Source organism: Lynx rufus, unplaced genomic scaffold, assembly GCF_022079265.1.
Source record: "Lynx rufus isolate CCGP_SWC_20201006 ecotype Redwood Valley unplaced genomic scaffold, mLynRuf1.p SCAF_1, whole genome shotgun sequence".
In the NCBI taxonomy this organism is placed as follows: Eukaryota; Metazoa; Chordata; class Mammalia; order Carnivora; family Felidae; genus Lynx; species Lynx rufus.
In genome coordinates this window covers 78625157-78697245 of record NW_025814823.1, presented here as the reverse complement: position 1 = coordinate 78697245, position 72089 = coordinate 78625157, and the positions used below count along the sequence as shown (strand labels likewise).

Genomic DNA, 72089 nt, shown 5'->3' with positions numbered 1-72089 from the left:
GACAGCACATTGTGCAGTAGATGTCCTCTGGAAATCCCCCAACCCTGTGAGCCTCAACCTTGGCTCCACAGGAGAGTCCCCTGGGCAGTCAAGACAAACCATGTTTTCTTCATTTCAACAGAGTGGGAAACCTGGCCATAGAGACCCTGTGTTGTGTCCTGATAGGCACAAAGCAGAGTCTGGGGGTCAAATCGTAGGACTCAAGGTCATCACAGGTGTGAGAGCCCACAACGTAGGAGGTATCATCTCCAGCCTTGATCACAGGTCAACCATCCACTACCCAGGGAGATAAACTTCATTTTGCCCTTTAAGGCCCATTTTTGTGATTTCTGTTTTTGCTTTTCTACATGGCTGTCATCACTGACACCAAGGCCATTAAAGCCAGGGGTAATGCAAGAGAAGCGAGGAGCTCTCAGAGAAAATCCTTGCCGCGTGATTCACTGTCACACCTCTGCCCTAGCCGAATACATTAGCGTTCCAGCAAAACGGCATTAGCAGAAATTAATTCAGAGCAAATATATGGGCGCTCTACAAAGAGCGCCATTATTCTTAATTTTTGGCTATTGTTGAAATGCTTAAGTATACACTTTTATAGTTATACAGACAGTTTGTCTAATAATGTGCCACACGGAATGCCATTGTCACCTCCTTTTAGAGGTAAAAACAGTAGTGCCAGTCCTTTTGTGATTCAAAAATCACAACCTGTTCGTTTCAGTGTGCCCTCTCTCTGGTATATAGGTGATATCTGTGCCCTGCTGTTGGAGGGTATGCCCTGGGAGTCTCCCCCATACCGTGCATGGATTTGGGGGCCACACCATGTGAATTCCCTTCACTTCTTTCGTCCTTAATTTGGACTGCTTACAATTCTGTTTTTAAATTGAAACTTTATTTTAGTTAAAGTGTAATTGACATGCAGCGTTATGCTAGCTTCAGGTATGCAGTATAATGGTTCAGCAGTTCTAGACATTTCTTAGTGCTCGTCATGGTAAGTGTGCTCTCAATCCCCTTTGTCTGTTTCATCCAGTTCCCTGACCCGCCTCCAGCAACCACCAGTTTGTTTTCTGTATTTAAGAGTACATATTTTGTTTGTCTCTTTTTTGTTGGTCATTTGTTTTTTTGTTTCAACTCCAATTACGAATGAAATCATATGGTGTTTGGCTTTCTATGACTTCTTTCACTCAACAATATACACCCTGTAGGTCCATCCATGCTGTTGCAAACAGCAAGATGGCATTCTTCTTGTTACAGCTGAGTGATATTCCATTGCGTGTGTGTGTGTGTGTGTGTATCACATCTTCTTTATCCATTCGTCTATCAGTGGACTCGGGCTGCTTCCATAATTTGGCTATTGTAAGTAATGCTGCGATAAACTAGGGGTGAATGTATCTTTTCCCATTAGTTTTTTCATTTTCTTTGGATAAATACCCAGCAGTGGAATTATTGGATCACATGGTATTTCAATTTTTAATTTTTTGAGGAACAGCCATACTGTTTTCCACAGTGGCTGCACCAGTTTGCATTCCCACCAACTGTGCAGGACGGTTCCCCTTTCTCCACGTCCTCACCAACACTTGTTGTTTCTTGTCTGCTTTATTTTAGCTGTTCTGACAGGTGTGAGGTGGTATCTCATTGTGGTTTTGACTTGCATTTCCCTGATGATGAGTGATTTTGAGCATTTTTTTCATGTGCCTGTTGGCTATTTGTATATCTTCTTTGGAGAAATGTCTATTTAAGTCCTCTGCCCATTTTTAATCACGTTATTTGTTTCTGTTTTGGTGTTGAGCTGTATATGTTGTTTATATATTTTGGATACTAACCCCTTATCAGATATATCATTTGCAAATATCTTCTTCCATTCCTTGGGAGAAGACCTTGCCTTGTCCTTGTGGTGATCGTTTCCTTTGTTGTGCAAAAGCTTTTTATTTTGGTGTAGGCCCAATAGTTTATTTTTGCTTTTGTTTCCCTCTCCTCAGGGGACGTATCTAGGAAAATGTTGCCATAGCCCATGTCACGAATTAGTGTCTGTGCTCTCTTTTAGGAGTTTCATGGTTTTGTCTTTCACTTTTAGGCTTTTAATCCATTTTGAGTTTATTTTCATGTGTGGTGTAAGAAAGTGGCCCAGTTTCATTCTTTTGCATGTAACTGTCCAGTTTCCCCAGCACCATTTGTGAAAATGACTGTGTTTGTCCCCGTTGTATATTCTTGCCTCCTTTGTCATAAATTAATTGACCATGTAAGTGTAGGTTTATTTCTGGGTTTTCTAGCCTGTTCCATTGAGCTATATGTCTGTTTTGGTGCCAGTACGATACTATTTTGATTGTTATAGCTTGGTAGTATATCTGGAAGTCCGGGATGGTGATACGTCTCACTTTGTTCTTTTTCAAGACTGCTTTGGCCACTTTGGGTCTTTTTTGGATTCATACGAATTTTAAGATTATTTGTTCTGGCTCTGTGAAAATGTTGTTGGTATTTTTTTTTTTTTTGAACGAGAGAGGGAGAGAGAGAGAGAGAGAGAGAGAGAGAGAGAGAGAGAGAGGATGAATGGGGGAGGGGCAGAGGGAGAGAGACTCTTACGCAGGGTCCACACCCAGAGCAGAGCCCTATGGCAGGGCTCGATCCCACAACAGTGAGATCATGACCTGAGTTGAAATCAGGAGTCGGATGCTTCACCAACTGAGCCACCCTGGCACCCCTGTTGTTGGTATTTTGATAGTGGGTGCACTGTCTATGGATTTCTTTGGGTTTTATAGATGTTTTAACAATGTTGGTTCTTCCAATCCTTGAGCACGGAATAGCTTTCCACTTGCTCGTGTCACGTTCAATGTCTTGCATCAGTGTTTTACAGTTTTCAGAGTACAAGTCTTTCACTTCCTTGGTTAAGTTTATTTCTAGGTTCTTTTTTTTGGTTCCATTTTAAATGGATGGTTTCCTTCATTTATCTTTCTGCTACTTCATTATTAGTGTATAGAAATGCAACAGATTTCTGTATATTAATTTTACATGCTTAGATTGTAACTCTCAATTTTATATTGTGCACCTGTAAAAACTGAGGTTGTGGCTTGGGCTCAGTACTTTATCCTAAGTGAGGATACGTTCCCCACACCTATAAGAAGTGGAAAGTAACCCACGTTCCAAACCTTGTCGCATAGACCACATGAAAGCACGGATGTCAAAGGCCCTGGCAAAATGCCTGGGTGGCCGTGGGTGCTCGGTGAATGTTATTTGAAGGCACTCAGTTACGGCCCAGACCAAGTCACTAAGGCTGATTTGGGATGACCAGCATTCGTGCTTGCCATCCGTATTTTACCCCTTTGTAAACGAATCTGCAAATCTACTTAAGATTTTTGGCCTGGCTTCCCGATTATGTCTCTCACTAGCAGTTTATGCAATTGTGCTCTTTATCTTTCTTTAGCTTTTCACTGTCAGTCCCTCCACTGCAACTCTGCAGACGCATCATTTATGCACCTCATTAGACCACGGCATGGGATCGTGAGGGGTTTTTAAAGGATTCCGTGAGGCACAAAAGGCCTAATTCTGTTGTTACCTGTTCGGTTTTTTTAAAGAAAAAGAAAACCTTTGTTATGGCAGTGATTAGCAACTGGTCCTCTGGTGACAAGGATCAAAAGTTTACCCCAGAACAGCTGTAATTCCTGCCATCCACCCCCAGCTGTCCCAGATGGTATTTTTAGCAGCACACTCTCTAAATGCAGGAGGCATGAGTCAAAATATAGTTTAAAAAGAATATCATTATGGAGGCTCCAGGAAGGGAATTGGGTTTTTTCTCTTTTTTTCTCTTTTTTTTTTTTTTTTTAATTTGTGGTTGCTGCAAATAAGTAAACCCCAATAGGGGTGAAAATAGTTCCACATCGGCTGGTCAATAAGTAACCACCAGAATACACTGGTGCAAACGGAGATCATGAAGACACCTTCCGGACGCTCCTCTGCGACACTAGTGCAAACCGGGACCACGCTCGCTTCCGGTGAAAGAAAAACACGTGACTATACACTTCCTATCTCTTCACAGGAAGGATTCGCCGCTTACCAGGTAGTCTAACCTTCCTGTGAATTGTGAAAAGAAATATCCTTTACCTGTCAAAAACAAACCCAAACAAACACCGCCACACCCGACTATCTAGCTGTTAACCCCGGGGTATGAATGAGAGAATGGAGAACAGAGTAAAATGCTCAGTTTTGCGGCAGAGTGTTTCCACGGGCGAATACAGTTAGTGACCTTTGTGACCGGATCTTTGCGTCGGCGGAACTGCTGGTGAGTGCACACTTCACCTCTGCTGCCTCAGTCCCCTCCTCTGCAGACAACAAGGACTTGGAGCCTGTAGGTCTGAGATATTCACACCCAAGATCCACCTTTAACCTGGCCAGGTGATCCACTGTGAGGCTGGAGTAGAAGCCGCTCCCAAGGCTGGTGCTTGGATTCCTCTGACATTCCTGTAGCCGCCCCGGGGCCGGCTCCGAACATTCCAGGGTGGCCAAGCCTCTGCTGCCATCTCTGCCTCTTTGTCTTTTCTGATGAAGATTAAAAAAAAAAAAAATCAGGGGCCCCTGGGTGGCTCAGTCGGCGAAGTGTCCAACGTCAGCTCAGGTCACGATCTCGCGGTTCGTGAGTTCTAGCTCTGCGTGGGGCTGTCCGCTGTCAGCACAGAGCCTGCTTCGGATCCTCCGTCCCCTTCTCTCTCTGCCCCTCCCCCTCCCCCCCCCTCAAAAATCAACTTAAAAACAATTTTTTTTTTTAATCTTATTCATGCTCTGGCTGGTATCACCCGGTTTCACAGTGTTAGAGGATGAGTCCTGACTGTGTATCTATAGTCTAGGCTTTTCCCCAAACTCCAGAAACCATATGTCCACTTGTCTCCTGGTCCTTCCATTGGGAATCATCGGAAACTTCCGCCCTAACGCAGACTTCTATATTCCTGCCAACAGGATATCACCCCATGACTTTTCCCAGCCTCAGGCAAAGGCAACCCGGTCCAGCAAAACCCTCACTCTTGAGCCTCCCCACCACTCTCACACCTGCATTTCCCCCCCAGCTGTAAGTCCTGTTGTCTTTCCCGCCATCCTCACGGCCAACTCTTTGGTCAAGGCCATCACTCACCCTGGGTTTAACCTTGCCCTGACTTCTAACTTCCTGCCTGCCTCTGCCACGGCTTCTCTATGGTATATTCTTCACACAACCATCAGTATAAACCTGTTAAAATATATGTTGGCCTTGCTCTGTGCATGACTCAACAACTGATTCCCATCTCAGAGAAAAAGCCAAATTCCTTTCCATCCCCATAAGGCCCTCTCCCTACGGGCTGCTCTGGCCCTCCTGACCTCACCTCCTGACCTCTCCCCACATCCCCTCCACCCCAGTGTTCCGTTCCCCAAACATGCCAGGCTGTCCACCAGCAACTGGTCCATTATTTGCCACATGACTGGCCCTACTCGTCGATCAGTTTTAACTCAGAAGTCACTCGCTCTGTGAGGCTCGCTGTCTCTGTACTACTAAACTATCAGAGACTCCGAGCTCATTCCTGCTTTGGACTCAGACATTTCATAAGCCTCCTCCCTCTTTTATATCTTCTCCCAAGCACATATTACTATTATGTATAATGTGTGCTTTATGTGTTCAACCCACTTGTTTTCTGTCGCCCTCCCTGGAATATAAGTGAAATCGCCAAGCAGAGGTTTTGTCTTGTTCCATACCACATCTCCCAAAAACTAAAACAGGATGACACATAACAGGCTGCCAATTAAAATCTGTCTCACAATCCCCCACGTGGCTTGGAGGATGAGTCTTCAAGAGTTGTGGTCCAGAAAGCAAGGCATGGGACTGTGGTTTTACACAAGCAACACCAAAACAGAAAATCAAAGGATGATGTTCAGCTAAGCAAGTGAACAAAGAAACAGAGTTGCCTCACATTGGAATCCACTCATGTGATCAGTTAACTCAAGAGCCTGTGGAGACATAGACTATATATCCCTTTTCCTGTCGGAGGCGTGAATGGCCGGGTTTCAAATGTATCAGGAGCTTCCATGAGTTTGACTGTTTAGATACTTCTCATGTGTAGAAAGCAGGGTTCGCTTGGGTGGCTCATTTGGTTGAGCACCCGACTTGATTTCTGCTTAGATCATGACCCCAGGGTCATGGGATTGAGCCCCATGTCGGGCTCCACACTGAGTGCGGAGCCTGCTTGTGATTCTCTCTCTCTCTCTCTCTCTCTCTCTCTCTCAAAATTAATTAATTAATTAATTAAAAAATAAATAAGCAGAAGGTAGAATGGATGTTTCCAGGGGTTGGGGGGTGGGGAGGGAATGAGGAGGAGTTGTTCAAGGGACAGGAGATTCCAGCTCTGCAAGACGCCAAATGAGTTCCAGAGACCTGGGGTGCCACACGGGCCTATAGTTACCAATACTGTATTGTACAGAAAGATTTGTTAGGAGGGTAGATCTCACGTTCTCTGTTCTTACCACAGTAAAGGCAAACTATCTAGGGGAGAGTATTATATGGATTTGTCTCCTGAGACCATGGAAACACCTTCACATCAATGAGAGTTTCTCAAAAATTATTTGGTTGGTCAGAGAAGTGAAAACACCCCCTTCTCTCAGGTAGAGATGGGGCATAAGAATATACAGCAACGGGGGGTGTCTGGGTGGCTCTGTCGGTTAAGGGCCCGACTTCAGCTCAGGTCGTGATCTTGAAGTTCATGGGTCCGAGCCCCGCGTCGGGCTCTGTGCTGACAGCTCAGAGCCTGGAGCCTGCTTCGGATTCTGTCTCCCTCTCTCTCTGCCCCTGCCCTGCTCATGCTCTGTCTTTCTTTCAAAAATAAACAAACATAAAATTTTTTTAATATCTTGCGACATCTTATGCCTGGCCCAACATCCTTATAAAATAAAAAAGCATAACGGAGCTCATCACTGCCAAGAGCTCTAAGCTGTAACCATTCCTCAAATGGCTAAAGTGCTTGCTGACCCTAAGTGTATCTGCTGCCTGTAACTCAGGAGGGGTGTTAAACACTAACAGCGAGCAGTTGGCCACCTGCGCTAGAGGTCATGACACCCTCCTGGATGACTAGTCCCTTGTACAGGATGCCTCCTCGGGTTTCACCTGCAGAGGAACAGAGCCCAACACGACCATGTCAGGGAGTCATCAGATAATGCTGCAGGATTCCTGCCCAGCTGCTGATGGCTCACAAGTGCAGAGCTAGGGTATCAGGTAACAAACGTCTCCCCGGGTCCATTCTGTGGGGGAGGGAATCTAGCGCCCCCCGCCCCCCCCGCCACTGAGTGTTCGTTGGGAAGAGCGCCCGTGTCTTTTCTATTTCGAACGCCGTGAGTCTAATATACACGTTGCGTGTACTAACAAATGATTGCTAATGGAACGACTCATGGGAAGCTTTCAGAATAAAGCATTGTATACCAACTCTCCATTTAATATGTTCAGTAAAAGCTGATGTGCCCCCAAGATAAGCCCGTTAGAGCAAAGCCAGTGGGCAGTGCTCACCAGCGAATCTGTTAACCTTACTCACGATTTTTCATCCAGGGGCTGTGTTGTTAGTCATCCTGTCAATAGTATATTGATGAAAAGAAAAGCTGAATTCATCTTCCTGTCTTTTTTTTCTCTTCAGGCTTCAACTCACTGAATCTTCAATTACCTAGACTCAACGACAGGACACTTTCTACTAGCCTATTTCCTGTACATCAAAGTTCAAAATATGTCAGATGCTTCCCACAATCTGTCTTCTTTGACGTTAGGTAGTTTTGAACATTTGTGTATATCACTTTGGACATAAGTGCCTTACTCAGCGGAGAGACCTCTCACAGCCACCGGGGAGAGGTTAAATGCATCCCTGGCTCTGTTTTGACTTTAAATAGAATGGCTCTCAGAGGATTACCCAAGAAAGCACTGCACTTGACAGAGACTTTGAGCTCTATTTTCAGGCTAACAAATTGGCGAGGCACAATGGCGTCCTTTCTCCTCCGGTCCTCATAGAATTCCAGGTTCTTTGAAACACAGCCAAATGAAACTTGGTCTCTTTGAATAAAGAATGGTATCCCCAAAGGACGAAAAGATAAGCTATAGTGGGGGGAGGCAGTGAATTGTTTTCTGGAGGAACCACACCGAAGTCTTTAGCGAGAGAATCGCACGATTTCCATCCACAGACCACTACAATGCACATCTGCCACTTTCTGGAAAAATCGAACCTGAATACTGAATTCTCTGGATCTCTTCTTGTTCTGGGTCATGTGGGGCTTCTGCCCCTTGGCATTTAAGGGCACCCTTTATTTCCACCCCAGCCCCTGCTTGTCGAGCTGAGACAATCCAGAATGACTAATTGATTTATATCAGTCCGAATGGATTTAAAAATTATTATTAACACTATGACCTCAAGAGATAAAAATGACAATATTAAACACTAACAAGTTCAAAGCTGCCTATCAGAATGGTTTCTTTCTCATTATGTCCTCACTGTTTTTTTGCCAAGCTTTGTACGTTTGCATTTAGAAAAGTTTTGCCTTCAGCTCTCTATGCACTTGTCTTGCTCTGTCCCTTCTTTAAAATGCCAGACTGCGTCAATGACCGCTAGCCCAAACTTCCATTTCTCCGGACTTTTAAAGAAACAGATGCCAAGTGACTGAGATCTGAAAATGTTCCGAGAGTATCTTACAACCTATCAGTTTCTCCCTCTGTTTACTCTAGTACTGAGATTCCACTATAAAATGTTCATTTGGGGGGTTAAATGGCATCCTCACTGATGAGGGAGCATGGGGCAAATTGAAGGCAGAGTACAGGCTAACCTTACCCTCCCCCCACCCCTGCCAGGTGGGATCTGTGTGACACTCCTCAGACACTCCTGGGCGCCCAAGAACAGGGGAAAGAAAAAAGGAAAGAAAGCAGATGGTTGACTGATAGCGATCACAGTCATTCAGGACAGGGGTCCCCTTCAGTTTACTGGTAACTTACTAAACTGCAAGAAAAAGGCAATTTATCCAGAGCCCAATCTCTGGAAACCTATAGACTCTGTCTCCTGAAGCCCTGATATCACCCTCATTAAGATGTAAGGGGTTTAAGTGCTTGCCATGGTGATGTGGGAAACTAAGGCAAATGAAAATGTAAATTCCCTTACTGCCTACAGCTCACTGACAAGTCCTTGAGACCGGTAGAGTGACCTCCCTCAGCTGCCTCGATGATGACACTTTTCTGGGGACAAAAGAGAATCCTGGCTTCACACGATCCCAACCTCAATGACCCTGTAAGCCTACTTCCTTTATCTCAACTGCCCCAAGATACATGCTGGCGATCATGCTATATGCTTATGACCCCCCAATATGCATCTGAAGGGTCTCATAACTGAGGTTTTATTAAACGGTAATAAGTGGCATTTCCCTGGCAACAGCTATCCCCTCAAGGTCCTGGAAACCTTGCTTCTAAAATACCTTAAACACTTACTCTATCCCTAACACCCTCCCAACCCAAGGGTAGATAATAATGAGTTAACCCATCAGGAACCAGTGCAGCTCTACCTGGCCACGGGTCTTGTCCCCGTGCTTTAATAAAATCACCTTTTTTGCACCAAAGAACTCTTCAAGAATTCTTTCTTGGCTGTCGGCTCCAGACCACCCTGCCATCACCCGAAAACTTCATCACTCACCACAAAAGCATTATTTAAAATGTTAAGAATAAACTTTTAGGTGTCTAAGAACACTCTAGATCTGAGGGGGTAAGTATGATGGAGAGGAAGGAGATTGTTGCTTTCTTAGTGGATATTATTCTCTAGATTTGTTTTACATCTATTCTTTTTTCTTAATTTTTTTAATGTTTATTTATTTTTAAGAGAGAGAGAGAGAGAGAGAGAGAGAGAGAGACAGAGTGTGAACAGGGAAGGGGCAGAGAGAGAGGGAGACACAGAATCTGAAGCAGGTTCCAGGCTCCGAGCTGTCAGCACAGAGCCTGACGCGGGGCTCGAACTCACGGACCACGAGATCATGACCTGAGCCAAAATGCAAAAATGACTGGTGGTGAAAAGGACACCACCCAGGTGTCCCTACATCTATTCCTATTCAATGTCTACAGCAACCATTGATGAGTAAACAGACGTTTCAAAAATGTAATAGCTTGTCCTAAATGATAGTGTCATGACTGCTGCATTCTAAATTTGGCCAGTAAGCATGGGTATAAGGAAAAAAGCTGGAGATGGTGTCACCCTCTTCTGATTCAGTGCTCACATCAACATGACTAGACGACTCACCCAACTGAATTAAGATTACAGGCACAAAAGCAATTTGCAATAAAGGGAAAATGCCTGACAAAATTACTCTGACTTTTCTCTATTTGAACTAGTTGCTTTGGCCTGACTGGGAGGAAATATAACGTGGTAGAGTGTGTTCCTTGGGTTACGTACACTTGTGTTAAATGGGAAAGTTTTCACTTCTTAGCCGTGTGACTATAGAAAAATGACTAATCTTGCTACTAAATAAATATCATTCTGGGAATAAAATGACTTGAAATGAAGAATATAATGAGAATAAATACTCCCATTAAAATCCCTGGCACAGGGGCGCCTGGGTGGCGCAGTCGGTTAAGCGTCCGACTTCAGCCAGGTCACGATCTCGCGGTCCGGGAGTTCGAGCCCCGCGTCAGGCTCTGGGCTGATGGCTCAGAGCCTGGAGCCTGTTTCCGATTCTGTGTCTCCCTCTCTATCTGCCTCTCCCCCGTTCATGCTCTGTCTCTCTCTGTCCCAAAAATAAATAAACGTTGAAAAAAAAAATTAAAAAAAAAATAAAATAAAATCCCTGGCACAAAGTATTTATCGAAAAATTAATGTAACAATAATAATGATAATAAAGAGAATCATAATAGGAAGCCTAAGAGGAAAGAGAAGGCATTGCTCTTTAGATCTTTCAACATAGTCATAGTATGGTTTGCAAAACATAAAACAGAAATCCTCATAATAGCCCAAAGACACGAAGACATTTATTTTCAACATTGCATTCGGTTCTATGTTCCATGTTTTTACAAAGGCCTTTGGCATTGTGAAATGTTACTGGATTTCGAGCCTAATCTGGGCTTTGTTATTGAAAGATTTACACCTCAGCCACCCCAAACAGCTGGAGGTCTGTTGTGTCCGACTGGGTTTCACCTGCTCCCTCAGACAACCAGCTGCTGACTACAAGTTGTGGATAGAAACGTAGTCCTGCCAGTCGGTGTCATCACTCATTGACGTGAAGCAGCACTGGGGCTCTCACCTTCCTTTATGCTTGGAAAGAGACCTTCGGTGGCTAAGAACACGTTCTGCATCCTTTGGGTCAATGCAGCTGTCAAACAGGAGAGAAAGAACTCGGGACCAGGAATTTTCTTGAAAGGTATATGGCAAGGGAAGAGAATGAGTCTCTTGGCAAAATGACACAGCAGGTAAATTCTGTCTCAGGGGTTTGTTCCCAGTTGGCAGAGCTCGGCACCTGAGTCTTGAGACACTACAGCCCCACGCCTTGTCTCCCCAAACCCTCTTGCGCAGTTTCTTGCCACAGGAACTCTCTCCCCTCCAACAGATTCTTCACATGTCTGCCAACTCTGTCCTAAAACACATGCGATTGTCTTCTTTCTGCCTAATAGGAAAAACAGTCCCTGTTTTCCTACAAGGTTCAATTTTACTCCCTCTGTGATGTGGGAAGACTTCCACAGTCTAAGCCACGTCGCTTGCTGGCCTGACCACCTCCGTTCCCTCTGACCTCTGCTGGGACCCATGGCTCCGTGGTCTAAGATTCTCTCTTCCATGTGGAAGGGCAGCTGGGTCAGTACCACTTGTCAGATAAGCCACCCTTGCTCCACGGAACTCAAATACCATTTTTGTCCGGTACTTTATCTCATGTATATTGGGTGTAATTCCTGGATTTCATATGGCTAAAATTATTTGGTTTGCTCTTGGGTTAAACGGATCTATTTATCTATCCCTATGCCAACACCACATTGAGCTGATTCCACTAGCTTTATAATATCTGCTGACAGCCTGACAAATAGACTTTTCAAAAAGTTTTGTTGGGTATTCTGGAACATTTGCTTTTTCATACGAATTTGAAGATCATTTCATCCAATTGCAAATTGGATAAACTCTTGTAATTGTTGTTGTAAATTTTAGCAAATTTACATATTAATATTGACAGAATTGACTTTCCTGGTATAAATAATGCTCTTTATTATGCTTGGCTTTTTGAAAATGTCAGATACATTTTAATTTCTTTATAAAAGTCCTTATTAATTTTTTTTACCAAAAAACACAGGGCAAATGAAAGTAGCAGTTTTGGACATTCAAAAGGTATTTAGGCTTTTTATAGCTTTTTTTGAGAAGATGGAAGGAAAGATATGTGTTAAAAGGAAGTGTTGGTGGTGGGGAACTTCTGGGTGACTAAGGTAATGACAGTCACTTAAATCTGCGTCATTTTGCATATCTTCCCAAACTCTATGCAGATCACCAAGAGGGACAAATAGACCCACAAAGCATCATGCCTTTAGCAAAACTACATCAAGGAAAAAGCAACAGTTTCAACAAAAATAACACGACAGATGTGAGGCCAATCATATCAGTGCCATCGATAGCAAGACTAGGTTACATGCCACACACACACGAGAGACACATGCCAAACGGTGATTCAGCACAGCTAACACGAAAGGAGGTACAAAGCACACAAGGCCCGTGGAAATAACGAAAATGTTGGAACGTCGATCCTGATAGAGACAAAGTAGAATTTGAATCAAAAGCCTTCAGTGAAACAAATTAAATACCATTTCATTACATTAAATATTTTATATTAAGACCCAGAAGGCATGAATATGTAGACACTAAATCACACATTTACTCCTTCATGAGACAGAAACTATGGGAGGTGGAGGCTAAATAGTAACACACTCTTGGTGCAGAGAGATCCAGTGGACAAAAAATATGGAAGAATGTTAAAGACCCCAAGTGTAATTCTAGGTAAGTTTCCCCTTCGCCAGACGCTGTTTCCACCTATGATGAAAAAAAAAAATCATGAGCAGGAGGTAGAGAAATATCACAGGGATGGATGGGGGCATTTCGAAGGGGTCAACTGAAAGAGCCCCAGTCGCCAAAGCTGGAACAGTTAGAGGAAGAACAAGAAAAGGGGTCTTGGATTATAACCCAAAGCATCAAACAACATCCACGAGTCCATCTGATACAAACAAATGATTGAATATATTAATAGATACGGGAGAGGAAACAAATCTGCCATGCAGAAGAATTTCAAATAATTTAAACACATACTCTACCCTCAAATGAAGGCAACTTCTCACTCGGGTGTGGGCTGAACACAGTGATCTCCTTCCAAAGTAGAAAGTGGAGGAATCTGACACACTACCTCAGCCAGGCAATCGACATCTAGTCATAAATCATGCCGACAACATGTATACTCATCAAGACAGGATGACAATGGTTCTTTGTGCCTATGGTCTTCCTCTCAAGAATCCATAACCCCTGTCTTATCATGAAAAAAAAAAAAATCAGGCAAATCCGAATAGAAAAGCATGCCGCACAATGCCTGAGGAACACTCCTGAAAACCATCAGGGTCCTCACACACAAGGGAGGTGTGAGAAGGGGTCACGGCCAAGAGAAGCAAGAAACAGGGCAGCTACGTGTGATGTGGGACCCTGGATGGGACCATCAGGTAAGAAATAGGACATAGGAATAGGAAACCAGAAAAGGACATCACGTAAAAACCAAGAAAATATAAATAAAGCGTGGGTCATAGTTCATAATCGTGTATCAGCACTGGTTCATTAATTGGGACGCATGGTACAGACCAAATGAGAATTCTGTACTAACTTCCCATTTTTGCCTGTAAAGCTAGAACCATTCTCAAAAAGTCTACCAGATTTAGGGGCCCACATAGTGTTTTCCTGTTTCCACCGAGGTATTTTTCAGGAATTCCTGCTAGCAAAGTACGTTCAGGTGTTTTGCGTTTGGGGGATTTTTTTTTTTTTTTGGTCCGTGATAGATGAAAGATGAGACATATTTTGAAGCGGGTCCCCCAGAGCACAGCATCCAAGTGTTCGCTTGCTTAAAAAGGCTGGCCTCATGTGAGGGCATGTCTTAAGTAAATGTCTTGTTACTGTTGGGGAGAACAGATTTATGATTATTGGCCACGAGGGAGCACTTCGGTGACTTGGGAAATAACAGAATGTAAGGCCATTTTTACTGACCTCTCCTACTTAATCGTGTAATCAATGGCTTCTTTTATAGCAAAACCTTAAAATAAAGTGCCATCTCTGTAACCGAATGTAAAGGACACTTCAACTGATAAACGATCTCCTAGTTGCTGAGATGTGTTGGCAATGCCTGTTCGTATCTCGATGGATGTCATTACGCGCGTGCGCCACGAGACTAGCGGGAGTGCCAGGCAGGGAGCAGAAGCAGGTCGTTTCCACTTGATCACACTACCCAACCAGTGAGCAAGCCACAGACGACACAAACTGGGCCAAGGCTTCAGGTGGACACAGAGCCCTCTCACCCCGCAGGGCTCTCGGAAGCCAGCTGGAGTTCATGGTCAACGTAGCCTGCGTGGGCCGGAGAGGCTCCCAACCACAGACTCACGCCTTTTCCCATTCGAGGCTGGGGAGGAGGCCAGGACTGCACCAAGGTCCTTCTCGCGGTGCGGGTCACACGCCTCCCTTAGTTGTCTCTTTCTGAGCCTGGGGGGGCCACGGCGCCGGCCAGCGCGCGTCATCGGAATGGCGCTACCCCACAAGTTACCCGCTCTGCCCACCTGTTCCACCGCCTCTTCCTCCGAGCGACTGCCAGGGTGCAGAACTTCCCGCTGCTCTTGTTTCCTCTCACCATGACGAGCCAACCACTGCAGCGCCACCAACATCACCCTACAATTAAGAACATCGCTTCCCCTTCAAAAACAAGCCAGTCACTTAACTCCCATCGCCCCCAATGGGCATGTTAAACTCCCTGACATGTCCCAAGGGGATGTGCTCTCCAACAACGTCCTTAGGTTTCCTGGGCAGATGGAAACCCTCCGTTATGTGATGCCTGCCTCCAACCCCCACCCCAACACTTGAGCCCTTTGAGAATGTCTCCCCAGTGTGTACTGTTAACCTCTTTGCCTATAGGGATATAAAACTCCTGGAATTTAGGTGTTCATGTGAATGTTAGAAGGTCTGTAGGCTTAACCTTAAAACGATGGATGAATTGTTGGTTGAGTTAATTAAGACCTCCTAAAAACCTAGGGGCGCCTGGGGGGCTCGGTCAGTTGAGCATCCGACTTCCACTCAGGCCATGGTCTCACAGTTCATGGGTTCGAATCCATCAGGCTCTGGGTTGCCTGGAACCTGCCTCTGATTCTGCGTCTCCCTCTCTCTCTCTCTCTCTCTCTCTGTCCCTCCCTTGCTCACTCTGTGTTTCTCTCTCTCTCTCAAAAATAAATAAACATTAAAAAAAAAAACAAAAAACCTCCTGAAAACCTTTCAAACCGAAGCTGTTTGAGGAGAATGACGATATTTCACAAGCCCTGACTAGGTGTTAGACTGTGCTGCTCACTGATGTAAGATAGAAAACATAAGACCCCCTGACCATTGGGTCTCAATAGTCCCACCTGGATGTGAATAACTAATGTCAAATTGAATTAAATGAAGTAAATAAAAAAAAAAATCTAACATTTACTGAACACTGTGATGGCCAAGCTGAAAGGCATTTTACATATTTGATTTCTGCTAAGCCTCAAGACGATTGACGGTGCATCACATGATTGGCCCTGTGACAAAGCCCAAGAGGAGGTCCCCCGTGGTACAGCTGGGCAACACGGGACCTGGGATGCAGTCCCCAATGTGGCTGCCTCCAAAGCCCTTGGAGTGTGAGAATTTGCAGCATACTTTGGAGATTGACTCTATGGTTCCACTCCACAAACACTGCCCAAGGGACTCGCGGTAAGGACAGATCACTCAATTTTTGAGTGGATATAATATGGAAGTTGAGTTGGGTCATAGTTATAATAAGGTCTGTGCTGGAGTTTCTGTGTCCAGCCCAGGGATATTCCCACCCAAGTCCATATTCTCCCTGTCCTACGGGGGGCTGGAAGTCCGCAAAGTACATTTTCCAGCTTGCCTGCAGGATTTTAACTTCGATGTCACCACTGAGAGTGCTCTCGAAGAACCAGGGGAGGAAGCTGCTGAGGGCGCTACAGGCTCCGGGGACCCTCCTGTAGGTCACTTTCTGTCCTGCCATTCCTGACCTCCTGAAGCCCAAAGCCATTGTCCTTCATACTTTATCAGGCGTAGAAGTTCAGATTTATGCAACATAGTCAGGGATTGATCATTTTGGTACTGGAACTCCTCAGGGCCACCTGTTACTTTGGGTTTTTCCCAAGGTGCAGAGTTTGTACCGGTCTGGTGTTTGCTCCTTTCTGACAGTGGGGCACGTGAAGTTCTTGCCCGTGAGCAAAGTGTCCACTTCTGCTCTCGCACAATGTAAGCGCTTTCCATTCCGAGTTTTCCTTTTCTGTCCCTGACAGCAAAGACGAGATGTTACGGCTTAATCACAGCTTTGGAGAGTTTAAGGCTCAGGTCTCCCTTCTTTGTTCTTTTAGATAAAATATTAGGATATTATTATTACGTGCTCACCTATTCTTGGGTCCCCAAATTGCCCACCCTCACATGTCGTCCCCTGCTCTGTCATCACTGGTGACCTCAGCACTGTACGCATTTGTTGCAGTTTCTCAGAAAGAACCAGAAGGCATGGAGGCACCAAGGACAGCACAGAGGGCTCTCCAAAAAACATGGCCCCAGTAAGACATGAGATCGGCTCAATGGCAATTAAACCTCTGAGTTCTCATTGTAAAAATACTATTCACAAACTGTATGGATAGTTGAGTTTACAGTTTTCGCAGTTCCTGAGAAGAGCGTTCTGTTATTAGCTACCGAAGAGCTGGAGAAGTAGGCCCTGTCATTGCGCCCCATCTAGTGGGTCAACACCAGAGACAGGAGCAGCCTTTTGTCCTCACAAGTGAGGACCCAGCTGGGACCGAAGCCAAGTTTTCTCATGCCTTCAAGTGCTCCCTGTCAGAAATCAAACCACCTGGAAAAGTAGATTAATTTTTTTTAATCCATTAGAGTATTAGCCAGTGAAACTTAAGACTGGTGCTTAATGAAGAAAAGTATGTCTTCAAATACTTGAATTAAATGTGATAATTTTCAAAGGTCATTCTAGCCCACAATTAGCTTCAAGAAATCACCGTTTTCCTTTTATTGTGCTCCTTCCCTCTTCCCAGAAGAAGGTGTCTTTTTTTTAAAGTGTATTTATTTTGAGAGACAGAAAGCATGAGCGGGGGAAAGGCAGAGAGACAGAGAGAGAGAGAGGAGAGAATCCCAAGCAGGCTCAGTCCTGTCAGCACAGAGCCCGACATGGGGCTCGAACCCCTCAACCACGAGACCATCACCTGAGCTGAAATCAAGAGTCGGATGCTTCACCAACTGAACCACCCAAGCACCCCAGAAGCAGGTATCTTCAATATAATTTTCTCATGCAGGAAGTTAGATTTCTAGTCAGTACCCTTTCGCTGTTAGTGTCCGTACTAAGTGACCCACTTTTGTGCAGGTGATTTTGTTAAAGGCTTACACTTTATTAGACAATAACGGATATTGGGAATGGCTTGTAATTTCAAAACTGTTTCTCAATCCTGAATTTTTTCCTACAAACTCCAAGCAAACGATTGATTTATCCCTAAAGACCATCTCTCTAATGAAAAAGAATCCTTTAAGATCACTTCAATTACCTGGTAGCAGCCGCACACAGCACTGTGTTAAGAAATGGCGTATGATTAGGTGGAAAGCAATTTAGCCAAAGCAGTTTGGATTATGGTGGCAGGACCAAAAGTACGATGTTTGACATAAAAGCCCAATTGAAAATGAATAGTCTTCCAGTGATGTGTTTGTCTTTTAAGTACAGGGCTTCTGAAAATATCTAGGTGCTATTAAGAAATGGGGGGGGGATTTCTACTGTATTCTTTTGTAATTTACTTTTTAAAAATCTATATTCTTTTATTCCTGCTTTGCTCTCTTTGCAGTAGCAGAAGTGTGGAAAACCCCAGATACCCACACACTGAAAATTGTGACATCTTTAAAATGACTATCTCTGGGTCGTTAATATTGCGATGCGGTCTCTGGAGGGGGGATGATTTTATTTTTCTCCCTCAATCTATTTAAAATAGAGCTAAATCAATTAGAAAAATTAGTACAAAGAAATTGAAGGTATTGACAAAGATCTGAGAATGCTGGTGACCTCAGCATTGTAATTCAGCATTTGATGAAAATATTCAAAGACAGAATGAGATGCAAAACTCCAATGATGCAGCCAAAGTATCACTATTCAAGGAGTTTGTGTGTGTTGATTATTATCTCTAACATTATTATTCTGACTAAATTATCGCAGGCTGAGTTTATGCTTGGCCAAACGATATTGATCAAATCAGCGATGGGCAGGTAGGATGGGCTGAAAGCCACAGGGCTCAGCCAGGGAGAACAATTAGATTGATTGGAGATGTCAGCAGGTACCGGAAGGGGAACTAAGTCATGATGGTCACTCAGGGGCGAGAAGGCCAATACACTTACCCCCGGAAAAGAAACCATATTTCTATAAAGAGAAAATGTTTGGAGAGCTTGTCTTGCCATCTTCCTGCTGCAGTAAAAATAACAAAGGGATCAAAGAATTCCTCTAACTTTAGCCTTTCCTTGGGAAATAGAACTTAAAATCTTCTGCCAACTCAGACATCAGTACGGAAAGAAAACTGCTGTATTGCTGAAGCAGCGTTAAATCAGAAGGTGGTGCACATAACAGGTGATCTGCAAGGTGAGAACAAAATCTCACCCTCTCGTGCAGTGGAACAGGTGCAACCTAGTACATTCGTGCTCTCAGGATAGACAGTAACTAGTCCTCAAGTGACAGGACTCGACAGCCCTTCTTGTCCCACATGGTTCATCCTACATCCACCTGCTAATCAGGTGACCATCCGCGTTAGTTAAATGGCTTTATACAGAGGGAAATAAACTACCTCTGTGCAGGGAGATGGGGCGACCATCTTTCTTGATGTCACATCTCATAGAGAAGGCTCCCGGTCCTTGGAGAAAGACTTTTCCGGGCTGGGAAACTGGCAAGTTTAGCTTTTAAAAAGATTGACATGCATTCAAAGAGACAGAGAAAGAACCTGCAAGGTTTCTAAAGAAAAAAAAATGCTCTAAGGAAAAAGAGGAGAGATGTCTCTCCTTATTTTTAACAGGCAGGATTAAACTCTGAGTGTACTTTTTATTTTCCCTACAGCTTCTGCTCCCGTTAGATCGCACAGCAGACCCACTGCCTGTGCTGCCCTGCTGTCCTTGCATGCCAGCTGGGCAGTTCTGGGTGGTCGTCTCCTCTGGGTGGTCGTCTCCGCCCTCGGGGAACCTGCCTTCCAATGTCACCCCTCCTTCTGTGGTTCCCACAGCTGCCTCGCCTCCTCTATCGCAACTGCTCTGGGACTAAGCTGCCAGCACTCTGCAAAATTGCGGACTGCTTTAAAATAACAGCTATCATGGATAACTTCACTGGCTGATGCTGTTACACGATCTGTAATTTCTTTGTATATTTCAGCACAAACGTGGCGATGCGCGCGTGTGTGTGTGTGTGTGTGTGTGTGCGCGCGCAAGTTGCCTTTAATTCGCGCTGGAGGATTGAGGGGCAATGGAGGAAGCACAGAACAAACCTCAGGGTGGGTGACTGAAGACCCCGGTCAGGACTCCAGAGGCTAGGACATGAAGCTCCACGAGTGACACCATCCAATCTGCCCTGGAGGGCTATTAATTAGCATATTTCACTGGAGAAATGAGTGATGTTCACGCTATATGGTTGCTGACAATAGTGTTAGGCACCTCGGCTCTTACGACATCATGTATAACAACCTGGTGAGTAAATAGCTTAACTTTCCAAGTGGCGCCAAAGGTCTAAACCTCTGGTTGATCCTGTGACCAACAGCTTCAAAAACTTTGGTGTATCTACCGTCAGAGCATGGTGGATTTTGTGACTGAGTAAACTTTTCATGCCAACCACTTATTGAAGTACCTAAAAAGACAGAGAACTGATTGTCTGGTTGTGTGGCTGAAGCCAATACGCTCTGTCTCTCTCTCTGTAGTATTGTCTCCTGGTAGACATTTTGCTGGGGGTGTGGCAGTGGGGGCTACCTCCAACTGTTAGAAAGCTACTGAGGCTCGAAAAGGATATGGCGAGTATGAATCGCCAAACTGACTTGTGTCACATTTTAACAGGTGTATATCTGTCTCAGGAAAAACTTAATTCATGAAGCAATGACAGAAACAATAGGATGTGCCAATAGGAGACACTGAATGCAATGAACCCAAAATCTGAGAGGATAAGTAAAGCTTCACTGTTTTCTGGAAAAGAAAAAACCCACGTTAGTAATAAATAAATGAAAACTTAATTATGTAAAGGGAAATAAAAGCGATTCCACAAATTTTGAATCCACCAACAACTTGCAATAATAATCTTAAGGGGTGCCTGGGTGGCTCAGTTGGTTGAGCGTCCAACTTGGGCTCAGGTCGTGATCTCGCAGCTCATGGGTTCAAGCCCCGCGTCGGGCTCTGTGCGGACAGCTCAGAGCCTGGAGCCTGCTTCGGATTCTGTGTCTCCCTCTCTCTCTGCCCCTCCCTTGCTCATGCTCTGTCTCTCTCTCAAAAATAAATAAACATTAAAAAAAATTTTTTTTAAATCTTAAAAGATCATTTGGTAGGGCACTTGTCTTTTGAGACACTTATTAAAAAAAGGGGGGGGGCGCCTGTGTGGCTCAGACGGTTAAGCATCTGACTTCCACTCAGGTCATGATCTTGCAGTTTGTGGGTTCCAGCCACGCTTCGGGCTCTGTGCTGACAGCTCAGAGCCTGGAGCCTGCTTTGGACTCTGTGTCTCCCTCTCTCTCTGCCCCTCCTTCATGCATGCTCTGTCTCTGTCTCTGTCTCTGTCTCTCTCTCAAAAATAAACATTAAAATTTTTTTTAAAAAGATCAAATGAGTTAAAAACAGATGGGCCTACAAAATAAGCAAAGTTCTCAGTTATTGTCAAATCAGGCTTTTCTGACCTTCATTTATCCCCATGCTTATTTATTTTCTATCAGGAAATACTTCCGTGCAAACAGCATTTATAGTTTTGGTATTTTATTGTTGATGTAATTTTATGAATTACAATCCATAACTGTGGGCTGGTGAATTTCAGGAATTGCCCAAAATGGTGTTGGCTGAGCTCGAACTGCAAACTCTATTTCTTGGTCAGAGGTCTGGTCTCATTTCAGATATTCTGTTTTCAGTTCTGTGCTTTGAGTCCGTTCTTTGCATGCCTGTGTCAAGGGTCAGACAGAGAGGTGGGTGGGTGGGACTTGAAAGACCCTGTCCTTTCAACATCCTTCAACAGCTACGTTTTACCAGCTCTTTTCTGACTTCCTAGAGAATATGACTGGATTTTTCAAAAAATTTTTAATGTCTATTTATTTTTGAGAGATGGAGACAGAGAGAATGAGCGGGGGAGGGGCAGAAGAGGGAGCCACAGAATCCGAAGCAGGCTCCAGGCTCTGAGCTGTTAGCACAGAGCCCGATGTGGGGCTCAAACCCACGAACCGCGAGATCATGACTCGAGTTGAAGTCCGACACTCAACCGACTGAGCCACCCAGGTGCCGCAAGACTGGATTTTTCTACACGTGCCCCACAACCCCTGGAGAAAGTTCCTGGTAGAACTCCCATCTCCTGTCCCCCCCGGCAAATGCACACCCCCCACCCCCATGCTTCTCCTCACCCACCACAGCCTCCAGGTAACGGCTTTGTGCACATCCAGGTTTTATAGTTGTTTTCTTCTGGGGGTTTTGTCTAGTGGAGACTTGGTCTTTTAGTGGGGACAGCATGGAGGTCCTGTAGCAGAAGTCCCCCGATTACTTCTGACCATACTTACCATCATTACCAGAACCTGCGGAAGGAGAGTGTATGCGCAGTGAAGAGGGGGGAGTAAGTCAAGGGCCTACGCCCTAAGCTTCCTAATTCAACCATGCAGATAATTACAGTACTTTACCAGTTTGCCTGTTTCTAGGACATTTAAATCCAAGAACAGAGATGACAGAGGTAGTTGCCACAATCTCTCATAGACCTTATCCATAAGGAACAAATCTTTGCCTAAGATCTTTGTTACCTGAATGGTGACTCATCTGGAGCCATTGTTATTACTAGCTTCCTGACAAGTGCTTCCTTGACCCCGTGAGAATTGTGGATACAGGAAACAACACCTCACTTAACGCACGCTTTGCCCGTATCTTAATTCCCTTTATTTACTTGAAATGTAAAAAAAAAAAAAAAAAAAAAATTTATTCCTCCCAATAAGACCTTAGATGATGCAACGTGAAAGTACCTTACCTGTTTAAAAACTGACCTCATCTATAGAAAGAAATTGATACAGGACGAGAAAGTGGCTTCCCAGGTTTGCCAAAGTTAGAGTTTACAAGGACTTCCTTCCTTTAATAATTAATGTCCTCAATCAAGAAAAACATAAACCGGCAACTTTTCTAAGCAAAACACCCACATGGGGAGAGATGCAAAATCTTCACGGCAAAGAAAGTGAGTTCCTAGCCACACAGAGATACTAGTATTCGATTCTGAATTAAACACAGCAAAATGGAAGTGATTCCATCCCAGCTGCCATTTTAGAGACATACACAGACTGTTCCATGATTATTAATTCATAGCTTGGAATTTCAAAGACAAGTGTGGGGGTGAAGATTTACAGAAGGCTTTTTTTTAGTTCAGGAGTAAAACGTGTTTGATTTGAAACATCAAATATGCCCTGTGTCGTCTCATTGTTTTGGTCTAGTGCGTTAATTTAAAAGAAAACCAATCGTTTGGAACTCCGAGACAGATATGGATAAGACAATCATTAAAGTGATAATATTTCTAGATATTGACAACATAACCATTAAAATTCTTATACGTTACAGCCTACCATTAATACAGTTCACAACATAGATGAATCTGTTGACTCCTGGTGATGCGTGGCTCATCCAGTTCAAGCTAAAGTGAAATTCAATGAGGCTGCCTCAAGGCTCGGGGTCTATTAAACTTAATTCATTATTAAACTGAAAAGCTAATTAGAAATGAAGAGAGACAGGGCCGTCGATGAGTTCCATCCCGCGCCAGCCCGGTTCCAGAGACAACGTGGGGGGCACGATCATCGCAACTCGAATGGAGTGTTGCACATCGACACTTGCAAGAATCCTATTTATAGGAACGGTTCTGTCACCATTCAAAGGGAAGGTGATGAGGCTGGGGGGTATTGGGCGGCTCGCTGATGGACAGCGGGGGTGTCGACTGGGCCAGGGGCTGGGCCCGGAGGAGGAGGGTGGAGATCTCGCAGGCAGCCAAGGGCACTGGGGGGCACAGGCCGCTTCTCCCCAGAGGGCGACACAGCCACCTGAGCCCAGACTCCCTGCAGAGGGGCCCAGGAAGGTGAGAGCCTCCGCCCCAGCCCTGCAGCCTCTGTCTCGGTGCCATCAGGATACTCAGCTCCCACCAGCCAGCAGAGCGAGCTCTCAGTCCAGCCTGGCTCCTTCTCTGTCCCTGCCTCCTGCATGCTCCGTGGTCAGATTAGTCCTTGCTGCCTCAAGTAAAGTGACCTCTGAAGCCATCTCTTTGCTGGGATGCTGGACGCCACCCTCTCCAGCATCATGCTTCACTTCCCTCTTCTCTGTCTTCACACGGACTCCCCTCCGGATTCAGGACCAGGGCCTGGTGTGAGCCTGGGATCCTCCCTCCAGCGACTGTCCTCGTTCCCTTTCATCTGCAGACGGCTTGGAAACGATTCTCTTTGGTCATCAGGACGGCTTGAGACAATACGCTTGCCCTCTGCTCTTCCCAACTCCCACCTGTAACTTGACCCACTGCCAAGTGACTTCAGACTCCACGCTCACAAATGTCCACTTTTCTCAGATGTTCCGCTCGGTCCTGGGCGCCTGGCGGAGGCCGGGCCTCCTCCTCCCCTCCCCTCTCCTCGTGGCCAGCACTGAAGCCCACAGGTTAGACGGTCAGCTCTGTGCCACAGTGAGTGTGGGCCAGGCTCACCAACCCAGACTCTGACGGGTGGTGAGGGGGCAGCTGCATTGCCAGAAAGAAAAATTTGCCTCAGATTGAGCCCCATTGTGCTCTTTGGAGTGAGGCCGAACAAAGAAGCTACTGCTGTTTCTTCAAGAAAGCACTTCAGATAGTTGAGCGTAACGCCACGCTGCCCTATCCCCCCATTTTACTTTCCAACACCCCCCCTTTTTTCAATTTTGTTTTTAGAAAAATTGGTAGAGTTGACAATGCATTCACAACACTGTTCATTCACCTTTCCTTCTGTGTTTGATTGAGTTTTCCAGCTCTCTCCCTAGAAATTTCCAGGCCAAAGTGTCTGAAAAACAATGCTGGTTGACCCCATGCTTCTACACCTGCATATCCACTACCATTTCCTCCAACAAAACAACTAAAATCCCCTTGGTTAAGTTTCATTGGAATTTTATGCGACCCTTCCAGAAACCATTCTGTTCCCTGACATTGAAAAATCCCCACTGCTGGTCTGAATGTAACTCTTTTGAGGCTGGATTTGATTTTATGGTACTTAAAGGTCTATGTTCAAGCACCCCTATTGCATTTCTAAACAGGCATTAGTATCTAGAGTAATGTGAATGGAAAACGGACGAGTATCAGGGTCTCATCATCATTACTGACCTCAGTCAAGCACAAACAGCCCGTGGTGCCCAGCTAATGAGCACGGACTATGGGAGCAAAGAAGCCGCCCGCCCAACAGACTGCCCTGTCAGGGTTCACAGTTCAGAGTGTTTGAGAGCTTGGATGAGACACATAACTTCTCCGGGATCCCATGTCCTCCGTTAGTTATAATAACCCCCGTATCACTGAATTGTTGCACGCACTAAATTAGATAAGAGAGTATGAAGAGAAATCACAGACTAGAAGAAAATCTTAGCAAAACACACCTCTGACAAAGGACTTGTAGCAAAAACACACACAGAGCTTTTAGAGCTCGGCAGTAAGAAAAAGAACTTACCAACTGGACACGTGGGCAAAAAAGCTGAACAGACACCTCGCCAAAGAAGACCACCAGGTGTCAGATAACCATGTGAAAGTTCCTCCACATCCTGTGTGGTGAGGGGATTGCAAATGGAAACAGTGAGATGACTGGTTTCACCTATGAAATGACTCAAATCCAACACCAAATACTGGGGAGGGTGTGGAGCGACAGTACTCTCATTCATGGCTGTAGGGGATGCAAAATGGCGCCTCCATTTGGAAGGCAGTGTGGCCTTGTCTTAAAGAGCTAAGCATGCTCTTACCCATAATGTTCCAGCAATCGTGCTCCTTGATACCTGCCCAAATGAGTTGAAAACGTATGTCCCCACAGAAATCTGCACACAAATGTTTATGGCAGCTTTATTCATAATGGCCCAAATTTGAAAACAACTCAGTGCTTCAGGAGGTAAATACATAACCTGGACCATTCATACGATGGAATATTATTCAGCAGTAAAAAGAAACAATCCAACAAACCACAAAAAGGCATTGGAGAACCTTAAATGCGTATTACCAGGTGAAAGAAGCCGGTCTGAAGAGAGCTACATACGGTATGATCCAAACTGTATGATATTCTGGAAAAGAAAAAAACTAGGCAGACAACAAAAAGATCAGTGACTTGTCAGGGGGTTGGAGTGGGGAGGGGTGAATAGGTGAAGCACAGAGGACTTTCCGGGCAGCCAAAGATTCCGTGTGACACCGAAGCGGTGGGCACGTGACTTTCTGCATTTGTCGAAGCCCGCGGAATGTATAACACCAAGAGTGAGCCCTGACGTAACCTGTGAACTTCAGTTAATAATCGTGCATCAGTGTCGGTTCATAATAGTAGCGAATTTACCACACCAATACTAATGGTAACACTAGGGGGGAATTGACAGTGGTGATTGGGCGTGTGGGAACTCTGTACTTCCTGCTTACTTTTCGGTAAACCTAAAACTGCTCTAAAAATGGTCTGTTGATTTTTTTTCACTCAAATTAATGAAACCAGTGCAAACTGGTTCAGTGCAGTGAATATACAAGCCGCTTAAAAATCTAACAGACGTCGTACGTCACGTGTCGGCATCAGACTACATCGCTAACCACTTCCTAGTAAGAAGTCAGAGATGAGAAGAGATTTCTACAAATCCTGGGGCAACTTAGGAGAGAGAGTTGCTCTTCAACTTCCCTCCGCCAGTGTCTCCCTGCCATTATCTCTCCCTCTGCCCCCAACTTTTGGGGATAATACCCTTGCCAAGGTTCCCAGGTTCGCAAACCATTTCGTACAACTCAACAGGAATCAATGGCCGTCACATAGGGACAGAGTAGAGATTGTGAGACTGCAAATGTTCGTTGAAAGTTGAATACGACGTGAGAAAACACTAACGGGGTCTGGTTTGCCTTTTACTGTTCCTCCAGTTCCTGGTTTTATCATTCTTAATATTTCTCCCTTTGACTGCCCTGGAGTAGAAGGCAGATGGTTCACGTTCATTGTTCTAGTGCTTCCCTCTCGTGGTTGCACGTGGGTATAACATCTCAGCAAGGCAAAGGCAGGACTCCGTTCCGTTGCCCCAAAAGAACATTTTGTGTTTTGTTTTGTTTTTTCCAAACAAATGCAGCATATACAGGGAAATAGTCTCACGACTAGAGAAACATGTGACTTTAAAATCGGTCTCTTGGGAACTCAGTAAACACTACCAGGCCAGGTGGTCCTGTATCTCTGGTTTGATAAGAGGTGAAGGGTACTTGACCCCTTCGGTCTTCTTCCCCCAGAGGCATACTAAGCCCGTTCCAACCGTGAGGAAAATATCAGGCAAACACAGACCGAGGGACATCCTGCAGCGCAGCTGCCCCACACTGCCCCAAACTTCGAGGGCTGTGAAATGAAGCGAAGTCTGAGAAACTATCACAGACCAGAGGAGACAAAGGGGACGGGACAGCTGAGGTCAGTGTGGTAGCCTGGATTGGATTCTGCAAAGAAAAAGGACAGCAGTGGGAATACCAAGGAAATCCTAACCAGGTGTGGAGTTTAGCCAATCCGTCTAGTTTCTCGGTTGTGAGGATGTAAGACATTAACAGTAGGGGAGCCTGGGTGAGGTGTATCTGGAACTTTCTGTGCTGCCTTTGTAACCTCTTATAAACCTAAATCTAGTTTAAAATTTAAAAAATATGTATATACTTCACACATTTTCTTTTCCCTTTTTCTAAATGTTTTTAAGTTTATTTATTTTGAGAGAGAGATCAAAAGCATGCGTGAACAGGGGAGGGGCAAAGAGAGAAGGAGAGAGAGAATCCCCAGCAGGGTCCACACTGTCTGTGCAGAGTCTGATGCGGGGCCCGAACTCACGCACCCTGAGATCATGACCTGAGCCAAAATCAAGAGTCAGGCACTTAACTGAGCCACCTAGGTGCCTCACACATTTTCTTTAAAATATTTTTTTTTAATCTTCCTCAAAGCCCCTCCCCTTCCTTCCTGGCAATATAATTTCAAGTTCCTAATGTTTTTAATTAAATTATGTAACTTTCTGCACAGCTCGTCAAATTCATTTTAAAAAGCCATTGAGTTTTGCACCTTAAGTGAGTAAATTTTACAGGATGGAATTTGTACCTTAATACAATTTTTTAAAAGAAAGCAATCCTGTAAGGCCTATGCATTGATTCTAATTTGATTCCCTAGCCCTTTAAATATGGAAAATGTTTCTTCCTTCTTCCCGTCACCCCCTTCTTTCTTTTCTTCCTTCCTCTTCCTCTTCTTCTCTTGTTTTGGGTTTCTTGGGGCGGGGGGAGGTCTTTCTTTTTAATCTTGTCCTCTTGTATCGAAATTTTCTTTTTCTTTTCTCTTTCTCTTTCTTTTATGCTTCATTCGTTGACAATTTGTGTGCTTTTGACGTCAGGCGTCATGCTGGGAATGCAGGGACTTCCACGGCACAGGCAAAGGCAGGATGGGCTTTCATGAGACTGGGGTGGTGCCCGCTCCCCACGACGATGCCCAGCCAGCAGCCAGAACTCCAGCTAGTCTCGCGTTTCACAGATGAGCATTACCCCCACGCGGACAGGTGGCTGGACGGATCCTGCCGGGGAGGCAGCCACCCCCTGTGCGTGTTCCCACCAGGCTTCCTCTCCTGGGATGTGGGGAGACGGGCCTCTGGGAGCACAGACCGGGTCCCGCTGGCCTGCAGGACACGCGGATGCCCACAGGAAGGCATTCTGTCTTGTCTGCAGGAGTTTGCCCCGAGGCTGGACGACAGCTCCCAGGGTGGTAGAGAGGGAACCTCAGCAGGCAAGGCTGCTTAGAAACATCTTGTACAGGGGCGCCTGGGGGACCGACCTCAGCTCTGGTCACGATCTCGCGGTTCCTGGGCTCGAGCCCCGCATCGGGCTCTGGGTTGACGGCTCGGAGCCTGGAGCCTGCTTCGGATTCTGTGTCTCCCTCTGTCTCTGCCCCTCCCCTGCTCATGCTCTGTCTCTCTCTGACTCAAAAATAAATAAATGTTATAAAAAAAAAAAAAGAAAGAAACATCTTGTTCATTTTTGCTGTGGTTTTTGAACTCTAATCTGGCAGCCCTGGCCACTCTGTGGTTTACCCTTTAAAAATGAAACCATTTGTCTCATCTTCCAAGGGAGTCAAATTGCCATGTGTTATGCAGTAGACTTATCTGAAATGCGAATAAAAATGTGGCTGTTTTTCGTTCCCAGGTGACGCTTTACCCACACCACCCTGTTCACACCGAGGGTGGCTTCTAGTCCAGTGGGTGACCGGGGACCCCAACGGGATGTCCCCTCCCTGATGAGCGAGACCCCGCACGGGGATCAGCTGTTCCTCAGGTTTGGAAGGAGGCAGTCGGGGCGATCCTGAGGGGGTGTGAGCAGAGCCCCCTGGTCTGCTCACACTGCAGGCTGGGCTTGCATGGGTGTCCCCAGACCCAGGAGAATCTTTTTTGAGGACATTTTCTTTCTCACCAAACCCCACCCCCTTTCCAAGTTTCTTGCCACTGGCACCTGATCCCCTGAATCCTGGTTCTTTCGCTCCTATCAGGTTACATTTAGGATGACCTCAGGTCCCTACGGATGCTCTTGCCCCACCTGTCCCTGACCTTGGAAATGCTTAGTGTCCAGGGCAGGGTGTAGTCACAACTGTTTTTCACTGGCACTGTTGGGTAAGGACAGGTGTTCTTCTGGGACCTGAAGAAGGGCTGGACGGAGTGGTGTTCCCAAACCGGGGGGCAGAGGGCTGTTCTCTCTTTCTTGTTTCTTTCTTTCTTCTCCCCTTCCTCCTCCTCCTCCCCCTCCTTCTCCCTCCTCCTCCCCCCTCTTTCCCCTCCTCCTTCCCCCCCTCCTCCTCCCCCCCCCCCCCCGTCTCCTCCTCCCCCTCCTTCTTCTTCTCCCTCCTCTTCCTCTTCTTCTTCTTCTTCTTGTAGTTTTGGTCTATTCAAGATAACTTAAAACCAAACAACAAAACCAGATTTCTTCAATTTCCTGCTAATTTATAAAACCAAACAGTGCGTATCTCTTTACTTCTTTTGAATTCCAATGGCAACCCCTCTTCTGTGTGTGTGTGTGTATCTTTTAAGCAACAACATTTAACACATATAACATGCCAGGCACTATTCTGTTCTTTCACATGTTCATTTCTCCCAACAACTCGGTCACCTGAGCAGTACCCCTACCCCCGAATCCCAAACAATCCAGCCAGGGAACAGCCCAGAAGGGCCTTGAACTCCAGGGGCACCGCCCTCGAGAGGAGCCCTCACTCACACCCTGTACTCCTCTCCTCGAGCTCCAGGCAGGACCCCTCTGGAATTTTCAGGGCCCAGTGCAAAATGAGAAGGCACGGCCCCTTGTTCAAAAAGTATGACAAGTTTCAAGATGGGGACAGCAGAGGACTAACCAGGAACAGCAGCCTCTGCAGCCCCAGAAGCCAGCTCTGTCGCCAAGAGCTGCTTTCGGTCGTGCGGTCCTGGGGTGCGTGTGGAAGTGTGTGTGTGCCTGTGTGTGCCTTTGTGAGAAGTTACTGCCAGTTTTATAGAGAGGGAAGAGGGAGACACAGAAAATAAGTTGTTCTGCTGCCTACCAGGCATATGGTTGTTCGGTAGTGTAGTTGTTTGCTTCTCTGCAACGACTAGCCCCTGGGCCCGTCTCAATGGACAGGACATAGTCATAACAGGATATCAACCGTGGCTTCAGCAGACAGGGCTCGCCCCTCCCTCTTACCCCCTCAGTTCCCATCTTTGTGATTAGCTTTAAAGACAGTGTGTGGGGGCGCCTGGGAGGCTCAGTTGCTCAAGCGTCTGACTCTTGATCTCAGCTCAGGTCGATTTCTCACGGTTTGTGGGTTTGAGCCCCATGTCAGGCTCTGTGCTGACGGTGCGGGGTCTGCTTGGGATTCTCCCTCACTCTGCCTCTCCACTTTCTCTCTCTCTCAAAATAAATAAAGAAACCGAAAAAACAATAAATCCAGTGTGCCCTAAAAAATTAGATAAAACAAAACAATTTGCCTAACATCTTTTCTTTTCTTTTCTTTTTTTTCTTTTCTTTCCTTTTCTTTTCTTTCTTTCCTTCTTTCCTAATTTATTCACTTATTAAGATCTAATTAGCTTTATGAAATGATTCAGCCAGCATCTCATCTAGCAAGTAGAAGGGACCTCCCGCCTAACAGCTTTTCACACATACAAAACGAAGTGTCCTATATTCTAAAACATTTTTTTAGTGTTTATTTATTTTTGAGAGAGACAGAGCATGAACAGGGGAAGGGCAGAGACAGAGGGAGACACAGAATGGGAAACAGGCTCCAGGCTCTGAGGTGTCAGCACAGAGCCCGACGCGGGGCTCGAACTCACAAACCGTGAGATCATGACTGGGGCCGAAGTCGGACGCTTATAACCGACTGAGCCCCCCAGTCGGCCCATGAAGTGTCCTATATTCTAAATATTGGTAGGGATCACACCAGGATAATGTTGCAAGATTTTTCACCACAATACCTGGGGGTTGTTGTCTCGCCGCTTGGAAGAAGGAAGAGGGGGACACAGAATGAGCATCGGGCAGAAGTTTATTAAAAGTCTAAGATCAGAAGGGAAGAGTAGTAGCAAAGCTCTCTTTCCTGAGAGGGGACATTGGAAAGTGAACGCCGAGGACTGTAGGGGAGGGTCCTTGCTTTATAAGGTTCTGGTCAGCCCTCCCCCTCCGCCATCCCTTCCCCCTTGGTCCTTTTCAGGTTCTACCCTTACTGGCTGGATCGCTCCAGGTGCTGGGTTGTCCATTCCTGATGGGCTCCTTTCCATTGTAGGAGGGGTGGTCTCTGGCCATAAGTATGTCTTTAATCAAATTCCCGAGAGAACCCCGAGGGGGAGTAGGTGGGGTCTGTTCCATTGTTAAGAGGAACCTTAAGCCTGAGGGGGTTTGCTTTGGCCACACACCCCCAGCATTGTTTCCAAATGTGTTTTTCCGTAAGAATGGCCGGGTTGGGGGACGGTGGGGGACTGACAGTGTTCCCTATTTAGATTTGGGGGTGGCTACAGGGGGATGCCCACTTTGTTTTTTTTTTTTTTTTTTTAAAGTTTTTTTTTTTTTTTTTAACGTTTATTTATTTTTGAGACAGAGACAGAGCATGAGCAGGGGAAGGGCAGAGAGAGAGGGAGACACAGAATCCGAAGCAGGCTCCAGGCCCTGAGCGGTCAGTACAGAGCCCGACGCGGGGCTCGAACTCACGGACCGCGAGATCATGACCTGAGCCGAAGTCGGCCGCTCAACCGACTGAGCCACCCAGGCGCCCCGGGGATGCCCACTTTGTAAAAACGTGTCACCAAGTTGCACCCCCGAGGTATGGCATCTTATTGCATGCATGTTTTGAAATAAAACCTCCGTATTTCAAAAAAGAAGTTTAAACGTCCTGTTTCACATAATGAGTCTAGATTTCTGTCTTAGCAACCCAGTGGAAAACTGTAAAGCAAGGAGGGAGCCGAAGCCCATCCTGCGGCGCTGCTCAGGGGTTACAACCTCTCCTCCGGGGCGGGCAAGCCGGATTCCTAACCCAAACTACAAAAGGGTTTATTCGGTTCTTCTATCAGTGAGCTGATGCCCCCAGAGCAAACCAGGCTGGCAGGTCCCCTCTCTGCAGAAGGACTGAGAAGTACAGCTGATTTCTGCAGGCGTCAGGTAGGCTGCACGTCACTTCATCGTGGACACTTGCTGGCTGCTGGATGGACTGTCTCCGACAGACGGCAAGTCCACACCCTCGAGGAGCTATTTACTAGCCCGATCCTGACTTCGCATTTAAGACCAGAGCCTCTGGTTGGGCCCACACACTTAACCTTGCAAGCGCTGTCACAGGAAGTCCCAGGGTAACCTCATTTTTCCTAAAGTCAACTGGGGCAGGATAGAAAAGAGGGAAGCGGGGCCACCGGTGCGTTGCACTGGAAACCACCCCCCCCACACCACATCACCTCACCTCCGACCCACGTCCTCACTGCTAAATACACTCCCTGAACCAGTCTCACTTTCTGCACAGTTTCACACTCGAGGAAGACAGGATTCACATTGCAATGCTGGTTTAAACTGTAAGTATAGTCTATGTGGCTGAATTCTGCACCTGCTGATAAATGATGCTAAGTCATCAAAGAAGAACAAGGCGGCCAGCTGTCGGTCACAGTAGCTTGGTGTGCAAGCCTGTGGATCCGTAGCATGGCCTTCTTTAACCATATGCTCCAAGAAATACTCAGTGTAGATCTTTATATATATAGTATTGATGTGAACAAATCCTGTTTGAAATATGTAAAATATTCATAATTTCAAATACTTTTTTTAACATATTTTTTTAATGTTTATTTATTTTTGAGAGAGACAGAGACAGAACACAAGCAGGGGAGGGGCAGAGGGAGAGGGAGACACAGAATCGGAAGCAGGCTCCAGGCTCTGAGCTGTCAGCACAGAGCCCGACGCGGGGCTCGAACTTGGGAACGGCGAGATCATGACCTGAGCTGAAGCGTGATGCTCATCCCACTGAGCCACTCAGGCACTCCATTGCCTGAATTTTTAAAATGACATTTAGTTATATGGGGGCAAACCAAAAGAGGGGTAGTGTCAGCCAAACCCAATAAAAAAGCCAGGCAGAAGGCACTGAAGATTTTTATTTGGTGACTCACGTTAGCAGCAACACTAGGAAAATGACTCACCTCCTCGATCAGGACTCTTGCTCTGCCTATACTGTTTAATTATACTTTTGTAAAACAAAATACGTTGCAAAATATATTTGACTTTAACCAAAAAGCCAAAATCGTGGAAATCAGAGTTCTAAAGAAAGTTTAATCTTGAACGCAAAATACAAATCCTTCTTTGTGTTGTCTTGAAAAGCACATTGTTAAGAACACTTCGGTGTAGACTGGAGTGAATTATTATAGCCCAGGGTCTATTCTTGCCTTTACTGTTTAAGCTAGAGAAGGACATTGTTGAATGAAGTAAATTCTTTACACCAGTGACATTTTTAAAAAGACAAGCAAAACAAGAGAGACTGACGTTATAAGATGGCTATGCCAGCATCCACACACGTGATTCCCTATTAGACAAAAATAAGGATTGCGTCCCCAGCATATCAGGATCCGTTTAACAAGCACACGGCACATAACATCCTTCAGGATGCCAAGAACCTTAGTGAAGCCTCGACTTCTGTAAAGCTAATAACATGAGTGCTCTTTTGAAAGGCTGGGATACCAGCAGCAGTTGACAAAAAAGAACAGATCAAGAGAAAATACATTGCATTATTATGAACGTACTCATTAACTTCTACCGGAGATTTTATTTTTACAGAATAATTATAGGTATTTTTTCGCTGAATGCTTATGTGCATGAGAATTGGAATGACCCTACAGGAAAAGTTTCTGAAGTAACTGAATAAGCTAGGAAAAATACGTGGTAAGTGTTATCTGGTGTTCCATCAGGTGATACGGAATATTACAGACAAAAATTGCAAACTTGAAATAAACCAAAAACCTTTAAATAGTGCTTGTATTTTATTTTAAGTCCAACCGTATAATACATTTAAATGGAAGCTTTGTTTAATTACTTTTTTAAGTGTTGAACGCAAGATTTCTGTAAGGTTTATTTTTTCTTCCTACAACGTTAACTGGAAGAGGTGGGGGGGGCATATTTAACATAGAGGGGATGAATCCTGAGATTTCCCAAAATGTCTCAATTAAGGTCTTGCGGACATGGGCACTTGTTCCCCAGCGCACAACGGAATGCCGTTTAGGAAGAAATAGGATTATCGCCCCTCGGAAACCTGTGTTTGCTACCAGCCAAGCCGCGATGCCTAAGTTGCTCAACGTGGCTTTTATAGGGAGAGGGCTACTTCTATCTTTCCTCAAACGGGTTCTATTTCTTGTAATTCACATGACACCCCTGGGCTGCGGCTGTCTGTTCAATTTCCTGTTTTGCTCTAGGTTCAGCAAATCAAAACAAATAGCTCACAGAAAAGAGTTCGGTAACTCCTGGTTTTCTTCCTCTGGCATTTCCAGTGAAGTGTTCTCTCCTTAGAGGCACAGAGAAAGGAAGGAGTTCGCCGCAAACAAGGTAGAAGTAGGTCACAGAAGTTTCAATGCTCCAAAAAACGTGCCATCTCCATCTTGCGATATTTTAGCGTCTTCCCGCGGTATTGCCAGTTGGAGTTCATCTCCTTCTTCCAGCTTTGCGATGCCTGGAAAACAGTGATTTACAGGGACTTTAAGTGGTTGTACGATGCGGGGGGGGGGGGGACGCGTATTAAATAAAACTATGTCATGTTGGGAAAATGCTAACGTCCGCATGCACACCTCAAATCACACCGGTAGACGTCTGAACCAGTTATACCATTCCACCAGCCGGAAAACAGAAACAGCTAAAGCAAATGAGCAGAAAGAATGACAACAGATATAACTGTGTTTACCACCTACTGTCGATAAAATGGAGACGCTGAACGGAAACCAATGTCTGGTGGTAAGAAAAAAAGTTAAGTAATCGTAGCACGTCGTCTTGATGGGATAGTATATGGTTAAAAGTGGTTTTGCTTCCTTGTATTGACAAAGAAAACTATAACAACGTTAAGCAAAAACACAAAATAGAGATAGAAAAAAAACGACACACACCGTGCAGTGTGGGTATGCTGCACGTACACACTTAAATGTGCACATAAAATGTACACATTGTTAAAAAAAAAACAAAACCATTCATTAGCTAAGCCTATATGCTAACATAGTTTTCTCTACAGTCCAGACCATAGGATTAGGACTCATTTGCATTATTTTTTACAGCCTTCTATATTTCATGTTTCCTTAAATGACCATATCTGACTTTATAACCAAAAGCACGAAAGTACTTAGCTTCTCAAAACTGATCGATAAATCTGTGTGTGCCTAGTTTACAGTGATGCATCCTGTGATTCAGGAATACAAAACACAACTCGGGAACTACACTCAGTAAGCATGACGATGTGGACCCCAATACGGACCCCATGTTAAAAGGAAAATAGGAGGGAAAAGGAAGGAGGAGAAAAAACAAAGAAACCAACAAACAAAATAATATCAAAACTGCTAATACTTTCAACCAATAATTTAAAAGGTAGTTGCGTTTTCATGAATATGCAGTGAAAATGTATTATAGGAACTATGTTACATACGTTAACATCCATCATCAAACCCAAAGCACCCAGATCTCCTCAGTGACAGTCAGTGTTTATTTACTGAATACTTAATGATGTGCCAGGCACCTTTCAAGACACACAAGAGCTGTGATCAGAATTACAAAAGTTTCTGTCTCCAAGGATCTTGGGTGTCTGTCTGTTTGTTTGTTTGTTTTTGTAACGGACTAAGACAGACAACAAACAAAAGAACATAGTTTCAGGTACTGTGAAGGGTAATTGTACACTTTTCAGGATTAGCAAGGCATTTGATGACTACATTAAATAGTAGAAAGAAAAAAAAACAGATTGGAATTTATTTGTTGAAGAAATCAGTTGTAAAGACTGAAGATAATCTAGTATTTCGAAAAGGCTATTGATCACAGAGCATTAAGTAATGCTAACTCTCAAAATAAAGTCAGTGTGAACTATTTTCAAGTAGGTTCTGTTTAAAATTCTAATGCTGAGTTATTGGCTATTTCGAGTCTTCCAGATGATAGCTATCAGCTGTACCTTCTACAACAGACACACTCAGTTTGTTCATGAGATAGTGAGTAAGTGTGTAAAAGAGGCACCTGGTCTTCTGCTGGGCTCCTCACATGGACCACCTACATTTTTTCCAGGGTATTCTGTATGGAAGCGCTTCACGCACTCAGATACAGATCTGTGGTTTTTAATGGTTTTAAACAGATTTGCCCAGAGCAGATTAAAATTGCAAACCTGAGGTGTCCTAGAGAACGGTTCTCATGGATGATACTACGCGACAGGCATTGAGACTCAGCTTTACGGCCCAGTTAACTACTCTTAAAAAGCGGGCAGCTAGGAAGTGTGGCCGAGACCATGAACGCGGAGGGGCAGATGACCAGAAAGCCTCCACGAGCAGCTCGCGAAGCCGTAATTACTGCTGCATGTGAACAGCACAGACGGGGGGTGGCCTCGCCATTTCCAAGGATCCTGCAACAGCAGGACACTGGTCATCGCTGGGCACAGGGGAGCTTTTCTTTATGAAAACGAGGGAGTTCCAATTTAACACACTTCCTCGTCATCCCGTAACAGCTATTTAAGGCAGTGGATCCAGAATGACAATCGTCTCCGTTTTTATGAACTATTTTCCTTCCTTCCCAATTGGCTTCTTGTGCACTTGTCGGCAGACAGCTTTGCGAGTTAGTGTTTCAAATAGCGTGGCCAGGGGCGCCCGGGTGGCTCGGTCAGCTAAGCGTCCGACTTCAGCTCGGGTCATGATCTCACGGTCCGTGAGTTCGAGCCCCGTGTTGGGCTCTGTGCTGACCGCTCAGAGCCTGGAGCCTGTTTCAGATTCTGTGTCTCCCTCTCTCTCTGCCCCTCCCTTGTTCACACTCTGTCTCTCTCTGTCTCAAAAATAAATAAACGTTAAAAAAAAAATTAAAAAAAAAAAAAAACAAATAGCGTGGCCAGTCCCCGGGCCTGTATTTCACGCTGTCTTTTCACGGGAACAGTCTGGAACTGAAGACATTCCTCAGGGTTCTCCATTGGATTTGTCAAAACCACCAGGGAGGAATCAATGTGTTTAAGGCAAATATGGGCTCCCCCCACCCGCCCAACACCAGCTTTGATGAATTCACCCCCACCATGAAATAAAGACTATGTAGGCAAATACAGCCCAAAGGCCTGACACGAACAAATTCCACCCTTCCTCTTTTCTCTCTGCGTCTTCAGGGCCCCTGGGCTGCAGCAGCCTTGCGCCTACATGTTCACATCCCAAAGCCATCCATCTGCTGTCCCTTTCCACCAGAGGTCACCTGTATGAGGCTGAGAGAAAGCCACTGTGCAACTTGACCAGACCCTCAAACCGGCCAGGGCATTCTCTAGCAGCCCTTAAAACAAAACAAAACAAAACAAAACAAAACAAGCAAAACAAAACAAACAAAAAAGAAAGAAAAAGAAAAAAGAAAAGCTTTGGGGGCTCCCACTCTGGGGTCACACCGGGTGGTTTATGCCAAGTTCTGGAACTTAGAAACTCTGCAAGCTAGGACACCGTGTGCTGCCTCCCTGTGTCTGGATTCCGCCTCCCTTGAACAGGGAGGATCCTGTGAAGGAGCACAGGTAAGGGACAGACAAGGTCGCCGGGCACGTGGTGACCGTTCTCGTTCTATTATCACTGCTGTCGTTACTATACAGTTTTACCTGCTGAAGAAAACGCAGTTTAGAATTGCTCTCAGTGTCGACAGCTCTGAGTTAGTGCCCTCTCTCAATGTATAGAAACGGGATAGAACTCTTAGTAACGATTTTTTGTTTCAATTAAAAGGAACCAGCTCATCATTCAAGAGGATAAAAAACGCACAGCATATCAAGGAGTGTCTTTTTGTCTATTTATACAGAACTGTTATTTACCAGCAGAATAACAGGAATTATTGGGTAGTGTTTCAGGCATATTTTGAATACATCGGAACAAATTCACCAGACTCAGTTCGTCCCCAAAGACGTGGACTTTTTTCCTCTGTATTAGGTGTCCCATAGCAAAGGTGTTATCCGTGTATAAAACCTGAGGAACAAACCAAAGAACTCTGTCAGAAGCGAGCACAAAAAGGAGGCACTGGGCGGTGGCACAGGTGGGGCGTTGAACCTACCTGTCCGTATATAAAGAAGTAACCGGTTTCTTTCACCAGGATTTTATTTTCCTTTTCTTCCAGGGCCCTTCCTCTTTTAAAGCTGAGCAGCCACGGAACGAACGTGTAGGCTCCTACGATGGAGAGAGTAACTTGTGAGGAAAGCAGTTTTTCACCTCCACTTAGTTGCTAAACCGAGTCTGAAACTTAGAACTGAATTTCATCTTCAAGGAAAAAAAAAAAAAAAGAGGAAAAGAAAACAAATCAGGGAGCTCTGCTGGTTTTTCAGCTGTGCTTGGCACATTAACCCGGACAACCATCGGAGACAGGAACCTGAGGGCAAACACTTCATAAGAATGTTCTGCGTTTTCTTTTGTTCTTGTGTATTGCAGCAATTTTCATCACGGAGCCCGGTCTGCATGGCAGAGTTGGAGGCGAAAGAAAAAAAAATGGACCAAATGTCTCTGAATAACACACTTACACAAGTTTTCTGGTTTTTCCTTGCTTCCCAGAGAGGAGGGGGCTAGCAGGGGGAGAATTTAGGGAAGGGCATCAGGGGAGAAGCCCCCTCCCCAGTGCACTGGGCAACAGAAGAGAGCTTCCAGAGAGCGTGGGAAGTTCCCAAGACATAGCCTTTCCTAAGACATGGTCAAGGAACTTGGCAATGTCCCTCTGTAATATTCAAGTAAAGTGGTTTGTGCTCAGCACATGAATTCTCCTCCGGGACCCCTCAGGCTTCCCTTGGGAGTGACAGGGGAGCTGCGGTGTGGAAGAACCCCAGGAAGGGTGCAGACAGCAGCCAGCAGCTACAGAAAATGGGTCGGCAGGAGGGGACCCGATCTCTGTGCCAGAACATGGTGCTTCGGGACAGACGCCCTTGAGGAGGGTATAAACGCTCCTCTCCTGTGAATCCACAGTGTAAAGTCACTGGGTTTCTCACCGTCATGTAAAGATTGGAGTAAACGGCGAACCCTGAGGCCAGATTAAGAACTGTGGGGTTGGGGGGGGAGGGTAGAAGTAAAATAGCATAAAATAATTGAAAAGAAGATGAGGGAAATGGTAACATACAGAGAGAATAATAAAATGAAACTGTGGTGGTCTAAAATAGTATAAAAAGTGTTCCCATATGATTGGTCATGTTGGACCACACGCATCCCCAAGCTTCACCTCGGTCGTAGCAAAAAGGGAAACAATAATCAAATTCAGAGTCCATGGGACAATATTCCAGAAGCTCAAGAAAAAAACAACTTGTCCTAGACTGAGTTTAAAGAAAACGTTCCCTGGGGATTTCTGAAAGGGGCTGCACGGTAGGACGCAGCAGCCGGTAACGCTTTCACATTCGTAAACACAACTGCTGAGTGCGTGCACCCACTTCAGCGAGCTCCCCGAAGGCCAACCCGTCACATCTGAACTTTTTCCAAATGGGATTCTTGAGGGAAAAATATAAAACGAAAACTACGCATTTTCTGAATGTGTGGAGGAGGAAAGGACCCGAGGTGATCACACAAAGCAAACTACCCCTTGAACCTGAGTTCAGTTCCCTAAGGCAGCTCTCCCAGTTGACATGCCCACAGGTACAGGGCGGGCGCTGGGAGGGAGAGCCAGAGAGGAGAGACAGGTGCCCTTGTCCCTCCTCTCGTGTATTCTCAGTCCCCCCAGGGGAGCCAATGCCCCCACAGTATCCGGCAGGCCCCTCACCACCTTGCTTTGCTGTTCCCAAGGTCTGTGAGGAAGCTTTCCTTGAGTAAAACCCACCAGTGCCACTCGGGATGGTGACAGTCCCTGGATAAAAGATCGCCCCAGTTACAAGTCACAGAGACAAACCCATCGTCCCGTTTTGATACTGCATCATTTCAGTGACGAGATGACAATAAGGTAGTTTCACATTTGTTTAAATGAGATCATGTACCCAAAGCACTTTCAGAGACAGCTGAAAATATGAGGAAGAATTAATCATCCTGGTTGTTCTTACTGAAAGCAGCTGCTCTCGTGGGTTCCGAGGGTACCTACTTGATGCTCTGACCAAAGAAAGGCGTCTTTTCCCTTCAAAACAGTACACATCTCGGATCCCGACTTCTCTGGGTTCAGACACTGTTTACGTTTGGTTCTCTGCTGTTTGCCCAGGGCCTGACACCATGCCTGGCCTCCAGCAGACATGCAGCAAATATTTACTGAATTAACTAATTCAACTTTAAACATAAGCTAATTCAAAATGGCAGGGCGTTCTCTGCAACTACCCGCAAGCATCCGATTGTTTTTTAAAAGCATTCTGTTATTTATGTATTTGTTTACCTACTTTAAAAGCATTTTGTGAGCTAGTTACTGAAACCGTGTGAAATGCGACATCACTCGTGAACTAAAGTAACACACAGAGTTCTAAAACTGGCTAGAGATGTTTACTTACTAAACATTTTTTTTTCAATGTCATAGGTTGATTTCCTATTTCTTTACACCATACTTATATCTATAAAATCAGTGAGGTGCTTTTTACCCAATTCCGCCACTGTATTGTCAGCAAAGAAAGAAAAACAAATAGTTACTAGGTATATATTCTTACGTCCTCTCGGCATTTTCTTTTGGCATTTCATCCTATCTTGCTGGGAATGTTCTCATTAAAGAGAGTCAGTGCATGGTTACCTGTTTTAATGTACTGTCTGCATTTCTCCCCCACTGCACACACACACAGCACACACACCCATATACACGCACACGCGCGCACACGAATTCTACTCCCTAACGCCAAATGCCAAGAATACAGCCCAGCACAGTATATGCACTCAGTGAATACGTGCTACTGAATGAGTGTCGAATCCTTTAAGCAAACAGACGAAACAGTAAATTAAAAGTAATTATAAACTTAAGCATAAATATTATAACGTGTTTCTACATATTAAAACGTGCTTAGATTTTTCACACGCAAATTAGACTACAGAGAAATGCTAATGAAAAAAATACACATGAAGTGCCTATTCTGTAGGATGCTTTTCTTTTTTTTTTTCGTTTTTTTTTTTAAACATTTATTTATTTTTGAGAGACCGAGAGAGACAAAGCACAAGTGGGGGAGGAGCAGAGAGTGAGGGAGACACAGAATCCAAGGCAGGCTCCAAGCTCTGAGCTGTCAGCACAGAGCCCGGACGCAGGGCTCGAACCCATGAACCACGAGATCATGACCTGAGCCGAAGTCAGACGCTTAACCGACTGAGCCACCCAGGCGCCCCTGTAGGATGCCTTTGTAAACCAGAATGCATTACTACTTATAGTCGGTATTTGAAAATTCGGAAGTACACTCCAAGAGTATTACTGCTTATTTTATCTTTGCTAGTCCACAGCTAAAATACAGATGTGCTGTGGTGTATAAAAAGGCTGAACTTCCCACCTCCACTCAGCTGTACATACTTGATGTACTGATCTGTTTTTGAAAACTTAAGAAAATTAATGTGTGCAACGACCTGCGAAATTCAATAAAAAGAATGCCAGTATTAGTTTGTGAAAATAATTTACGCGTGCACTTGAAAGTGTTTGCTCTCAAAAGAGTAGATCTTTCCTGTTCTCACATATAACAAATACATAAATTTTAGGTTGACGACATTTTATAGAAGAATCAGACATTTCATTAATATTTGGTTTTTATTCTATTTTATCAATTGGACGTTTCCTTGCAAACATTCGTACCCCCGGTGTTACCTCCTTCAACAGCTGGAAATAGATGCTCAGACAGCAGCTGTCGATCAGAGCTGCTACATTGGTGACTTCTCTTCATTTTTAAATGTTATTATCGTACAGCTGCTGGAAATAGTTTTAAGGGATAAAATATTGATAACACATTTTTAAAAAGAGAAAGTAAACCAATTCAAGACATCGTAATTTTTTTGTATAAAGCAAGTATAGTGTGGCCTGGAAATCCATAGTTATCGTAGGCTTGATTCCATAGCTGAGGTGGAGCAAGGGAAATCAGGAGAAAACAAATGCAGCCGGGCAGGGCCAAGGGGCAGAGCTGTATGGAGGGCAACTGGAGGGCCCTGTAGGGCTGTAAGCAGTGGAGAGAAATGATTATTCCATCTTTTAGAAATATCACGATGCGGCTTCCAGGCAAGAAAAGGTACAAAAATGGGGGCAAAGAACCAGCCAAGGTGGGAGATGATGGCCGTCTGTACCAGGATGGTGAGATGGGAATGAGCGAAATGGATTAATGCAGGTTGGATTCATGGGGAATAACTCGTAGGGTTTTGATATTAACGTAAGGTGTTAGCAGGAACAGGCAAGAATGACACCCAGCATTCTGGGTTAGAGAAGCGAGGACACAGCCATCACACTAAATGACAGAGGAACACTGCAGGAAGGGATCTGGGGACAAGTTATACAGTGCGGCTGAGGTGCCACCAAGTTGTAAAGGAAGAGATGTGTACAGGCTTGGAGCTTGGTGGCTCGAGCTAAAGATCTACATCCAAACCATCAGCATGTGGCTGTTATATGACAACACAACACAGTATTTAAGAACACCACAGAAACAAGGTGAAAACAAAAGAGAACAGGACTACATCAGAGGTCTTGAAAGACATCAATATGGAGGAGATACATTTAGGAGTAATTTGCAAAGAGATTTAAAAGGAGACGCTGAAAAGAGAATGGTTAGAGAAACAAACTTCAGGAAGCCTGTGTTTCTAGAAGAAACAGTCATCAAGTGTTAAATTCTACTGGGAGATTAAAAGTAAATCTCATCCTTGCCTCTACGAAATAATTACGAAACAATTACGTAGCAAAGCAGAAATAAACAAGGGACTTCCACCATCAACATGATTGAGGAAAATACATCTGCCCTTTCTTTACCTCTGTTAAGTCACGTGAAAGAAATGGACAGAAAGAAATGGCACGTTTTCCAGAGTAACTTGAAAGGGTAACAAAGTCACTGAGCTCACACCGGGCTGGATGTGGAAGGGGAGAGAGGAGGCAGAGAAAACAGCGACAGGTCCCGGCAGTGGCCAACTTCATAAAGAGCCAGCAAAAGTCAACTCCCTAAAGGTGAAGAAGCCCTCACATGTACACAGAAATCTAGAATCTTACCATCCTGGGAATTTCAGTACGGGTTAAAAGAACTTGGAAGATGAGGAGGAAAAATCCTCATTTAAATGAAAATAAAAAGTTTCAGAATGGAAAGTTGGTTTTACACAAAAGAAGATGGAAATAAAGAGTTTAGAATTTGAGAAAAGAATGTAGAGCTATAGAATACGTAAGACAGGTAAAGAATTACCATCCTACACAGAACTGGAACCCTGAAAAAACCAGCAACAACAAAAGTCAAGCAAAACAACCACAGACTGAGAAACCACATCCTGAGCCCAGAAAGGTTGATTCCAAAATTCACCAGTTCCATGTGGCTGCTGTAACAAATTACCACAAACTCAGTGGCTTAAAGCAACACACATGTATTATGTCACAGTGCAAAACATGAGAAGTCTCGCTGAGCAAAACTCAAGGTGTTGGCAAGATAGTGCTTCTTCTGGAAGCTGGAAAACCCATCCATTGCCTCTCCTAGCTCCTCCAGTCCACCTACTTTCCTTGCCTTGTGGCCTCTTCTATTTTCCCAGGCAGCAACCACATCATTCCGAGCTTCGCTTTCATCACCGCATCTCCTTCTTGGACTCTGACCCTACCAGCTTCCTCTTTGAGGACCCTTGTGATTACACTGGGCTTGCCAGGGTAGTTTCCTCAAATTTCTTATCTCAGTCACATCTGCAAAGTCTCCTTTGCCACATGAAGTAAAATGCTCACAAAAGTTTCAGGGATCAGGCTGTAGACGCCTTTGAGGGCTGTTATTCATAATAGTCAACCCTGACATATATAGCCAAATAAGTTTTGCCTTTTTAAGGGAAATAAATAACTCTTTGTACAGTCAGGCAAGAAAGTCAAGCCACTTATGAGAAGAAAAATTTCTCTTACCTTAGTTTTCTTTAATGTGCATCTAATGCCCAAAGACAGTGGAGAAATTCCTACAACTCAAGAGAAGAAATGGGAATTTTGTATCTAGACAGCTGTCCCTGATGTATAAATGTTTAAATGTTTATTTTTGAGAGAAAGAGAGAGAGTGAGCAGAGGAGGGGCAGAGAGAGGGGGACAGAGAATCCCAAGCAGGCTCTGCACTGACAGCAGTGAGCCCGATGCGGGGTTCGAACTCATGAACCATGAGACCGTGACCTGAGCTGAAGTCATACGCTCACACCTACTGAGCCACCCAGGCACCCCCAAAGATACAGTTTTATCAGTGTGAAAACTTTGTGAGCATTCTTCTCATGAGCCCATTTTGGGTAAACTACTCAAGAATGGAATTCCAGAAAGTAAGAGATGAATGAGGAAAGCACAGTACAAGCAAGCACCTGCAGTGGGTATTGAATATATTTCTCTGTAAAATCCCAAACAAATGAAAGCTTGTAAAGAGAATGATGGCTTGACAGAAAAGAATGGAATCGGGGCGCCTGGGTGACTCAGTCAGTTAAGCGTCCAACTTTGGCTCAGGTCATGATCTCATGCTTTGTGGATTCAAGCCCCGCGTCGGGCTCTGTGCTGACAGCTCGGAGCCTGGAGCCTGCTTCAGATCCTGTGTCTCCCTCTCTCTTTTTCCATCCCCCGCTCGCGCTCTGTCTCTGTCTCTCAAAAATGAATAAACGTTTAAATAAATAAATAAATAAATAAACAAACAAATGTTCCGAATGATGGATTATGTCAGCAAGATGGCAGTGTAGGGAGCCTTACACATCATCCCTGCACAGAAACATTGATTTAACAATAATACTGGTGCTGAGATACCTTGAAAAGAAATTCAGAATCCAGCTAAGAAGTAGAAGCTAAGTAGTAGAGCACAAACTGAGAAGCAGTCACATTTTTATAGGTAAGAGGAGCGGTTTCAATTTATTCACCTTAGTCCCTACCCCAAACAGGCATAGCTCAGCACCAAGAAGCCTGCCTCAGCCTGTGAGTCTTCCATGGGGGGTGAGATTGAAGGGTGCACCTGTGCCCTATGGCTTCTCAGAGTGCCTTCTAGGGAGCTGGTTTCCATCATCTCACCCTGTACTTAGTGTGGAATAACCAAAAGAGCTTGGTGCTTGATACAGTTAGAAACAAAGAAAAGGACAGGACAGTCTCTTATACCCAGCATTTTGTTTTGTTTTGTTTTGTTTTGTTTTGTTTTGTAAGACTGAGGAGAAGCAGAGAACAGATTCTTTTCCTCCAGGAGGGAAAGGAGGAAGCAAAGGGGACCTTGCTCCTGTCTGGCCTTAGAGTGGCTGATATAAGCACTGCTGACCAATGGAAGTGTCTTCCAGGGAAAGTCAGTCCATGGGGAGTAGGAGAGGTAGTGCTTCTTCAGATGCAGAGGCAACAAAGCAACTCTATGAGGAACATGAAGAACCAAGAAAACCCAACATAAATAAAGGGATAAAACAAATCTTCATAAACCTGAAAGAAATGGCTATCGCGAATTATAAATCACTTTCAACTCTAGTATAAAAGTTAAAAGATGAAAGTATTAAAAGAATTATAACTATAGTAATTGGTTAATAGATACACAACATAGAAAGATGTAAACAGGCATATATCAGTAACAAAGTGTGGGGGAGGGAGAAGTAAAAGTGTAGTTTTTGTAGGAAATTGAAGTTAAGTCACTATCAGCTTAAAATAGACTACTGTAATTAAGCTGTTTTATGTAAGCCTCATGGTAAACACAAATAAAAAACTTGTAGTAGACACTCAAAATACAAAGACAAAGGAATCAAAGCTACCAGTACACAAAATAAGCAGCAAAGAAAGACAGCAAGAGAGTAAGAAAGGGACAAAGGAACTATGAAACAGCCAGGAAACAATTAACAGAAGGAAAATAATATGTCCTCACTACCAATAATTACTTTAAATGTAAATGGATTAAATTCCCCAATCAAAAGGCATTGAGTGGCTGAATGATTTGAAAGAAAAACAAAATCCAACCATACGCTGTCTACAAGAAAGTCACTCAGCTTTAAGGACACACATAGTGAAGGGCAGGATAACAATATTTCCTCCAAAGGTAAACAAAAGAGACAAGAAGTGGCTACTCTTATATTAGACAAAATAGACTTCAACAAGTCAAAACATGTCACAAGGGATGAACAAGGTCATTACATGATGACAAGTGGATTGATTCATCAAGAGGATAAAACAACAACTATGTATATACATACACACACACACACACACACACACACACATACACTCAACATTGGAGCCCCTAAACGTATAAAACAAATGTTAACAGATTTGGAGAGACAAATAGATAGCAATACAATAACAGTAGGAAAATTCAATACCCTACATTCAATAAAGGATAGGTCATCCAAAAGAAAATAATAAGGAAATAGTGTGCTTGAACAACACTACAGAGCAGTTGCACTTAACAGATATGCACAGAATGTTTCATTCTACAGTAGCAGAATATGCACTCTTCTTAGATGCACAAAGAAAATTCTTAAAGATAAATAAAATGTTAGGGCACAAAACAAATTTGAATAGATTTAAGAAGACTGAAATCATACCTAGCATCTTTTCCAACCACAATGGTATGAAACTAGAAATCAGTAACAGGAGAAAAATTGGAAAATTCACAAATATGTGGAAATTAAACAATGCATTCCTGAACACCTAATGGGTCAAAGATAAATCGGAAGGTAGGGGCACCTGGGTGGCTCAGTCGGTTGAGTGTCCAACTTTGGCTCAGGTTATGATCTCATGGTTCATGGGTTCAAGCTCTGCGTCAGGCTCTGTGCTGACAGCTCAGAGACTGGAGCCTGCTTCAGGTTCTGTGTGTCTCTCTCTCTCTCTGCCCCTCCCCTGTTCATGCTTTGTTTCTCTCTCAAAAATAAATAAATATTTAAAAATATATATATTTAGAAGGTAAATTAAAAAATATCCTGAACGAAAGGAAAATGGAAACACAACATACAAAAACGTATGGGATGCAGGAAAGCAATGGTGCTTAAGTGCCCATGCCCACTAGCAAATACATGTTGTTCAAGGCTTGCTGGTCTCATAAGGCTGACCCATGGGTCCAAAGAGCGAAGCACCCACACAAGCACCCTTCAGTCCGTGGAGATCATGCATACTACTCTGTGCAAGTCATGTTCACGATCAAGTAGCAGCCTCATCTTTTAGAGTGATTCACGGCATTTCTGTTTGGGCCAAATGTGTGAAACAAACCTTTTCTAAGTCATATGTTAAAGATTTTATCTTTGGTCCTAAGGTCTTCTTCTGACCTTAGTTTAATCCTTAGTAAACAGTCTGCTGCCTATTAAAGGTTGCAACCATATGACTTTGGAAAATGCAGAGCAATAAATAATAGAATTTCAAATAGTTCAGTATCTGCATTACATTCAGGATAATTAAAGTCACAAAGAAAAACACAGATGGAAGATAGCACTCTTGGCAATCATTACAAAGGCCAATCCAAATTCATTCTCTGGGCTTCTTCTTGTTTCCCCATTCCTGACCCCCAGCTTAACCCTCTGACACTCATGAACTCCCTGTTCTGGTTCACCGCCCAGACATTCCCCAGCCCCTCGCCTGCTTTATTTCTCTCCATCGCACTTAATTTTTTCATTCTACATTTTACTTGTTCATTTGCTTTTTCTTTTTTCCTGTTTTCCCGTCATCAAAAGGTAAATTCCGTGAAAGTGAGGAACATATGTATCTTATTCATCGCTAAGCCCCACTGCCCACACAGTAACTGGACGTTGCATGTCCTTAACCAATATACGCAAAATAGAAAGCAATCATCTCACATTGGATTGTCATAAAAATGTATGTTTATTTGCACATACAATATATTTATTAATTAATGAATATAAAATATTTATGACCTGTTCAGTTCTGTCTTCATCCTGTTAAGATCTCTAAAACCTAACAAATAGGAGAATTAATACTTGTGAAGAAGAAGGTATTAGAGAAGCCAAAATGATTTCTAAAAAATAAAAAATTGAGTTTGGCTTAGTACTCATTTTGTTTGATCATAGGCTAATTATTTTAAATCTCTAAGTGTTAGTGTCTCTAAGATAAGTCGGCTTGTTGGATTATTACATTCGCCTAAATATTTATTACCCAATCATTTTGATAACGGTTAAGTTTCTTACTTTACACCTGATTCTAAGAAGTTGAGGAAAACAGCTGATTCGTGATGAAGTTTGAACAGAATCTTAGAGGTGTGAGTAGAAAAGTTACGGGGGGGCCATCTCATTACCTTTTCGTATAGTAGGTGTGTCGCTGTCTGCGATCAGTTGCAAGCAGTCTTGAATGACTGAAAAGCAAAAATATATCCTTTTAGTTACTTGAATAGGAACAGTAAGGGAAGGAAGAAAAGTGCCTGAGTCCACAAAGCTATTTTTCCAGAAACACCGAGCCAATTCTACCTCCTACGGATCCTGCACATTGTTCTACAATTACTTTGTGAAATTTGCCCACAGATATTTATTATAAATTTTACTTAAAATAGAATATGTCCTTGAAGTTCATGGTTTAGAAAAACCCTACACACTGTTGAAAAACGGTAAGTATATCATCTTTATTGTTCACCGTAACTTGCCTTCAAATATTATGCCTGGACAGAAAGCGAGTTTATTATGTGTTTTTCAAGTCTATCATAGACATGAACCAAACTACCAGAATATTCCAAAGTGATTTTTTTTTGTTTAAAAAAATCCCTAACGCTAATTAATAAGTCAGTGGTCGTGCTAATAATATTAACATTACTGAAAATAAAAACAATTGCTAACATTTATTGAGCGGATATAAATACAGGCAACCTCACAAAAATCCTAAAAATTACATCCTGGAAACTAAGTCCTGCAAAGTGTAAACAACTTGTTCGGGGCCTGCAGCGGGAAGTGACGGGGCCAGAATTGAAACCATGCCCATTTCACTCTGGAGCCAAAGTCAGGCTTTTGGTAAAGTGTTTTGGACCAAAAAAAAAAAAAGAAAGAGGGAACATCGTTAAAAATAAAATGGGAGATTTCCCTGAAACCGCATAATCAGTAAAACTTCTGGGAAGCATCAGTTCGCATCGCATCACTTATCACATGTACAATATTCCAGAAAATATTCAAGGAAAGAGAGAACTATTCTGTTAAATAAAGACAAATGCCTCCAGGTGAACACAAAATAAGGACATTTTCCATGGGAACAGAAAACAAAGCAGTATATATCTCTGAAAATCATAAAACAGAAATTTAAGCATGCCTATTTGAAATTAAGAAAATATTAGTTTAGAGTTTTTATTATCCAGTAAGTATTTTATTCCGAGTTGAAGTGGGATTTTTTTTTTTCAACGTTTATTTATTTTTGGGACAGAGAGAGACAGAGCATGAACGGGGGAGGGGCAGAAAGAGAGAGGGAGACACAGAATCGGAAACAGGCTCCAGGCTCTGAGCCATCAGCCCAGAGCCCGACGTGGGGCTCGAACTCCCGGACCGCGAGATCGTGACCTGGCTGAAGTCGGACGCTTAACCGACTGCTCCACCCAGGTGCCCCGAAGTGGGTTATTAAGAACATGCTTCTCTCTGTATACATTTTAAGAGCTTGACACAGTGAATTCTGCTTCAGTTGATTAACTGAAAACATTCTGATATTTACAACACGGAGTAACAGAGGTAATCGTGATAAGTTCTTCCCAAGCTGTGCAAAGACACAGGCCTGCAAAGAATACAGCGAGTATTCACATAAGAAAATCTGTTATCAAGTTTCCCTTGGTATTTCAAGGTGGAAATATCATGTGAACAACTGCAATTCTTGTATGACTCTGAAACTTTTCTACCACGTTTTCATGTAAACCTGATCATTTTAACAGAGGCAGAACATTCTGGACTATTCTGTGATTCTTTTATTGATCTGCAAAACAACGGGAGCCATGTCTATGCCATAGGGAAAATGTGACCCAGTGCTGTTGCGCTGACAGACCTTCTGCCACGACAAATATGTCAAAGCATCAACAGTGGCAAGATGGTCATGAATAAGGGCGGCTTGAGAGAAAAGATTTAACGAAACAGCCAAAGCAGTGAAAGTCTGAGGAGCGTGCACAGGATCTAGGGGAGCCCTGCTAAACCTATTTGAAACATGTTCCTATCTCTCTAACAAACACTTCTTAAGGGCTTACTGCTCAGTTCTGTGACAGATGCAAGGGTCAATCAGAGCATGTGAAGCTTTAATCTTTCTTCCACACAGAAGAAGAGGCGGATGTTGACACAAGTCAAAGTCAAATTTCCAAACGTTCCATCTTTCCTTTGCGGCACATGTACGCGTACATAGAGATTAAATGAGATAATGCATGTGGAGTATTGCGTACTACTCCTGATACGCAATAATTGCGAAATCAAGCTTGGTTATTACGGCAGTCGCCGTGTTAGCATTCTTGTTCTTGTTCTGTACTGAACCCAGTTAACTGGGCCCATGATGGAAGCCCACGAGGGGAGCACAAAGATCCGATTCACCCAATAAAGAGAAAACCAGGTTACTCCCTGTTTCAACTAACCCTTTTCTTGACCACTTACCCAAAACTCCACAGGAGTTTGGAGAAAGACTGATGCCTTGAGGCTACCAAACTGATAAGAAAACATCTAAAGTTTTAATCTCCGCAGCAGCCCAACTCCAGTTGGCTACAACCTACACGTCAAGAAACAATGATCTATTCTATCACGTAGTAGCAGGAATCTAACTTTTAGAAGAAAATACACTACGGAGGGAAAAGTGTGTTTCAAGAAATACTCTTCAGAAAGGAAAATGGAATATTAAAAGAAAAGTTCAACAACAGTATTTGAATTATACTCACTGAAGCCAGTGCCATTCATTAATTTTCCTTACTCCAGAGAAAGTCACCGGGCTTCGGAAGGAGTTTTGTTGGAAATCAGCAGAGGACTTCCCATTCTGACCTCCAGAGATGCTGCTTGGGTCCTATCAACCTTATCAGTGTTATTTACCTCTTCACTTTCAGCTCTTCCTTTTTAGAAAATTCCATATCCATTGTCATCTTCTCTCTCGTACAACAGTCCTTTAGGACTTTCCCATTCAACACAGATGTGACCTTAAACTATAGATTGTCACTCACAAAAAGTGGGTCAAAAAAGCAACACTTTTTCATCTCTCCCAGTAGCAAAGATATCCAACCACAAGAGTTCTGAGAATGCACAGTCTTGTAAGAAACACAAGATTGGTAGCAAGTATGATGTTCATCGATTGTGTTTAGTTTTTAAAAGTCTTCATACATCTTTCCCTCTACTACAACGGAAGGAAATTTGAAGAGTCTGAGAACAATTTATCTTTTTAACGAATCAAGGCGATAGCATACATTAAAACTTTCCTGTGTGTGATGGGGTCCCGCATATTTCTAAATGTATATATTATATATTATAATGATGTGTGAAAAAAAGGAAAACTGATCTTGTTAAGTACAAATTTACAGCATAATATTTATCCATAATATTAAACTTTGTGTAAAATATTTCTAAAACAAATATATGATATTGACGGCCAAAACAGTTCACAAAAGAGAATTCCTAAAATAAGAGTTTTCAGAACAAAAATAATTTGCTATTGCTCAATATCTGATACAATAAAATCCAACCAACCTCACAACTAGACTAGCGTTGAAATATTTTCCCTATGGAAAACATCTTGAGTTTGAAAGCCATCTGTTTACGTATAACCTTTATGTTACATTTGAAACACCATTTAAATAGAAAAAGGGATTGGAAAGTTAATGGGATTGCTGGTATCTGTATTGTTTTCTGTATTGGATCCGAACCTTTTCAAACTGGGATCGGGTTTATTCTCTTTATTTCAACAAAAGTTCGATCTAATATCAACTACCATAAATACTGCAATTACGCAGATTATACATAACTCCAGTGGAAAACACAGTGCGCTTCCCATTACATTCGCCCCATCCATATGATCCACACCTACTCCTCCTTCGTAGTCCTTTTTACTCTTCTCATTCAACCTTCTTCCAAGCTCTTCAGTCTTGGTGAGATGTCCTTCCTGCATTTTCCTGTGTCCCTTCCTCCTTCTGTCTTCTTACCTACTGCACCACAGGTTTTAAAGAATGAGGACCCTGAAGGCGATGTCTCTCTTTTATTTCTGTATACCTTACCATTCAGTGTATGAGGTCACGAGAAATACAGTTTGTTTTTTCCTGAGCTAGTTTTGAATAAATAATCAGTGGCTGGAAAAGTTTAACCAGGATAAATTCCATAAAGACCCCAATACTGACCTAATGATGAACACAGATTTATGAGGAAATTCAAGAAAGCATGATTTGGGGAAAAACATTTCTACTGGAATGGGAATACAAGAATTTAGGGGTGAAAAACTGGATTATAAATTCTTATTTGATTGGCAATAAACAATTTGCCAATACAAGTTAACAGAGTTTTAAAAGTATGTCTAGAGAGCTAAATTGAGAAGTATGTATTTGACTTACCAGGAAAAAAAAAAAAAAAGAAATTCCTAATCTTCACAGGGGCCTGCCTGATATATGTTGTGCTTGAGAAACGTCATACATGTGTCCTTGTGGAGACTAAGTTGCCACACGGAGAAGAGTGAAAACAAAGGTTCAGCTGTTGACTGGCATAAATATAATATAAGGGTGATTTGATCCCCAAAGCAATTATATAAATACAGCATCCCAGATAAATTGTGAAAAAAAATTAAAAGTTTGTGACCGAGTGTGTGTTGGAAGGAAAATTAAAAACTAATAATAAAAACAAGTTTTCAATTCTGGGTAATTCAGAAAGGTGGTAGCACTACAATGGCCCTGAGGAAGTAAAAAGGGGTGCTGGTTCTTTGGGGGTTTTGGAAAGAAGTTGACAGAGCAAAACAGAAATCACAACAGTTGATAGCAGTAAAGAAAGATATTATCTGAATGGAAGACTGTGTGTGTGCGTGTGTGTGTGTAGAGTCCTAAGCATTAATTGGACATTGTCACACTGCCAGGTACCACTCCTGATTTCAGTATTTTCTATGCCTAAAGCACTGTAAGGATATATAAAATGGTAGTCCTTTGCCTTGGCTCATAAACACTAAGAGTAAAAACACAAAACAAAACAAAACCCCAGGAAACAAAATGCCATCTTCCTAAGTTATTTCATTTTACAATTGATGAAGCATTTTAATTTAAAATGACTAATTTTATAGTTGAGTCATCATCTCCACAGGATATGGCTCCCCCCCCCCTTTTACCATGAATTCCTTGCATCACTTTAGAACACTTCTCATTATTAATGGTGTATACTCAGAAGGCACTGGGTATAGGTAACTTACCAGTGATGAAAATTAGATGCATGACACGATATGCACACATACTTGAAGCCAAGGAAGGTAAACACAAAAATATACCTAATGCTTGGAGAAAGCTATCAGTGAATTGCACAGCCAGCCCTTACACCTTCCACTTCGCCTTGGACATCTCTGCCTGGCTGCCACAGTGACGATTCAAACTCAGCATGACCCAAATTTATTTCTTTGTCTTCCTCACACCCACACGCCTCTTATTCTTCTGTTTTCTCTTAGTGGATATAAGTAACCTCTGAGTTGCCCAAGCTAGGAACTTTGTAAACATGCCTGATTCCTTCCTCTGCAATCCTGAAATCCAACAAATAATCAAGTTCTAATGGTTTGAATTTTTCAACTTTTGCTCAGTGTGGATTCCGTCTGTCGTTTATCTCATCCAACAGTTTTACTAAGCACTAAATTTAGGTCATGTGTTGTGCTCGGAATAGCAAAAAAAGGAAAAGAAAAAGAAAAGACACTATCTCTACCCCCATGGAGCTTGCGATCTAGGGGGAGGAACAAGTATGAATGAGAATCAGAAAGATACATTGGAAGTTGCAGCTGTAAGAGCAATACAGTGGCCAGACTTTGACCCAATCAGGAAGGCTTCCCTGAACAGTGACACTTAAACTGAAATTAGAAGAAAGAAGGGGCGGCAGGGTGGGGGCGGGGGGAGAGGAGGGGTTTGGCGCTCCTGGGTGGCTCAGTTGGTTAAGCATCTGACTCAACTCAGGTCAAGATCTCCCAGTTCATGGGTTTGAGCCCCGCAATGGGCTCTGTGCTGACGGCTCAGAGCTCGGAGCCTGCTTCGGATTCTGTGTCTCCCTCTCTCTCTGCTCCTTCCCTGCTCACCCTCTCTCTCTCTCTCTCTCTCTCTCTCAAAAATAAGTAAACATTAAAAAATATTTTTTAAAAGAAAAGAAGAAATAAGGGGGTAGGAACATCCCACACAAAGTCAATAGTCATGAATATACACAAAGGCTAAAGTTGGAGAGATACAGCAATATGGCTGAAGGGGGTAGAGACAGACAGACAGACAGAGACCGAGAGAATAATCAAACCCGACAAGAGGAGCAAGCGTGGTGGGTCCGTTCAGATCTTTATTCTCACTGTTCTCCTGACGCTAATACTTGCTCACCAAGTTGTGCCTCTTAGCTTTTCTACTACTTCTACTCCATCGCTTGCGTTTCCTCAGATTTGCCTTCCTAAACCAGAATTTTATCTTGTCCTTCTAATGCTTATAACTCCTTCAAGGGGGTTCCCCTGCACACAAAACCCAAACCTCCCTTCACAACCCCACGACCTCTACCCTCCCACACCTAGAAGCACAGAAGTTCATCCTCCCGCTCCCAAGACTGCGTATGTGCTATTCTGCCTGGCTAAATACTCCTCACCTTAGTATCTGGTGAAACCCGTCCATCCCTCAGGGCTCAGGCCAAATATCAACTCTTTCCCTGATCCTTCCAGCTAACTATTTGATCCCACTACACTTTGCACATACATCTATTGAAATAACATTTCACTATATATCCTAATTGTTTCTATTACTGTCTCTTTCCCTAGGCTGAGTCACTTGACATTAAGAACTATCAGTTACAAATTTGCACAGCATCTGGTTTATATCAGACTAAAAACAAAAAATCTGTGGCACAATTCAGAAAAAAAAAGATATAACAATATGCAATTTTTCCAAATGATTCTTAAGAACCTCATCCTTAAAGGGCACTTGGTGGCTCAGTTGGTTGAATGTCCAGCTCTTGAGCTTGGCTCAGGCCATGATCTTGTGGTTCGTGAGATCAAGCCCTGCATTGGGCTCTGCACTGAGAGTGCACAGCTTGCTTGGGATTCCCTCTCTCTCTTCCCTTCTTTCTGCTCCTCCCCTGCTTGTATTCTCTCTCTCTCTCTCTTTCTCTCCCAAAACAAATAAACTTTAAAAATACCCTCCTCCTTATATCCAACTTCATAATACATGTTAAGTCAAATTAAATTACTGCTTTAGAGAAAATAAATTCTATTAAAAAAACCCATCATTTCCATGATATCTGGACCCTCTAATAATCAATCTTTGGGCTCAGGGTTATTTGAAAAACATTTTCCATAACAGATAATCTTCAATAATAAGGATTTTGAATTTTCATCTGTAGAATGGTAGCACACTATGATACATTTTTTCAAGCAAATGGTTGTGTATTTCTCTAAAATTTCTTACCCTTTATTTCCCAGAAGATGTTCTAGAGCAGCAGAAACAAGAGAAAAAAGGTGAGCTGTTAAGTGTGACTTCACAGTCCATGTCAGAAGCTCAAAGAGCAGTTATCTACAGTTGTTTCCCCTGTCTATCTCAAATGGCCTGGCTTTAGGAAGAGGAGGAGAACTCCAAAACGAATAATCCAATGAAGAAATGAGCAAAAGACATGAACAGACACTTTTCCAAAGAAGATATTCAGATGGCCAACAGACACATGAAAAGATACTCAACATCACTCATCATCAGGGAGATGCGAATCAAAACCACAATGAGACACCACCTCACTCCTGTCAGAATGACTAAAATTAACAACTCAGGAAACAACAGATGTTGGCAAGGATACAGAGAAAGGGGAACACTTTTGCATTGTTGGTGGGAATGCAAACTGGGGCAGCCACTCTGAGAAACAGTATGGAGGTTCCTCAAAAAATTAAAAATAGAACTACCATATGGCTCAGCATTTGCACTACTAGGTATTTATCCAGAGGATACAAAAATGCTGATTCAAAGGGGTACATGCACCCCAATGTTTATAGCAATATAAATATAACAATAGTCAAATTACAGAAAGAGCCCAAATATCCATTGACTGATGAATGGATAAAGAAGATGTGGTATAGGGATACCTGAGTGGCTCAGTTAGTTAAGTGTCCAACTTTGGCTCAGGTCATGATCTCGCGGTTCATGAGTTCAAACTCTGCATCATGTTCTGTGCAGACTGCGTGAGACCTGCTTAGGATTCTCCCTCTCCTCTCTCTCTGTCCCTACCCTGCTTGTGCTCTCTCTCTCTCTTAAAATAAATAAAGTTTAAAAAAAAAAAGAAGAAGGGTACCTGGGTGGCTCAGTTGGTTAAGTGTCTGACTCTGGCTCAGGTCATGATCTTGCAGTTCGTGAGTTCGAACCCTGCATCAGGCTCTGTGCTGACAGCTCAGAGCCTAGAACCTGCTTTTGATTCCATGTCTCCATCTTTCTCTGCCCCTCCCCCAATCACACTCTGTCTCTCTCTCTCTCTCTCTCTCTCTCTGAAAAATAAATAAACATTAAAAATTTTTAAAAAGGATGTGGTATATATATATATATATATATATATATATATATATATATATAATGGAATAATACTCAGCAATCAAAAAGAATGAAATCTTGCCATTTGCAACAATGTCAATGGAGCTAGAATGTATTATGCTAAGTGAAATATGTCAGTCAGAGAAAGATACATATCATGATATCACTCATTTGTGGAATTTTAGAAACACAACAGATGAATATAGGGGAAGAGAAAGAAAACTAAGATAAAAACAGAGAGGGAGGAAAACCATAAGAGACTCTTAAATACAGAGAACAGAGGGTTCCTGGAGGGGTGGTGGGTGGGGGATGGGCTAGATGGGTGATGGGCATTAAGGAGGGCACTTGGGATGAGCACTGGGTGTCCTATGGAAGTGATGAATCACTAAATTTTACTCTTGAAACCAACACTACATTGTACATTAACTAACTTGGGTTTAAATAAAACAATTTTTAAATGCTTAAAAAAGAAAAAAGAAAGAGGAGGAGAAAGCCTGAACTTGTAAAAACATCGCAGTCAATAAACACTTGCAAAAATCCAAGCAAAGGAACGATACCGAGGTGTTAGTGTGTATTTTGATGGTTCCACCTACTACAGTAAGACCTCTTCTTGTGTCTTTTCTACTTCCTGTTCCATTACTGTTCCCATGCCCTGGAATACTGTCTCTTCTTCCCTGAGTTGAGTCAGTCTTCAAAACTCAGCTCAGCTCTTATCCATCATGGTCTTAATAATCTTTCAATCTGTGATCTGAACTAACATCCTATAATACCATAGATCGTTGTCCTCTTGTTGGTACTAATGTTAATAATGGTCTAGATCTCTTCGAGACCCAACAGTTTTTGTCAGATCTGGTGTATTACACAAACATTAAGTGCATATAGCTTGCACAGTGGAAAACAACTCAGAATTTATAGTTAGCATATAACGAATGTAAACCTTAGTTCTCAAACCAATTTAGCTGTTTAATCATGAAATTAACACTTAATATGAAATTAAAATATTTTATCTCTAGAATAACAATAGTTTTCTCTTAGTGGTGTTGCGAGAACCAAGTGAAGTCATAGTTTACACATGCTTTTTGTAAAGGCTAAAGAGCTTGTTTATTATTTTTAAATTTACATTAATTTTGTTTAATTTCTCCAACTCAATATTTAGCTTGTGGAGAGAAGGGACTGATTATGTCTTGGCTTCAAGTCTCTCGTCTAAAATGAGGACAATAATGCCAACCTAACAGGGGTTACTGAGAAGGTAAATGATGTCATAGAGCCCAACCCAGAGCTTGTGCGTGGAAAACACCCAGTAACTGAGTCTTTTTCTCCACTTTCCTATATATTCTTGAGTGTCCACTCCAGACCTTGGCCCAGTGGATGCTTCCTGTATATTTGAGCAAAATCTGTTTCTTCTCTAGCTCTTAAAAAATGAGAATACCTTTTATTTTTTTTTATTTTGTATTATTTAAATTTTAGTTAGTTAACATACAGTGCAATATTGGTTTCAGAAGTAGGAGTAGAATTGACTCATCACTTACATACAACACCCAGTGCTCATCCCAACAAGTTCCCTCCTTTAATGCCCATCAACCATCTAGCCCGTCCCCCCGCCCCATCAAAATCTGTTCGTAACAAAGATACAGCTGTCCAATACAGTTCTTTTAAATAGGACTTGACTTATAAAAATAATAAACATTAAAACCAATATCCATTCCTACAGGATTACTGAGAACAACACATTCCTCAACATTGTGGATTTATTTTTTAAATATCTACCCATTTCCACAAAAGTTTTTTAAGGTGATAGAATAAAGAATGATTGAATCTTCAGGAAGAAACAGAAAGACTTTTTCTGACCTCTCCTTACACATGTTCTGCCCTCCTCATCCTTCACACTGCCGAATCTGTTAATTCTGCCCCTTAAATCATTCACTTCTTCATGATATTTGCCATTTTCTAGTATTGTTACGTACTCATTAATCATGTTTATTGACTACATTCTGTGTCTTTCCACCTCACTGCAGTGCAATCTCCAGGGGGCAGGAAACTTATCTGTTGTGTTTTCTAATCAACCCTCAACACCTAGAACAGAGTTTGAAAGCTAGCAGGCCCGCGGCATACATGGAAGAGACACAACATCACTTTTGGCTGCTTTGATTGACTCATTTCCTGGTTCTTCTGCTTCCCAAAACTTTAAACTTGACAAGAACAGGGTTCAGATAGTTGGTTGTGAGGTCACTATTTTATTTTATTACTGCTTTTGGAATTGAACGGGAGCCAGCTCTTGCAACACTGAAAAAGAAGTCATTATTGAAGCAGGGGGGGAAAAATAGCACTTGGGGAAGATTCTGGTCAAAGATCACCATGACAACAGCCAGCTGTTTCTGTTCTAGGAAGGAACACACCCTTACTGGGTAAGAGCCTCCAGTTAGCCTAATTCTGGTACAAATTGGATGGCTGAGTTCTACACCATATATGCTTTCGACACTCACTTTCCAGTCTTGTAAGATACAGCCCTGCCGGAAATCTCAGTGAAACAAAGCCTGGATGTTACAGATCTTTCCGACCTCCCATCTTTCCTTACAAAGGAGAGGGACTATGGGTTTCATGAAAGAACACTCCAAAATGGAGTTCAGCTTTTAGTTAAGTACCAACGTTGGTTTCGCAGTTATGACAAAGAATGATAATGTAAGACAACAGGAGACACTGGATGAGGGGTATATGGCAACTCTCTGCCATGTTCTTGCAACTTTTCTGTAATTCTAAAATAATTCCCAACTAAAAAAGTTTATAAAAGGAGAGAAAAAGAACGTAAAGCGGATTGACCAAAATCTTACAGTAAATATTTATTTAGCAGAGGAAAGAAAGATGGGTAATTTTTTTCCCACTCTTGTTTTTATATTCTGTTCCATGTTGTCAACACTATTTTACTATTATAAATGAGACACGTATAATAAACATTATCAATAAAAATAATTTTTGTACTTCTATCATCTAAAACACATGAACTTCTTTTTTTAAGTTATTTATTTATTTATTCTGAGAGAGAGAAAGTGCAAGTAGGGGAGGGGCAGAGAGACAGGGAGAGAGAGAATCCCAAGCAGGCTCCACGCTATCAGCACACAAACCATGAGATCATGACCTGAGCCAAAACCAAGAGTGGGAGGCTTAACCGACTGAGCCACCCAGGTGCCCTAAAACATACGTATTTCTATTAACTTTTAAATTCCCTACTGAATAACAAGGGGGGAAATATAAAGGTCACCCAATTTTATTAATAAACTGTTTAGTAATAAACTTAAATAAATACAAACTGTTTATTAATAAACTGTTTTAGCTCAGCGGGTATCCATTTGAAAGAATTCATCGTCCTGATGAACTCTTAGGATGGTTATCTCTAGGTTCTTAGAGCGAACATGAGAGCTGACAGCATTGATCATTATGACTCCATTTGTGAAGAAACTTTAACATGTAATATTTCAAAGCCATAGCGCTTTCATTATTATTTTTAATTAGGAATGTCTCCAAATACACTTACGGGCTTAAAAGTGAGCTTTTTGGCTAATATGAGCCATCTGGCAATTCTTTGATCCTGGATTTCCCCACATTTCTGTTTGTTCTACTACAATCAGAAATTATCTTATGAAACACAGAAAACTTAATAAGACCTCCATTTGAAACACAACACCATAAAGAAAAACAAAACAAGAGCCAAATAACCAGCCTGCGCAATTAAATAAAAGCAGTTACCCCGGGGAGGAGTGGATGGAGCACCGAGTGGGCACGCAGGCTGACGGTGATGTCCGCCCCTTCAACTACTGCCATTCAGTCTGTGAATACCCACCAAGCTGTATCCTTAAGACATGTGCCCTTCTCCGTATGTAAACAATACTTCAGTTAAAACCAAAACATTAAAACCAGAAATCCACGAAATTAGAGTTAGATTGCTGACTATGAGAGTGTCTCTATGACTTTTAGTGAGCCCAAACTGTGCCTCTACCCGGTGAACCAAGGCGGGGGGCAAGGGGCTCTCAAACTCTCCCTGAGACTCTCGCCTTGTGATCAAATTCATTCTTTGGTGAATTCGTTGTTTTAAATGTCAAGTTAAAAAATTGCATAAGACGGCCTCTGACCAAAACCTGAGAAGTGAAGAAATATGGGAAACCCCCCCCCCCAATGATTGCCAAATCACAGCATCTTACTTCATAGTGAGCCCAAGATCCATCAACAAATATTCATAGAACACCCACTGTGTGCAAATATCACGATGAATGTGCAGAGGAAATATGGCCCATACCACAGAAGCCTCTACTCTTTAGTTGTACAGACAGGACACGTACAAATGACAAGGCAAAAACCCCACAGGTAGCATGTGACACTTACCAAATACTGATGTGATTCTAGGCATGCTGTGTGCTGAAGGGAGGCTTTCTAGCCCAACATGCCGGAGCTTACTCACAAACCGAATATACATGCAGGAAAATTGAAGTGCCTAAGTGAAATTTAGGTTGGACTTATAGAAAAATAAAAATGGGCGACATTCTGGAGTGTCATTTAGCAATACTTAGCTCTGAACCTTTTTGACATAGTCATAAAATGATGGCAACTGACGTTGAGTAGCAGAGGTAGAAAGCAGAGTATTCTAAAAAAAAATCTAAAATAAAATTATATTTCTGTTAAGTATACATCCAATATGTGTGTGGATGTGGCTTAAAAATAACGATGTGATTGAATGCTGCATTCATTTTTGAGAATTCTGTACATTTTAATTTTTATTATTATTATTTCAATATATGAAGTTTACTGTCAAATTGGTTTCCATACAACACCCAGTGCTCATCCCAAAAGGTGCCCTCCTCAATACCCATCACCCACCCTCCCCTCCCTCCCACCCACCCCCATCAACCCTCAGTTTGTTCTCAGTTTTTAAGAGTCTCTTATGCTTTGGCTCTCTCCCACTCTAACCTCTTTTTTTTTTCCTTCCCCTCCCCCATGGGTTTCTGTTAAGTTTCTTAGGATCCACGTAAGAGTGAAACCATATGGTATCTGTCTTTCTCTGTATGGCTTATTCACTTAGCATCACACTCTCCAGTTCCATCCATGTTGCTACCAAGGGCATTATTTCATTCTTTTTCATTGCCACGTAGTACTCCATTGTGTATATAAACCACAATTTCTTTATCCATTTATCAGTTGATGGACATTTAGGCTCTTTCCATAATTTGGCTATTGTTGAGAGTGCTGCTATAAACATTGGGGTACAAGTGCCCCTATGCATCAGTATTTATTACTTTTTTAATGTTTGTTTATTTTTGAGACAGAGAGAGACAGAGCATGACTGGGGGAGAGGCAGAGAGAGAGGGAAACACAGAATCCGAAGCAGGCTCCAGGCCCTGAGCTGTCAGCACAGAGCCCGACGTGGGGCTCGAACTCACAGACCGTGAGATCATGACCTGAGCCAAAGTCAGACGCCTAACCGACTGAGCCACCCAGGCGCCCCGTGAGAATTCTGTACATTTTTAAAGAGTTTAACGAGCCATTTGAAAATCCCAGGACTCCAAAATTGCAAGAAAACCTTTTTTAACTAACTATGAAAGAATTGTAAAACCTACATAGGGAAAATTATATCCAATTGGGAAATTTAAATTTTGATATTTAGTAAGGAGATATCACGCATTTAAGCATTCTTGGATATATAAATAAAACACTGTAAGAATTCATTTTCTTCCGCAGAATTACAATTTTTATAAAATTCCAACCAATAATGTCAATGGATCTATAAAGTATTTGGAAAATTAATACATAAGAACATAAATGGACACTTTGAAAGTAAAAGGGAGAACCTAAGGTTTTTTAAGCCTTACTTAAATCAGAATAGAGTAGAATAAACAGAAACAAAGAAAGCTGTATAGATTCAAATTGTTCAGCATTTTCTCAACTCCAAAAAAAAAAAAAAAAGGATGCTACCAAACAGAAAAATAAAATCATGGGCTTTCAGAAACCCTCTTGGTTATACACATATTTTTGTAGTGCTAAATAAAATATGTTTTCCCTGCATGAGAGAAAAACTGAGAACAAACTGAGGGTTGACAGGAGGGGGGGCAGGGGGGAGGGGAAAGTGGGTGATGGGCATCTAGGAGGGCACCTGTTGGGATGAGCACTGGGTGTTGTAATGGAAACCAATTTGACAATAAATTTCATATTAAAAAACAAACAAACATATTATGAAATTTTACTGAATATGATAATATACTACAGGGAAAAATAAATAGAAAATATATGAAATAAGAGAGAAAAAAAAGAGAATGGCATCTAAAACGACATTCAAGCCAGTTTCACTGATGAGGAAGGAGAGCAGATATGAGCAGTCACTAAGGTTCTCCTCTTCAAACCTTTCATCTCAGATCTATGAATGTTATGAGTATATATACAAGGAGAGAAAGAGAAAGAGAGAGATGTACTACATACTGTATATATACACATATAGGATATATCCATATGCATACATACTGTATATATGTATACTATATATATATATATATATATGTATATACTATATGAAAGGTTTATAAAAATCTTAGGCAAACCATGATCATGACAATAGCAATTACATCTGGGTTTTAGATACTAAGTAAATTTTGATTCACTTGACAGAATTCTCTCTTACTTTCCAAACTTTCTAAAAATTACAAATTATTTACGGAAAAATTTTAATCAGTGTATCATTTGTGGATGCCATCAAATCACAAATTTGTAAAAATGTGCACATGGGAGGAAATTTTAAAATATAATAGAGGGTATTTTGAGGAAGTGGGACTCTGGAAGTTAATTAATTTCTTACTCAACGTCCTTTCTTCTTAAATCTGCTGTAATGAGCCCGTATCCTCTCTGCAATGGTAAAGTTAAGGTTTATTTGTAAGATGAATGTGCAGAGGCTGGGGAGTAGTAGCACAGAGGTTGAAGAAGATTGAGGCATTCTGACCCTACTAGATATTAAAGCTCATTATGTTACAAAATACTTAAAATATTTTATTTAATACAGATAAACAGAATAATAAATCAATGAAAAAACAGTCTCAAAATAGATTCATGAGAGAATATTAACACAGTAAGCTTTCCAATGCAAACAAGTTGAAAATAAGCATCCCATGAAATTAGCTATATTTAATAGCAGTTTGGTAAGAAAACAAAAGAAGAAGGGAAGATAAAGCTGGTGTGATGTGATCCACCAAATAAACGCCACAAGGATTAAGGAGTTAAATACCAAACTAAAACACTAAGTTATGAAAAAGTCAAAGTAGCAGATTATAGACTAGGCTGTGTAAGAGATTACAAATACATATATTTTCAGCTTTGATATAGTAGAGAAAATCAAAAAGAAAAGTTTATCACATTAAATACACAGATGTAAAATCTCTCCAGGAATTTTAAAAAGCAAAATATGAAAACAGTTACACCCAAATTTTGTTAAACAGTATGTCTAACATAGAGCTTATTCAAAATCACAAAAAAATTAGATAAATGAGGGAAGCCAGAAATAAAAATTAGCAGGTGATAAAATTAGAAGTTACCCAAATATGCAGAAACAAATTCATCCTTCTCTTCGAGCAAGCAACAGATTACATTTGAAATACTGTTTGACAACTACTAAACTAGCCAGAATAAATTTTAATAAAATGCTGTAAGAATGTGGAGACCTTGTGCACTGCACTTCTGACTGTACACATTTATAACTCACTTTGAAAGCAACATGGCAGTAATAAATGTTCATCCTCTTTAGTTCTGATATTTCATCTATGGAATTTATATGGAACACATAAAATTCCTCGGAAATAAGAGATCTGCGCACCAACTTTGGAAATGATCATGTGACATAACTGTATGATAACGAACTAACGTGGATGTGTGAGAGTTACTTAGAAAGAAGGAAAATGCTTATTGTATAACGATAAATGAACGCAAAAATATGCCGTAGTATATATATGGTGTGTTTTTTCAATTGTGTACAAAGTACAGATGATAAAATGCAAAGTATGAAAACAATTCACCTGCTCAAGTATAGTAAAAATATGAGTGTTTCGTAGTCTATATTTGCTTAAAGTCAATTGTGTCTAATAGGCACAAAGCGATACTAAAGGTAATTGACACAAAGCATTTATAAAAATCATGGTTTTGCAAAACAGGAAAGACTTTTTTCCATGAATAAGGCAGTCAGTGAAAAATACGTTTACAGTCAGAGCATCGTGTGTGTGTGTGTGTGTGTGTGTGTGTGTGTGTGTAAAACAAAGTCTGTTTTAAACCTAGAGCAATAAACACAATGAATCGCGGCCGCACACCTGCTCCCGGCGTGATCCCAGGGCGCGCAGCGCACCCTCAGGGAAGGTGTAGCTTTACCTGACCCTCCGGGACTCAGGTGGACACAGCGCGCGGCGCTCTTCTCCTCGAGTGACGGACAGGGCTTCTGACGCAGGTGTGTCCCATCCGAGGAAGACCCTGTGCCCCCTCCCCTCCTCTGTGGTTAAGGCAGGGCCCAGCCCTCCAAGTCCGCTCGTCGGGGACAGACACCTGCTGGCGCGCCGGCTGTGCCACAGAAGCCACACGTGCTGTAGAGGCCACGTGCACAGCCTCCGGGCACCGCTCAGCGCTCGTGGAGGGGAGAGGGTCCCCAACCCGAAGGCCGGGGTCGACACCCGCACACCCGCGGACGCCGGCATCCCGTCTGCTAAGTGCTTGCGCGCCCCAAACGTACCTGTGTCTTCGGGACCCAGAGCGGCGCGCTTCCTTCTGCCGCTCTGGCTGGAGTTGCTCTCTCCCGCCGGGGCTGGTGCAAAGATCCCCTGGGGAGACAGAAACCCCAAGTTACAGCCCCGGCGTCTCAGGGGCGCGGGGGGTGGCGGGGGGGCGGGGGACGGGCTGCGGCGGCTGCACTCACTTTCAGCGCGCTGGGGACCGCGGGGGCCAGGCGCGCGCCGGACGCCCGGGGGGTTGCGGCCCCCGCCCGGGGAGGGCCCGGCTCAGCCCGAAGCTCGAGGGGCTCCCGGGGCCCCCGCAGCTCCGCCCGCAGGCTCCCCAGCTCGGCTTGCAGGACGGCCACCCTGCACAGGGACACCACCGACAGGCAGCAGGACGTGAGCGCCAGCAGCAGGGTCACGGCCAGCAGCGCTGAGTCTTTGGGGCGCGAGCCGGGCGGCTCCTTCACTTTCATTTCTTCTCCCCTCTCAGGGCGAGGACGAAGGCGTGACCGCTCGCCTTCCGCGCAGCCCTCCATGGCACTCGGGGGACTTGGAAGGTCCGGGCCTTTCGAGAAAGTGGCCGCAGGGAAGGGATCATTTCCTGTGAGCGGTGCTTGCTGAGGTCCCACACCGACTACATGGCCTGGCTGTGCCGTGGCCCCCGGGAGAGCTCCCCGGGGTCTCCCCGCGTCTGCCAAGCTGCATCCCGGCCCCCAGTGGGTGATAGGTCTTCCTGGCACCGGCCCTTCCATCCGATTGCCCAATCATTTCCTCATTTCACTTTCAGTATCTGTAAGAATTCTAATGGCATCTCCACACACACAGACACACACACACACACACACACACACACACACACACACGGACACACACACGGGCCCCTGGCATTTCCCCGCCAGGCGGGACTCAGGGTTTGGACCGGCCCACCCGGGACGTGTGGAGCCCTGCGGTACTACAGGAGCTCCCTGCGGTGTGGCCCGAGCTGGGCCACTGGGGGCCACTCTGCGAGGGCAGGGGAGAAAGAACGAGGTTCCTGCTGGTGCAATACAAAGAATTAATGAGCAGGTCAGATAAGCCAAGTGCTTAGTACTGAAGTGCACTCCGCTGCAGAGTGATTCATGAACGGTCTCTAAGTGGGAAAGAAAACCAGATGTCCTCAGAGGCCGCAGGGACGTCCACTGGGGAATATTCTCTTTATTATCGTTGGAGCATTGCCGTAAGAAGAATGGGGCTACACATTGGAGACGTCTTTACATTGGATGCGAGGGGGTCTTTACATGCAGGGGTTGCTGCAACCAACCCCAGGAGCGCTCCCCGCAGCTCCCGGCCGGCTCAGCCCCACGCTGGCCGGGAGCAGTGGCTTCGACTCCAGCTCCAACGCTTCGGTCCAGACCCACCATGAACTGCCCTTTCCCTAAAGCAGCTTCTCTACTGGGCCCTATTAGGTTGACTGCCAGAATCGAATGCCTATGTGAACAGCCCGGCTCGGCTCACTTCACTTTCAAATCTCTATTGGTGGACCCAGAGTCACTGCAGAGACACTGGTCCTGCCTGGTCTCCATGGCCAGCTCCTGGACATTTCCCGGTTTCTGGCTCTTTGCCTCCGGCACCGGCAGGTTGTGTAAGGAGCTCACACTTGGACAAATGTTACCGACCACTTGCCAAATTCTGGCTACGTGACTCCCCCGTGTGCTAGGGCTACTGAGCAGTAGCCTCGTCCCACCTCACTGTCCCATGCCAGCTTCAGAAAGAAAGTGACTGCGATAGTGTAAGTGAGGACAAGGGCTCCCAGCCAGGGTGTGAGTCCTGGCTCCACCCTTCACTCTCCTGGGGCCTCTGGGATTCAGTTCCCTCATGGGTGAAATGGGATGGTGACTGTCCCCGGGAATTCTAACCAGGCGTATACGAATATGGAACAAACTATATTCGCGATGCTCCCACTTTTCATCTGTTTTCCTTCATTACATGAAATACTTTTCTTTATTACACACAGCACTAGCACACACACCTTTGTACGTGTCTCCTTGTAACACCTGCTGGAGAACGGGCACATCTTCACCTTCAACGGGAGCTGCCCGTGGATGAGTTCCTGCTTCCTCACTGTCATGAGACATTCGTTTATACCTGTTAGGACTATGTTGTCTTTTCCCTTTGCGTCTGCGAGTTCTGAGACCTTTTTAAAATGACTTGTCTGTCTCTCTCTCTCAAAAATAAACATTTAAAAAAATTAAAATGACTTGTAAAGAACATTAAAAAACACTCTAAGATGATCTTTTAATGATTACCTTGGTCCCCCAAGTCAGCTGTTGTCTAATCTCTGGCCTGGAAGGACATCATTTGTGAGTGTGTGTGCACACTCCTTCATGTCAGACATCGTGTAATTCAAGTCTTCTGTCACAGCCCTTGTTTTCAGGCCAATCAGGCTGACACACACTACCTAAAGTTGAAAGAGAGAAAGAAAGAAAGAAAGAAAGAAAGAAAGAAAGAAAGAAAGAAAGAAAGAAAAAAGAAAGAAAAGAAAGGAAAGAAAGAAAAAAGAAAGAAAGAAAGAAAGAAAGAAAGAAAAAAGAAAAGAAAGGAAAGAAAGAAAAGAAATAAAGAAAGAAGGGAGGAAAGAAAGAAAGAAAGAGAAAGAGAGAGAAAGAAAGAAAGAGAAAAAGAAAGAAAGAAACAGAAAGAAAGAAAGAAAGAAAGAAAGAAGGGAAGGAGAGAAAGAAAGAAAGAAGGGAGGGAGGGAGTTAAAGAAAGAAAGAAAGAAAGAAAGGAAGGAGGGAAAGAAAGAAAGAAAGAAAGAAAGAAAGAAAGAAAGAAAGGAGGGAGGAAAGAAAGAAAGAGAGAAAGAAAGAAAGAAAAGAGGGAAAGAAAGAAAGAGAAAAAGAAAGAAAGAAACAGAAAGAAAGAAAGAAAGAAAGAAAGAAAGAAAGAAAGGAGGGAGAGAAAGAAAGAAAGAAGGGAGGGAGGGAAAGAAAGAAAGAAGGGAGGGAAAGAAAGAAAGAAAGAGAAAGAAAGAAAGAAAAGAAAGGGAGGGAGGGAGGGAGGGAAAGAAAGAAAGGAAGAAAGAAAGAAAGAAAAGGAAGGAAAGAAAGAGACAGAAAGAGAAAGAAAAGAGAAGAAAAAAGAACAGAAAAAAAGAAATAGAATTAGTTTGGGGATTATATGAAACCCTTCTGACTAACAGTAAGTGCAACCCACTCAGGTTATATATGTGCATGTTAATATTACCTAAATTCATACAGAACTACAAGAATTCAAGGCAGTGCCTGAACTGATGACTCTCTTCTTTTACTCAGGATGCTTGGGCCGCTGCGGCTTCTTTCTGTAAATCAAATTTCTTCCGCTTCTCATGGGAGATTCTGCTCTCCAGATGCTGCTGTAAAAATTCCAAAGAGAGGGAATAATTTGATTGTGTTAGAGAATTAACTCTGTTTTTGTTGCTCTTGTGGGCAGAGGCCTTCATGCCCAACTGACTGGAGAGAGCGCCACTGACCAGCTCAGGGGCAGGTAGTGTCTCCTCTTGGATCAAGCAGTGGGCACCCTAAGCACAGAGAGGGAGGGCTGGGGCTTCTTCCCTGGAAGGCAGAGGGCAGCAGCTTCCCTCCACCCAGATATGAGGCTAGCGGTCACTGCCATGTGCAGTCCTCCACAGCGATCACACGATCGAATTTCTCTGAAGGCAGGTAGAAACTACGTGGCGTTCGTGTGCTCCTGGATTTCTTATTAGAGGAACAAAAGGAAGTTATCACTCCATAAATCAAAGATCTGTTTCCTGTCAAGGAAATGGCTTGACAATAATTTAACTGAAATTCTGTTACGCAAATTGCATGCCATTCATTGAACAACAGGCCCCACCACAAGGATATTCAGTGAAGGAAGCTGGCATACCTGAGCCAAGGAACACTAGAATGTTCTCTGTCCGGACTTAGCCACTTTTTACCCACTTCTTTTTCTCACCTGAAATGTAAAACATTCCCCCGGAACAGCTATACCAGATGTAATAAGCAAATACACGTTCCTTGTCCCGTCCGCTCAGAATTGCCTACATGGGAATATGGGACAGTATATTTGAAAAGAATTTAATTTTTGAGTTTATCCAGGCGTATGACCCAGAGAATAAAGCAAACAGGAACTCTGGCTGCTTGCTTCTTATACTGCCAACTTCAAAATATCCACAGAGTTTAATTAGAACCTTCTAGCTTGATAGTATTATGACGAATTAGCTTCTCTTATACACCTTCTATGAGGATAAAAAAAGTGTCCTTTCTGAAGAACTGGACCATTCTAGCACGTAGACAACAACTCTTCTAGACATGTGGGTAGACCTAACAATAGATCTCAGTAAAACTGGCTTCCGAAAGTGCTCAAAATACGGTAAATAGTAGGATACAAATAATTATTACATTTGAGAAACAATCACATTGTTTTCTGTTGGAAATATATACGCAGTCAGTGAAACTTGATTTGGAAGGCTAAATGCTAATCACTCGGTAATTTAACCATGAACTGATGAGATGTTATCGAAAATACACACCTCTAGTCATTTCACATATGAAAAATGATGTTGGCAATGATGATTTCTATTTCTCAACAGTTTTACTAAAAAGAGGAATGTGCATTTACTGGAGTTTAGTTTGTATAACTGGTGGGAAAAACACCCACTTTTGTAAGAATTCAGTTTCATTTGTCAATGTCCTTAATTCGTTGTGGGACTGCTTTCAGATATAACGCTCTTGAGTAACGGTGGTTAAGTGTGAGCTTTTAGAAAATTTCTGTTTACCTCAATGCTACTTTCAATTACAGAGGTTTAGTTTGCAGTCTTTACGTTTATAATACCCACACAAATAAAATTTTACTTAGTATTAAAATGGATATGTATCAATCGAGGCCATCATCTGCCTCCTTTATAGGTAGATGAATTTTTCTATTTCGCATATACAGACACAGAATACACACTGACACATCGGGACACCTGAATAAAACCTGGTCCGATTGAACCACCTCAAAGACATTGGGTGAAACGATAGAGCAATTCTACCCAGGCGAGAACTAGAACTCTCTGCCTCTAAAAATTGAGGCAGAGCTTGCAAGCATTTAAGATAAGTTCTTTGTTATTTTGCTCCGTCAATGTTGGAAGAAAAATGATAGGGGCCAAGGGCACAGGCTGAGTCAGACATGTCTGCGCGCCCCGGGCTGCTTTACCATCTGGACAGACACTTCCCTGCCCTGAATCTACAAAGTGATTTTGTTTAGATGTCTGTCTTGGTGGGATGCTGCCCAATCGGACGCTTAAATCCTAATCATTGAAAACGCAGCCCTGGTGACTCCATGCACATCGTCCCTGTTTGCCAAGTGTGGACACACTAGCGAGGTTTCTAACAACCATGTGTGAGGGGCTCATGAGAAGGAGTTCATCATGCTTAAAGAGAAACAAAGGAAACACTTGCTCCATCACATGTCTGTATATGACAATCTAGAACCCAGCCAGCAGTGTGCCAGGCTTCCAGGCTGAGGGCACAGGGTCCAGGAAGAGATCTGGGTCTCTAATGGCACTACCTGCTGCTGAATTAATCAACTCTTCATGCTCCCTGTTCGGGGATTTCGCATATTAAGTACTACATTTTCCTGATTCTTTAAGCCAATTTGCTACATGGTTAGACATTGATGCACCCAGAGACGTCCCAACTAGCTCTGCTAGCTAGAGGATGTTTATAGTCCTGCAATTAGACTTTCTGTACAGAACAGTTTTGAACATGCTTTCAGAATTTTTCCACGTGTCCACATTTTTAGAACTATAATGTAAAGACAGAAAAGGTCAGCACCCGCAGCTGGGAAAAACAGACTCATTCACTAAGAGTCTTCTTTCTGATTTCACTTATTTTTTGACAATTTCAGTTATTTCATCGTGTTGGGAAACTTAAGAAACAAACACCTTTGGAAATGCTACTATGTGTAATGGATCTGTCTTTTCTGTGTGGAACTAGAAGAAACCCAGTCACCTCTTTCTGAAAGGAAACTATGAAATCAGAATCGTGAGTCTCTGTATGGGGAGGGAGCCCCCTCAAACACACACACACACACACACACACACACACACACACACACACACAGAGACACACACACACAAGCAAAGGGGAGCCCAGGGTGTTTGGGGGCAGTGTGAACCATCTCTCTGTCCTTCTTACCAGCTCCCGATTATCTGTCTTTCTGTAGCCAAACTGCACGACAGCCCAGAGACAGGTAGAGCGTAGTGATGCCTTGGGCTCTAACTAGTCTGAGACAGATGGATGGGGCAAGGCTTTCCTCCCCCCTCCGCCCCTGCAAGTGAGCGTTTACATATTTATGTGAGACCAGAGGGTAGGGGGCTCCATGTG

The 72089-nt window shown here is 43.3% G+C and overlaps 1 protein-coding gene across 1 annotated transcript; it reads right to left on the bottom strand.

Annotated features, from left to right (window-relative positions):
- Positions 1-33233: 33233 nt before the first annotated feature.
- On the bottom strand, positions 33234-66756 carry TNFSF13B (TNF superfamily member 13b). The gene is made up of 6 exons (XM_047081755.1): positions 65922-66756; positions 65739-65826; positions 48611-48667; positions 38377-38489; positions 38141-38291; positions 33234-34813 (listed from the first exon to the last, which is right to left on the bottom strand). The coding sequence occupies exons 1-6, from the start codon at positions 66471-66473 to the stop codon at positions 34701-34703; spliced, it is 1074 nt and encodes a 357-aa protein (XP_046937711.1). The 5' UTR covers positions 66474-66756; the 3' UTR covers positions 33234-34700.
- Between the last annotated feature and the right edge of the window lie 5333 nt (positions 66757-72089).

Bases quoted from the DNA above. Each gene is read 5' to 3' on its own strand.
- TNFSF13B (XM_047081755.1), bottom strand. From the start codon at position 66,473: ATGGAAGGGCCGGTGCCAGGAAGACCTATCACCCACTGGGGGCCGGGA. The intron at 38,292-38,376 runs GTAGGTTCAACG...TTTGTTCCTCAG, and splicing joins ACTTCTTTATATACGGACAG to GTTTTATACACGGATAACAC. The intron at 34,814-38,140 runs GTAAATAACAGT...ACTGTTTTCCAG, and splicing joins TAATTCCTGTTATTCTGCTG to GCATCGCAAAGCTGGAAGAA.